The sequence below is a fragment of the Poromitra crassiceps genome (assembly GCF_964638095.1).
Source record: "Poromitra crassiceps genome assembly, chromosome: 20".
NCBI classification, from domain to species: domain Eukaryota; kingdom Metazoa; phylum Chordata; class Actinopteri; order Beryciformes; family Melamphaidae; genus Poromitra; species Poromitra crassiceps.
In genome coordinates this window covers 8,503,189-8,574,048 of record NC_139637.1, presented here as the reverse complement: position 1 = coordinate 8,574,048, position 70,860 = coordinate 8,503,189, and the positions used below count along the sequence as shown (strand labels likewise).

General features: G+C 46.2%; 3 protein-coding genes across 3 annotated transcripts; all 3 read left to right on the top strand.

Moving 5' to 3' along the window:
* Nucleotides 1–15,053: 15,053 nt before the first annotated feature.
* On the top strand, nucleotides 15,054–36,428 carry LOC310794830 (NLR family CARD domain-containing protein 3-like; the record flags this gene model as incomplete). The annotated part of the gene is made up of 4 exons (XM_083656883.1): nucleotides 15,054–15,078; nucleotides 31,429–33,226; nucleotides 33,322–33,413; nucleotides 36,361–36,428. The coding sequence occupies 4 exons, from the start codon at nucleotides 15,054–15,056 to the stop codon at nucleotides 36,426–36,428; spliced, it is 1,983 nt and encodes a 660-aa protein (XP_083513009.1).
* A 3,177-nt stretch (nucleotides 36,429–39,605) lies between these two features.
* Nucleotides 39,606–51,681, top strand: LOC310794829 (stonustoxin subunit beta-like; the record flags this gene model as incomplete). The annotated part of the gene is made up of 4 exons (XM_083656882.1): nucleotides 39,606–39,726; nucleotides 42,460–42,583; nucleotides 42,739–42,785; nucleotides 51,037–51,681. 4 exons carry the CDS (start codon nucleotides 39,606–39,608, stop codon nucleotides 51,561–51,563), a joined length of 819 nt encoding a protein of 272 aa, XP_083513008.1. The 3' UTR covers nucleotides 51,564–51,681.
* Nucleotides 51,682–56,759: 5,078 nt separating this feature from the next.
* LOC310795168 (28S rRNA (cytosine-C(5))-methyltransferase-like) lies at nucleotides 56,760–61,784 on the top strand (the record flags this gene model as incomplete). Its single annotated transcript, XM_083657218.1, has 5 exons — nucleotides 56,760–57,163; nucleotides 58,599–59,122; nucleotides 59,706–59,916; nucleotides 60,850–61,002; nucleotides 61,444–61,784. The coding sequence occupies 5 exons, from the start codon at nucleotides 56,760–56,762 to the stop codon at nucleotides 61,637–61,639; spliced, it is 1,488 nt and encodes a 495-aa protein (XP_083513344.1). The 3' UTR covers nucleotides 61,640–61,784.
* Nucleotides 61,785–70,860: the final 9,076 nt, after the last annotated feature.

The following is a 70,860-nucleotide window of genomic DNA, read 5'->3' as shown; positions in this document are numbered from 1 at the left end:
AATGTCTTTGAGACACGCGGCTAGGCGTGCCTCAATTTGGGTATCGTCAGGGGGAAAAGAAAGAAAGAGTTGAGTGTCGTCGGCATAGCTGTGATAGGAAAACCCGTGAGAGGAGATTATGTGACCAAGGGACCTAACATACAGAAGAAATAGGAAGGGGCCGAGGACAGATCCCTGGGGGACACCCGTGTTCAGAGTGCATGATTTAGAGAGGGACCCACACCAGAGAACCTGAAGGGAGCGGTTGGAAAGGTAAGAGGTGAACCATGAGAGTGCAGTGCCAGAAATACCAAGATCAGTGAGAGTGGAGAGGAGGATGTGATGATTCACCGTGTCAAATGCAGCTGATAGATCCAGGAGTACTAAAACAGAGGAGAGGGAGGAGGCTTTGGCTGTGTGAAGGGCATGAGTGACAGAGAGGAGAGCTGTTTCAGTGGAGTGAGCGGGTTTAAAACCAGATTGTAGGGGGTCCAGAAGGTTATTGCGAGAGAGATGGAGAGAAAGCTGTTCCGATACTGCGCGTTCAAGGGTTTTTGAAATTAATGGAAGGAGAGAAACTGGGCGGTAATTTTGTATAACAGTATGGTCCAGTGAGGGTTTTTTGAGGAGTGGCTTGATTCTAGCTGTTTTAAGGGGAGCCGGGACTATACCAGAGGACAGGGAGGAGTTGATGAGGGAAGTGAGGAAAGGAGATAGATCGGAGGATATGGTTTGGAGAAGAGGGGAGGGGATAGGATCCAGGGGGCAGGTGGTGGCAGGATGGGACAAGAGGAGTTTCAGGACGGCATCGGGAGAGAGGGGAGAAAAGGAAGACAGACTAGTGACAGGGGCCGAAGAGTCAGGTTTGATGTCAGAGCTGTTTTTAGTGGCTGGAGGGGGGAAGGAAGAGGTGATGTCATAAATTTTTTGGGAAAAGAAGGTCAAGAAGTCATCAGCAGATAGGGAAGAGGGGGGGGAGGGTTGAGGAGAGAGGAGAAGGTGGAGAACAATTTTCTAGGATTGGAGGCAGAGGAATGAATTTGGGAAATGAAAAAGGAGGATTTAGCAGTGGTGACGGCAGTGGTGAAGTTTGTTAAGATGAGGTGGTAAGTTGAGAGATCAGATGGGTCGTGGGATTTTTGCCATTTTCTTTCGGCTGCCCGAAGCTCCGTTCGATGAGTCCGCAGAGCCTCGGACAGCCATGGTGCAGGGGGACAGGATCTAGCTGGTTTGGAGATGAGGGGACAGAGTGAGTCAAGGGCTGAGGTGAGAGAGGAAAGGAGACTAGTGGCAGCATCGTCAGTGGATAGGAGAGAGAAGTTATCGACTGGGGGGAGGAGAGAGAGGACAGCAGAGGAGAGGGCCGAGGGTGTGAGGGTTTTTATGTTGCGACGGGTGGTAGTTATATGAGTGGGGGGTGGGGAGGGTTTGGGGAGGGAGATGGGAAGGGAGAAGGTTATGAAGTGATGGTCGGAGACAGGGAGAGGAGTAACCGTGAGATTGGAGGTGGTGCAGGAGCGGGTAAACACAAGGTCGAGGAGGTTCCCGGCCTTATGTGTGGGCGGAGAAGAAGAGAGAGAGAGGTCAAAAGAAGAGAAAAAGTTGAGAAAGGGGAGAAAGAAGTGATGTTGCCGGGATATTGAAGTCCCCGAGGAGGACTAGAGGAGTGCCATCCTCAGGGAAGAGAGAGAGGAGAGCATCCAGCTCGTCTAGGAATGATCCAAGGGGAGTAGGTGGGCGGTAGATGACTATAATACTAAGCTTAATGGGGAGAGATACAGAAACAGCGTGAAATTCAAAGGAGGAAATAGAGAGGTGAGAAAAAGAAGAGACAGAGAATATCCATTTAGGAGAAATTAGAAGCCCAGTGCCTCCCCCACGACCAGAGGCTCTGGGAGTGTGGGAGAAGGTGAAGGCGTCTGAGAGGGCCGCTGGAGTTGCCGTATTCTCTGGAATTATCCAGGTCTCTGTTAGGGCGAGGAACAGTAGGGATTGTGAGATGGCATGGGCTGAAATGATGTCGGTTTTCTTGACGGCAGATTGACAGTTCCAGAGTCCGGCATTGATAGTGAAGGGTGAGTTGGAAGGTTGTGGGAGTGAAAAATTGTCAGGGTTGCTACTGGTCAGGTTTATTTTTCTATTTTTAGGAATGCTTTTTGCTGAAGAGGGGTGAAGATTTCTATTGTTTATACATACAGGGATATTGGAAATGGAAGTATCTGATTTGATTAAAACTGTTTTGGTAACAACTGAGGGAGTGTGTGTTTTAACAACTGCTGGTGGTGTAAAAGGGATTTGCCCTCCCGGTCGGTAGGGGGCGCTAACGGAGTGGGGAGATGCCACTGGAGGTGTTTCAATAGTGGAGATGTGTTTTAACTGTATAGGGCGGAGTTGTCCTCCCGGTTGGTAGAGGATCACACACACACACACACACACACACACACACAGGGATAGCGGAACGCATCTGAACTTGGGGGGGCCGGGGGGCGTGTCGGGGGGGCGTGTCCTCGGCAGCGCCGAAGAAAATTTTATGTTTTTTGGACTTTTATCCATATTTAGAAGAATATTTAATTTTAAATTAACATTAGGATTATACTGTTGTGATGTCATTATTCAGTATCTTCTCCTTTTCTATTATTAGTATTAGTATTAATATTAAATACTGAGTATCTCATGAAAAACTATTAATATTGCATCTTTTGTGTTTAGCTCCGTCTCACAGCAGGCCCGGCTCCAGAACCAAATTACAGAGGGGGCCTGCCCCTAGCTTGGGGGGGCCAAGGGGGGTCCGGGGGGATTCTCCCCCGGAAGAAGATTTTGTACATTTTAAAGTAAAATTCGTCAAACTGGTGCATTTGAGAGCAAAAGGAAGAGGCTAAATCTATGAGGAACTACACACATCTCTAATGTGTTGTGACTTTACAAATAGGCCTAAACAATTAATATTAAATGTATTTACACATTGTGCACAAATTGCATTCATTGTGACAAATTTACAATAGTTAATTAATATCCAGCCAGAATCATTGCAAATGGAGGTTCAAAGTAACAGTTAGCAATAGCATTCAGTTAATCAATGCCTAATGACAGCCAGATTCCGTTTTAAACTTTAAAACAGAAAAACGGAAAAACGTTTTTAGCACACACAAAAAAAAAAAAAAAAATTGAATGGGGGGGCCAGTTTAGGGAATGGGGGGGCCCGGCCCGGTCAGGCCCCCCTCCAACGCCGGGCCTGTCTCACAGCATTGTAACATTGTAGTGCAGCAAGAAAGGAAAACTACTGTAAACATTTGAACCACATTTCTTGTTTAGAACCTATAGCTAGCAACATCGCCATCTCCTGAAAAACATTAATATTGCACCTTTCTTGTGGCTACATCACAGCATCTACTGAAAAACATTTATAGTGGATCTGACTTGTTTAGTTCACTTTAGATTCACATCACATCTGAAAAACAACCAGTCGAGTGTAATAAGTAAATGAGGTTTAATTGTAAAAAAAAAAAAAAAAAAAATTGGGGGGGGGGGAACTGAAAAGTACCCGGGCCGCGGCCCGGGTGGCCCGGGCGGTTCCGCGATCCCTGCACACACACACACACACACACACACACAGTCTGTTGTTGATGATTGACAGGTTAAAATCTCTTTCTTTTGGACCTTTGTTATGTTTGTATTTTATTCATGTCACCAAACTAAACATCTCTCATGTTTCCAACAATGTAAGGTTAAATTCACATTGTTTGATCGTGTTGGTTTCAAACATTTGACTCTATACTTTTTATATAACTTTGACTTAACATGTGATTACAATGTTCCTCAAATCAAATCATATCTTGTTGATATGAGGTCATGAAGAGATGAGTGTGTAGTGTGCATATAAGTATCAACATCTGCTATTAAACAAATCTGACCCATTCTGGTTATTTCACTATTATTTAATACAAAACGTGTGTGTGTGTGTGTGTGTGTGTGTGTGTATGTGTGTGTGTGCGCGTGCGTGCGTGCGTGTGTGTGTCTGCGTGTGTCTGCGCGCGCTCGTCTGTGTGTGTGTGTGTGTGCAGCTGTGGCTGAAATCATCCTGATTCATTTGCTGATTGTTGTGGTAAAAACTGAGTTTGATGATTTGAGGAGTCAAATGATTTCAGTTAACTTCCAACATGTTGCCACAGCACAGCAGAGCCTCTACACCTCATCTCTAACTGTTTCATATCAAGATTAGAGACACATTTACAACGTTTTGCAATGCGTCCATTCTTCTGTCTAGCGCTTGATATTCACGTGTGTGGTTGTTGATTGGTCAGATTTACAAGTGACCCACGTGGCCACCACACAACCCGCATTCTGATAGGCTGTTGACACCCCCCACCCCCGCAATGTGCGCCAAAGTGGTTTGGTCCATCCACTCTGTTTTTTTCCCACACTCGGCAGTTTAAACGCGACTGTGTGTGTGTGTGTGTGTGTGTGTGTGTGTGTGTGTGTGTGTGTGTGTGTGTGTGTGTGTGTGTGTGTGTGTGTGTGTGTGTGTGTGTGTGTGTGTGTGTGTGTGTGTGTGTGTGTGTGTGTGTGTGTGTGTGTGTGTGTGTGTGTGAGAGAGAGAGAGAGAGCTCTCTGGGGAGGGAGAAGTGAAGCTGTGGGGTCATGTGACAATAACAATGGGCGTGGTTAACTATACACAGTTGGAAAGTTTCCTGCATGTTGGTTTTGTATAATGATCTAGTCAGTTGTTTCTCTGGACACATTGATGTACGTGTGTCTGTATTGTAGAGATAACAGAGAAACTGTCATCAAAACAGTCATTCTTCTACATCTATTTGTTTTCACTTCTTGGAAATTTAATTTATCAGTTTGCTTGGGACCACCTGGAACCTCCTCAAAGACCCCTGGTGGTCCCCCGGACCTCACATTGAGAACCACTGATCTGGATTAAATTAAATTAAAAGACAAACCTTAATTAGGGAAACTAAAATAACAACACATGACTACACAGTAAATGAGTAAATGTGTAGTTATGTGATGTCTGTCTGTCAGCATCACAGTCTCTCATCTTCTTCAACAGCTCTCTGGCTCCCTCTGCTGCTGACAACTGAGGACACTTTATTTTTATTTCATATTTGATGTGTTCAAAGGTGCAAAGGTCTAATTTTAACCAATAAATCTATAATTGATTTAGTTTGAAGACTTCACACTCAACCCAAAGCAAGTCAGCAGACGGGGAATATTAAGAGTGTTGCTGTTAAAGAGCCACGATCAGCAAAACTTCCCTGCATGATTCAAAGTGATCAAAACAATACAAAGTGCTGAGTGTTCAGTTGATAAGTTAGTGCAAAAAGGCTGCACAGTAGCAATGAAGTGCTATGACTGCATCAACTAATCAAGCTGCTTTCTGCCTTCCCTCAGTCATATCATGTCATGTCAAATATCATCTGAAGAAGTAACACATGGGCGTACACCGCATGCTTAGTGAGAAAGACAGTGGTGTTTGGCAATAATATAAATACATTAATAATTATGTTTTATTTCTTTAGCACTTTTGCAGGTAGAGTTATGAAGTGTTTGACAGGGAATAAAACAAGTAAAAGCTAACAGGAATGAATTGAAAACAGATTAAAGAAGGATCAAATTGCAAAATGCAAGAGAGCAACAGGTAGAAACAAATTGTTTATCAAATATCAAATGAGTTGTGTGCATGGTTTGGCTCAAATTGATTTCAACCAGTGAAGTCAAGCTTCTGTCCATTGGTCAGTCATAGAGTCTTGATTCTCATTGATTTCTTTCAACACAGCATGTATGAACCTTTTTCAAGATTTTGTTCTCAGTTTGTGGATTGAATCCAGCAGCTTAACTGGCTGAATAGAAAGTGAATTGACCCTTGACCCTGTGCCATGCTTCCAGGTTCAGCTCACCCTGACATCACTGTCTCCTGATTTCTCTCTAGATTAAGATGAAGCTCTGCCTCTTTTTTTAAACCAGGAGCTTTAGTGACTCAATAATAAGAGCTCTGTTTACACTCCTATGTTACAATGTTACAATTTACAGTGTTACAATGTTACAATGTACAGTGTTACAATTTACAGTGTTCCGAGGTTAAAAATTCACTTAGCAGACACTTTTATCCAAAGAGACGTACATCTGAGCTTTATACAACACAAGCAATGATCTAGTCAGAAGACAACAACATGAGGAAGTGCCATGAGGCCAAGCTTGAGTCTGAATGGACCCAGGTGTCACCAGGCAGCACAGAGTGCAGATGATTTATTCATCATTCATGTCCCTCATTCATCACCATTCATGCTATTAACATTCATGTATCTATCATCCCTTTTTCATCCTTTCATCCTTCATGCTCATCAAGTGTGAAGGTGTTGGTTAAAGAGCTGCAGGGTCTGGAGTCTCTTCTTAAAGATAGAGAGCTAGGCCATGTTCAGACTAGGAGGCCACATCTGATTTGTGAACTTTAGTGACCTATTAATGACTTTATCCAGATTGGATTTATGAGTCTGGACGCTCCAAGTCTGATTTGTGTCACTTGTCCCAAATCACATATGGAGGTAGTTTCCAATCTGCTGTGTCTTCAGTGCGGACGCGCAGATCCACCAAATCTGATTTGAACATCACTCGCAGTCTAGACCTGAATGAGGGAGTTCAGGTAGGCAAGAGGGTGTGTAGATCCGAATGAGGGAGTTCATGTAGGCAGGAGGGGGTGTAGATCTGAATGAGGGAGTTCAGGTAGGCAGGAGGGGGTGTAGACCTGAATGAGGGAGTTCAGGTAGGCAGGAGGGGGTGTAGACCTGAATGAGGGAGTTCAGGTAGGCAGGAGGGGGTGTAGACCTGAATGAGAGAGTTCAGGTAGGCAGGAGGGGGTGCAGACCTGAATGAGGGAGTTCAGGTAGGCAGGAGGGGGTGCAGACCTGAATGAGGGAGTTCAGGTAGGCAGGAGGGGGTGTAGATCTGAATGAGGGAGTTCAGGTAGGCAGGAGGGGGTGTAGACCTGAATGAGAGAGTTCAGGTAGGCAGGAGGGGGTGCAGACCTGAATGAGGGAGTTCAGGTAGGCAGGAGGGGGTGTAGACCTGAATGAGGGAGTTCAGGTAGGCAGGAGGGTGTGCAGACCTGAATGAGGGAGTTCAGGTAGGCAGGAGGGGGTGTAGACATGAATGAGGGAGTTCAGGTAGGCAGGAGGGGGTGTAGACCTGAATGAGGTAGTTCAGGTAGGCAGGAGGGGGTGTAGACCTGAATGAGGGAGTTCAGGTAGGCAGGAGGGGGTGTAGACCTGAATGAGGGAGTTCAGGTAGGCAGGAGGGGGTGTAGACCTGAATGAGGGAGTTCAGGTAGGCAGGAGGGGGTGTAGACCTGAATGAGGGAGTTCAGGTAGGCAGGAGGGGGTGTAGACCTGAATGAGGGAGTTCAGGTAGGCAGGAGGGGGTGTAGACCTGAATGAGGGACTTCAGGTAGGCAGGAGGGGGTGTTGACCTGAATGAAGGACTTCAGGTAGGCAGGCGCTGTTTTTCTTGCAGTTTTATAAGCGAGTGTCAAGTCTTTGAATTTGATGCGGGCAGCAGCCACAAGGAGGCAGTGGAGGGACATGAGCAGTGGTGTGACATGTGTTCTTTTGGGCTGGTTGAAGATCGTTCTGGATCATCTGCAGAGGTTTGAGGGTTCATGCAGAGGCAGGCCTGTCAGTATTGCAGTATAGTCAATGTGTGAGAACACAAGAGCCTGAATCAGGAGTTGTGCTGCGTGCTCAGACAGGTACTGTTACTATAATAGTAACAATAATAACAATAATATAAACTATAATGTTAGCCTGTTATAATACAGAGATATGTAAACATTTCGGTCTTGCAAACAAATATGTAGCCTACATAGGCTAGGTGACAAAAGTTTAAAAGTTTAAAAATAGGATAAAAGGAGTTGAAGATATCTGTACAGTAGGCTATGTGTCTATGTACAAGATGTGCAGAGGGCGGAGCCTAAGCGTTAGAGTGGTTGTGTCCCATTTATCCTTTTCCTGTCACAACCGCTCACAAACCTTGCTGCTGTGTTAGCGCACTCTCTCTGTGTCTCTCTCTCTCTTTCTCTCTCTCTCTCTCTCTGTGTCTCTCTCTCTCTCTCTCTCTCTCTCTCTCTCTCTCTCTCTCTCTCTCTCTCTCTCTCTCTCTCTCTCTCTCTCTCTCTCTCTCCGCCCTCCGAGTTCATCATTTCCTTGTTCGGTGTGGCGCAGATTATTTTCTCCAGCTGAAGGTAGGTAGGCTATTGTAACAGTACTTTACTGACACTTTTACTCTAACTTGACTCTTTAATGAGACTGTTAACACTGTTAAAACTGTTAGCCTATTTGCTTATTTAGACTAAAAAGAGGAACTATCAAAATTTTCTCCGTGTAAAAAAAACTCTGATTCAAAACTAGACTTTTACCCTGAAGTTATGAGGCCGCGCGCGCACCGTCATATCAAATGAACACACCTAGAACTGACAGAGGAGAATAAGCCGTCTGTCTTCTCACTCTCTCTCTCTCTCTCTCTCTCTCTCTCTCTCTCTAAAAGATAGACAACAAATGTTGGTTTTAGAATAAATCCTACTCTTGAGGAAAAAAGTGTGGATGTATAAGAAACTCACATCTGATCATAGCATTACAGTGAACACATAGAACAATGCGCGCGCGCGCGCTCACACTAAATTTTCAGCCAAATTCCCCCAAAATATAGGTATACAGAATTTCCAAAGGAAACTAGTTGATTGTGGTTCAAGTGGCTGTTGATGGACTGTGAGTTTGCTGTCAGTTAGCCTCAATGCGTTGAGGCTATATATATCATCTCTTGCTATTGTAAAATGGAGGAACTTCTTGTCACATGTCGCTCTTCAGTCAGAAACCATTTTGATATTGCTGACTGTGACGTCAGACAGATTTTAGATGCACTCTCATAGAGTGCGTTTACATGCACACAATAAACTGATAACTGTGAATAATCAGTTTATGGCAATAATCTGATTTCTGCGTTTACATGCACTTTAATAATCCGACAATAGGAGAAACCCGGGTTTACATGATTCAGTCAATTAGTCGGATTTCTCTCCAGAAAGGCACCATTAATTCCGGAATAAAACAACAGAATATAGCTGCAAAATGCAAAATCACATTTTCCTAATTTATTTGTCCAGCGCAGAGGATGGTTTAGGTGAAAATTAGGTTGTGTATCTCGTCTACTTTACTAAAATTGGAATAGGCGTCGCTTTGGAAGTGCATCTGTCAATAATGTAGCGTGGGGAAAGGTGGAGTAGTATGGGATAGCTAAGTAGGGTGTATGTCTAACTGTATCTGTCTGTTATGTTGTTCTGTGCATGTGGGGTTTGGGGTTTTGGAGTGGCAAGTGAAGGGAGCATAGGGCCAGTGGGTGGAGACTAGGGGAGGAAGTGGGAATGGTCGGGAGAGCTGTGTGAAGCTGGAAGAGAGCAGACGTGCTGGGGAGAGCTAGGCTAAGAGAAGCTAGCGAGGTGTTGGCGTGCCTGCCTTCATGTGTGTCTGTCCGTTCGCTAAATAAAGAGTTTGATAAGCCAAGGATCTGCCTCGGTGTGCGCCTCATTCCGCCACAATAATATTTCCAACTTTACCGAGCACACAGCACAGAGGCAGGCAGGTGAGGTGACTTAAGCACGTCAAATGTTCATGACCCACAACGTGTGTTGAATTGTAGCCTACCTGTCAGAAAACGGACAGAATTTGTCACGGATTTTAACGTTATGTGTGTGTTGTGTTTTGAACGACTCTGTTGTCTGTAGGCTACGTCATTCTATTTGCAATCCGAGACAAATATTCGTCCCCTCCTGTAGAATACCCACATTTCAACATAGTGCAGTGCAGCAGCGGTGCCGTTACAGGGACACCGGCTCTGTGCGGGAAGAGAGAGCAGAGCTCCCCGCTCCGCTCAGCCAGGGGCTCCGTGCTCACCGTCATCTCGCCAAGCCGGCTGTGGTGCGCTGTGGCCGGGAGAGAGACCGGGCATGCCGGTGAGAGAACCGGGAGGAGAGCCGAGGGGCCAGTGAGTGCAGCGCGTCTCTCCCTCAGTGCCTCTCTCTCCTGCAAGTCGTACATGCGCAGATATATAAACCCGAAAGAAACCCGGTTATGCTGGATACATGTAGAGAGAAAACCGATTATTGCCCAGAAACCTAGGTGTGTTTATCGGTTTATTCATAACCCGATAATGGCCATAAACGGATAAAGATAATCGGTTTATGCTGTTTACATGACCATTTGAATAATCAGGTAACTCAGAAATCCGCTAATAAACAGTTTATTGGTGTGCATGTAAACGCACTCATTGACCCTTCTCACGGGGCCCATTTTGTGTCGAAAAGGCAGGGTAAACACAGGTGCAAGCAAAACTTCCATTGGAATTTGGAAACCCTCATTAGTGTTTTGCTTGCACCTGTGTTTATTCTGCCTTTTTCACACAAAATGGCCAACGTGAAAAGGGTCTATTCTCACTCGTCATTTAATTATATAGTATATAATATAATGACCCCACGGTCTAAAAATTGGGGGCTGTAACAACATTTTGGGGGCACTTTAAAAATAGTAATTAATGCATAAAGTTGCTAAAGTGTAGTGTGAACAACAGCGCTGTTTGTGTGTGTTCTTCATCGTTGTCTTCTGGCATCCAGCTTGCAGGTGCTGAGTGTCTGATACAGATGGGATTTAAATCTATTGAATGAAAATACAATTATCAAAATATTGGGGGCAATTTTTGCCATTTCCACCTGTGAACTTATAGCCCCTGGATTGCCTCACCTTAAAGGAGAGGAGGAACCTTGTGAGGGCCGATGCAGCTTAGAGGCCAAACATAGAGCCCAACTGGGGACCCTCCTCCAGGACAGGCTGAGATGCAATCGATGCTCGGCTAAACATTTGACTGTTGCAAATATGGAGATGAAATTGCCACAAAAAAGAGTTGGTTGGTAGTTGAAGGTAAATAAAAATAGTACAGTGGATAACCACAATAATTTTGCACTGTTTTCTTTTTAGAGAAGCATGACATTTCTCACATAGTTATTGAATACCATAATGCTTATTTTCAGATGTGGAGGGAAGGGAAGTCAGATTTGACCTCAAATCCAAGATGGCCGCTGATCCCATGGGTCTAATGTTCAAATGTGCTCATAACAGTTGTGCACTTTTTGAGAAAAGCATGACATTTCTCACATAGTGAGTGAATATCCTACCATAAGGTTTATTTTCAGATGTGGAGGGAAGTCAGATTTGACCTCAAATCCAAGATGGCTGCCAATCCCCCGAGTCTAATACCGCATTCAAGACAACTTGGAACACTGGAAAAATTAGCTCTGACCTGTAAAAAATGATTTGAACGCTTGTCGAGGTCGGAAATTACATGTCAGAAATTCGGGTATCATTTCAGATCTCCAGTTTGTCTGAGTTGACATCATCAAAGTGTTTGTTGACCTAATTTGAGGTGCAATTATGCAATATGTGTTTATATTGTTTATATTTCGCTCTGATTATAGCAATATGTTGAATTCAACAGCTATTTTACCAATGAAATTAGCTAGTTGAAGTTAGCTGTGTATGTTTTTGTAAATGTATCCTGTAATAATGACTGAGTGCAGCTAACAGCATGTTGGTGTGTTTGTGTGAAGGTGTTGTTGGCTCCACTATGAGTCAGTGTGAGGAGAGAGAGGAGGGGCTCTCTCTGTCTGAGGAACATGACAGCCGGACCAAAGCTAAGAGGTAAGATGAGATAACTGTTCTCTATCTCACAGCTCAGCAGTGACATCATTACAGCTCAGCAGTGACATCATTACAGCTCAGCACTGACATCATTACAGCTTAGCAGTGACATCATTACAGCTTAGCAGTGACATCATTACAGCTCAGCCCTGACATCATTACAGCTTAGCAGTGACATCATTACAACTCAGCAGTGACATCATTACAGCTCAGCAGTGACATCATTACAGCTCAGCACTGACATCATTACAGCTTAGCAGTGACATCATTACAGCTCAGCAGTGACATCATTACAGCTCAGCAGTGACATCATTACAGCTCAGCAGTGACATCATTACAGCTCAGCAGTGACACCATTACAGCTCAGCAGTGACATCATTACATCTCAGCAGTGACATTACAGCTCAGCAGTGACATCATTACAGCTCAGCAGTGACATCATTCCAGCTCAGCAGTGACATCATTACAGCTCAGCAGTGACATCATTACATCTCAGTATTGACATTACATCTCAACAGTGACATCATTACAGCTCAGCAGTGACATCATTACAGCTCAGCAGTGACATCATTACATCTCAGCAGTGACATCATTACAGCTCAGCAGTGACATCAACAGCTTTGTCTTTATACTGTAGTTTCTGTGTGCTTTATACTTGTGCAGAATTGTTTTATTTTGAAAATATCCGACTGGACGTCGTATTGTTATTATCGCTAACTAACACAGGAGTGCAGCCGGTCAGTGCGGTCTGCGTCTCTGCTTCGTGAGCTGGATTAGCTCGCTGGCATAACCAGACGGACCAGACTCCAAAACAGATGGAATTAAAATGTGTCAGACACTGGTTTTGTATGCAGGAGACAAGGCTACAGCTGCAGGATCAAATGGACAAAAAGACTGCAACACCACAAACACGACCACAGCTCAGACAACAACTAACCATAAAGCACTATCCAGTGGCAGTATGGCCGCCTGTCACTCAACCGGGCCACTCCCTTAATTATGCATAAGTTTAAACCTTTATTAAATGTAAACGGCTGAGTTATGCAAAAATGGACCCCCCTACAGTTGTTATGAAAAGGTGAAATTAGCTATATAGACCAAAACCATGTTTCGGTCCAGGCTGTAAAGATGTTTAATTACTGTTGGGGCATTTTAACAGGAACGACGGGACTTCTGAGTCCTGCCTCAAGTGGCCATTCGAGGAATTACAGCTTAAACAAAGACTTCCGCATCTTCAGGGGAAAGGTGGTGGGCTTGCCCCTTGGTCAAACTCTGAGCTAGCCCCCTGGTGGTCACTGAGCAGCTACCAGATCCGTCTGGGGGTTTGAGATCTTTGCTCAAGGTCGAGTGGTGGTAGTAGCACAGGGTGGAGAAAGAATCATTCACTCTGACTTTGAAAGTTGGTACTGGGATTCAAACTGGCAACCTACTGGTCAAAACCCTGCTTCTCTAACATGTTTACTGCCACCACCCTGTTTGATCAATCCTTAGCAGGATCCAGCAGAAGAGAGCAGCCTCCCCTGTACCCAGCTGTGTGTCCATGAAGAGTGACTGGTCTATGGATCATCCTCGTCACTTCAAACATGGACAGCAGTCTACTGAGCAAAGGTAAGAACTGAAAACAGATGAGTTTATTTGATTCTACTGAACAGAAGAAAGAAGTCATGATACTCTGTTGATTTAGTTTCTTCTCTCAAAACATCACATCCAATAATCATAGCAGCATTTACAGTAGGAATGCACCATATTTAACGGACCGATACATTATCATCCAATATGGCCATTTTGCATGAGCTCGTGACGTCACAGCTGCACCTGGTGCCAGGCGCACTAGAGCCAAACATGGCTGCCGGCAGTGTGGCTGTTCCACAGTTTCAGATGATAACAACTAGGGGAAATAGCAAAAGAAAACGTTTTCAATGGCTTCTGTGTGCTTTATACTTGTGCAGAATCGTTTTATTTTGAAAATATCCGACTGGACGTCGTATTGTTATTATCGCTAACTAACACAGGAGTGCAGCCGGTCAGTGCGGTCTGCGTCTCTGCTTCGTGAGCTGGATTAGCTCGCTGGCATAACCAGACGGACCAGACTCCAAAACAGCTCAGCAGTGACATCATTACAGCTTAGCAGTGACATCATTACAGCGAGCTCAGCAGTGACATCATTACAGCTCAGCAGTGACATCATTACAGCTCAGCAGTGACATCATTACAGCTCAGCAGTGACATCATTACAGCTCAACAGTGACATCATTACAGCTCAGCAGTGACATCATTACAGCTCAGCAGTGACAGCTCAGCAGTGACATCATTACAGCTCAGCAGTGACATCATTACAGCTTAGCAGTGACATCATTACAGCTCAGCAGTGACATCATTACAGCTCAGCAGTGACATTACATCTCAACAATGACATCATTACAGCTCAGCAGTGACATCATTACATCTCAACAGTGACATCATTACAGCTCAGCAGTGACATCATTACAGCTCAGCAGTGACATCATTACAGCTCAGCAGTGACATCATTACAGCTCAGCAGTGACATCATTACAACTCAGCAGTGACATCATTACAGCTCAGCAGTGACATCATTACAGCTCAGCACTGACATCATTACAGCTCAGCAGTGACATCATTACAGCTCAGCATTGACATCATTACAGCTTAGCAGTGACATCATTACAGCTCAGCAGTGACATCATTACAGCTCAGCAGTGACATCATTACAGCTCAGCAGTGACATCATTACAGCTCAGCACTGACATCATTACAGCTTAGCAGTGACATCATTACAGCTCAGCAGTGACATCATTACAGCTTAGCAGTGACATCATTACAGCTCAGCACTGACATCATTACAGTTTAGCAGTGACATCATTACAGCTCAGCACTGACATCATTACAGCTTAGCAGTGACATCATTACAGCTCAGCAGTGACATCATTACAGCTCAGCACTGACATCATTACAGCTTAGCAGTGACATCATTACAGCTTAGCAGTGACATCATTACAGCTTAGCAGTGACATCATTACAGCTTAGCAGTGACATCATTACAGCTCAGCAGTGAGATCATTACAGCTTAGCAGTGACATCATTACAGCTTAGCAGTGACATCATTACAGCTTAGCAGTGACATCATTACATCTCAGCAGTGACATCATTACAACTCAGCAGTGACATCATTAACCCTTCATTATCCTGAGTCAAAGCTCTGTCTGTCTCTGTTGTGTTGAAGGCCAGTCCAGCAGGAGAGAGCAGACTCCCCTGTACCCAGCTGTGTGTCCATGAAGAGACACTGGTCTATGAGTCATCCTAGGAATTTCAAAGATGGACAGCAGTCTACTGAGCAATGGTAAGCAGGGGTGCAAACTTGTCACCTTTCGGCGAAATTCGCAGTTTTTAATCCAAAATAGATCATTTGTGTGATTCGTGTAGATCTGTTGAGTGTTTGAAATTGGGGTGGGGGTGGGGGGGGGATGTGCCGGGCGCTGTCTGGCGCTGACTTCCGAGTTGTCAAAAACAGATTCACACTGATCACGCTATGACTGAGTGTGTGTGCCACAGCGTGCTGTCAATCTCTCCCCCCACATCATGCACACACAGAAAGGGAGGGAAATGGCAAAATAAAATGTTTTCAATGGCTTCTGTGTGCTTTATACTTGTGCAGAATCGTTTTATTTTGAAAATATCCGACTGGACGTCGTATTGTTATTATCGCTAACTAACACAGGAGTGCAGCCGGTCAGTGCGGTCTGCGTCTCTGCTTCGTGAGCTGGATTAGCTCGCTGGCATAACCAGACGGACCAGACTCCAAAACAGATGGAATTAAAATGTGTCAGACAATCGTTTTGTATGCAGGAGACAAGGCTACAGCTGCAGGATCAAATGGACAAAAAGACTGCAACACCACAAACACGACCAGAGCTCAGACAACAACTAACCATAAAGCACTATCCAGTGGCAGTATGGCCGCCTGTCACTCAACCGGGCCACACCCTTAATTATGCATAACTTTAAACCTTTATTAAATGTAAACGGCTGAGTTATGCGAAAATTGACCCCCCTACAGTTGTTATGAAAAGGTGAAATTAGCTATATACACCAAAACCGTGTTTCAGTCCAGGCTGTAAAGATGTTTAATTACTGTTGGGGCATTTTAACAGGAACGACGGGACTTCTGAGTCCCGCCTCAAGTGGCCATTCGAGGAATTACAGCTTAAACAAAGACTTCCGCATCTTCAGGGGAAAGGTGGTTGGCTTGCCCCTTGGTCAAACCCTCAGCTACCAGATCCGTCTGGGGGTTTGAGATCTTTGCTCAAGGTCGAGTGGTGGTAGTTGCACAGGGTGGAGAAAGAATCATTCACTCTGACTTTGAAAGTTGGTACTGGGATTCAAACCGGCAACCTACTGGTCAAAACCCTGCTTCTCTAACATGTTCACTGCCACCACCCTGTTTGATCAATCCTTAGCAGGATCCAGCAGAAGAGAGCAGACTCCCCTGTACCCAGCTGTGTGTCCATGAAGAGTGACTTTTCTATGCATCATCCTAGGAATTTCAAAGATGGACAGCAGTCTACTGAGCAAAGGTAAGAACTGAAAACAGATGAGTTTATTTGATTCTACTGAACAGAAGAAAGAAGTCATGATACTCTGTTGATTTAGTTTCTTCTCTCAAAACATCACATCCAATAATCATAGCAGCATTTACAGTAGGAATGCACCATATTTAACGGACCGATACATTATCATCCAATATGGCCATTTTGCATGAGCTCGTGACGTCACAGCTGTACCTGGTGCCAGGCGCACTAGAGCCAAACATGGCTGCCGGCAGTGTGGCTGTTCCACAGTTTCAGATGATAACAACTAGGGCTGTCAAACGATAAATTTTCTTAATCGCGATTAATCACCCGAAGAAGGCTGTGTCTGAGCTAAAAACTTTGGCACTTCTATGTGAATAATGGCTCGGTATTGGAAACTGTGTATTGATAACGTGTATATCGCGTGAAGCCATTGGAGCCGACCTCCCAGTGGTTAGAGGACCCGCGCATCCGAGACTCTGAAGAAGGAATGAGTGATGAGTCTCGCGCTAGCTAGCTGGCTGCTAGCTGGCCGCTAGCTGCTCCAGTATGCTTAGCTTTTAGGTGATAGCTCAAACTCGATGTACTTCGGTGATATTTTAATTCCGTTTTACACAAGGTGCAAACTACTGTTGACTTGTCCAATGTGCCATTTGGGAGTTTTTTTTAAGTAAAACGAGCCATTTAGAAGCATATTGCTGTCTTTATCCTCCATGCCTGCACAGGCAGGAGACAGGAAACGGCTGCGACCAGCTTGATTACAAGTACGGGTGCGACGAAGGGACAAAATAGCGGCAGGCGATTAACACGATTAAAAATAAATAACGCGTTACGTCGGCCCTTAATCCCATCGCGATTAACACGTTAACGCTGATGGGGTCCTCTCGCCATTCCGAAGTGTCGGCATTCCGAATGCTTTCGGAGAGGCGGCCCTTTTTATCTCCAAAAAAGGTTTTGCCATTGCGAAAGATATTAGGTCCGCCATTCCGACATAGCATCTTGAGTTATTTAGCCTACAGGGGTGGGAGAGGTTAGGTTTAGGGTTAGGTTCTGGGGGAGGTTAGGTTTAGGCATGGGGGGTGGGAGAGGTTAGGTTTAGGGTTAGGGTCTGCAGGAGGTTAGGTTTAGGCATGGGGGGTGGGAGAGGTTAGGTTTAGACGTGGGGGCTGGGAGAGGTTAGCTCCAGCCAGTCCCCCGGGTTAGGGTTAGGGTTATTTCGCAATGGCGAGACAGATCTCCATTCCGACAATTTTGTCGGAATGCCGGTATTTCGGAGTGCCGACATTTCGGAATGCCGGGTTGTCCCCAACGCTGACAGCCCTAATAACAAGCGTATTGCTGTCTTTATCCTCCATGCCTGCACAGGCAGGAGACAGGAAACGGCTGCGACCAGCTTGATTACAAGTACGGGTGCGACGAAGGGACAAAATAGCGGCAGGCGATTAACGCGATTAAAAAAAATAACGCGTTATGGTCGGCCCTTAATCGCATCGCGATTAACACGTTAACGCTGATGGGGTCCTCTCGCCATTCCGAAGTGTCGGCATTCCGAATGCTTTCGGAGAGGCGGCCCTTTTTATCTCCAAAAAAGGTTTTGCCATTGCGAAAGATATTAGGTCCGCCATTCCGACATAGCATCTTGAGTTATTTAGCCTACAGGGGTGGGAGAGGTTAGGTTTAGGGTTAGGTTCTGGGGGAGGTTAGGTTTAGGCATGGGGGGTGGGAGAGGTTAGGTTTAGGGTTAGGGTCTGCAGGAGGTTAGGTTTAGGCATGGGGGGTGGGAGAGGTTAGGTTTAGACGTGGGGGCTGGGAGAGGTTAGCTCCAGCCAGTCCCCCGGGTTAGGGTTAGGGTTATTTCGCAATGGCGAGACAGATCTCCATTCCGACAATTTTGTCGGAATGCCGGTATTTCGGAGTGCCGACATTTCGGAATGCCGGGTTGTCCCCAACGCTGACAGCCCTAATAACAAGCGTATTGCTGTCTTTATCCTCCATGCCTGCACAGGCAGGAGACAGGAAACGGCTGCGACCAGCTTGACTACAAGTACGGGTGCGACGAAGGGACAAAATAGCGGCAGGCGATTTACGCGACAGCCCTAATAACAACACTATTGCACTATTGAGGGGAAGCATCTGAGCTGGCATTACGTTAAACCAAAAAGTATTGGAGGCAGTCGCGCACATCCAAAAAACGTAAAGCAGGTGCAGGAACCAAAAAACAGTACAAAGTGAATCACTGGAGCTCCAATTACCTTTTTATTTAGCCATCCAACATTGACGTTTCGAGCTACTGCTCTTCCTCAGACATAAAAATTGTTACAAAGACGCCATGTTTAAATACACCCGTGACATGTGATAGTCACATGACTCCAGAAAAGATACATAAAAGTTACATAAAAGCCACAGATGCACAACAACAGACACACAGTAGACAAATATGTTTACATAACCATCAAGTCTATATACAGGGTAAAAATACATATAGATCAGACCCTTAGGGCCCTATCGTTGTACGGCGCTATCGTTTGCGCTGCCTTTACGCTGCGTTTGCGCGCCTCTTATTGCTATCTTCCCAGCGTCTGAAGCTATCGTCTGCCTCCACCGTCCAGTTTTGCGCTGTGATGACACAGGTGTAGGCGTGGCCCAGGCGTGTCGGTGGGCCTCTAGCCTATCATGTGTCTCGCGCAAGTGTCATTTAGCGCTGTGGGGAAGATACCGTCGGTATGTGCCGAGCACAAAGAGAGGTTTGGGAGTTGCCCGTTCCAAAATAGGCGTTACAGCGCAATGTGTTAGAAAAAAATCGCATTACATTACATTACGTCATTTGGCAGACGCTTTTATCCAAAGCGACTTACAATAACACCTATAAGAAATAAGAAATCGCCTTGGGTGCTCTCAAGTTTAACGCCAGGAAATAGCTGGTCTTAGCGCAAACGCAGACGTACGCCTGAGCGCAGACAGTCTCTACATCTCCGTGCAGTGCAGGAAGTCCTTGCTTGGATACATTTACTCACGGCCTGGATGTCACTCTCCTCGCGCCTGCACACACTCTTCTCTCCTCGGAATGCCACGTTGAGTTTCAACTGTAGCCTGCATTCCAGAAAAAACACACCTTGATTTAAAAATGAGAATTCGTTTGTCATGGTTTTATTAGGCTACATAATTCCCGACCATACAGGTCTGTGGTGTAACATTAGATTACTTTAGGTAGGAGACCACATGCCACAGGCATTACCACACCTCCACAATACTTTTGGGCATAAACCCGCCTATACGGAGATGTGCGCGGAGATGACGTGAAGCGCAGCGGGCCGACACGCCCACAATTTGGGCTTTGCGCGGCGCTATTCCAGCGCAAAACGGGCGCTAACGCAAAATTACCGCCGTCGGGAAGATGGAGCCCTTAAAGTACATAAGGAAAACAAGATCAGGCCAAAAGGCCATCATACCTTGGAAATGGTATGGTCTAGAGTGGCGCTTCTCAGGGGCGGAGCGACCCTATCAGCCCAGAGGGGGCGAAGCTTTTAGGGGGGCCCACGCCACCGGCCGCGAAGAAAAATTTGCCTTTTTTGCATGTTTGAATCTGTTTTAGCCATATTTAGTGGAATATCTCATTTTAAACACACCAATGTTATTGTCTATTGATTGAATTCCTCTCACACTCACACAAATTACTTTATTAAATAAAGTCATTTTAAGTCCGTGAATATGTATTTCTCCACTCTTCTTCTGGGGGCGTGCCCGCCTTTCAACTGCACAGCAGCGCCACGCCCCCAGAAGAAGAGTCTCTGAAAAGGGAAAGATACCGTTTCCGGCTACACAAATAAGCATCGTACTCGTAAACTGAAAGGTAACAAACATCGTTGCCAGACCGGAGTGAGGGAAGACACCCGTGGCTACGTGTGAGTACTTTTGTCTTTGTGATTCGCGCATGTTTGAAGCCAGCCGAGCTTGCTTTGGGTCTGACTTCCACGGAGAAGGGCAAGCCGTGCGCAACTCTAAAGGAGAATCCATTTAGAGTTGCGTGTCGTGGCTACTTGGACCCCATGGCCACTCCTGACACCTGAAGAAAGAAATCAGCACCATATAAACAATAATTAGATGTGAGCACACTGTACACACTCAATGAGATCCAAGATGCACTGGGTGCTACGGGTGTCCTTCTCCCTTGTGTATGAGGGGAGTGCTGTCACTAAGGGCTGAAGAGAATGATCTACAAAGGCCGAGATTCTTTCAGTGACAGAACCCATAGCAGCAATTATGGGGCGTCCAGGGGGTGTGTCCACAAATGATTTATGAATTTTAGGAAGGGTGTAAAATACAGGTGTGATTGGATACTCAACTTTCATAAATGCGTGTTCAGGTTTCGTGATAAGTTTATTTTCAAGGAGCTGGTTGAGTAGACTGTGAACCTGTGTATTAAAGACAGAAAAGGGGTTGGGATCCAACTTTCTGTAAAACTTAGAGTTGTTGAGTTGCTTTTGGATTTCCCTGTCATATGAGTCGTGGTTGAGGACCACGATAGCACCCCCCTTATCTGCACTCTGAACCACCAATGTTTTATCATCCCTTATATAGCCTTAAGTTCATCCAGTTGTTCCTTAGATTATTCCTCACTTTGCACTCCTTTCTTTTACTAAAGATAGTAGACGCATCCCTCTCAACCAGTCTACAATAAATGTCCAGAGATGGGTTTCTGTACTTGGGAGGTATAAAGTAGGATTTACCTCTAAACTTGCTAGAGGGTTTCAAAGGAGTGGGACTGCTGTTAGGATCATGTGGCTCTGTGTTCGTGGTGGGTTGAAGGGGGACATCCTGAGTACTGCTGCTGCTGCTGCTGCTGCTGAGGACAGAGTTAGTAACCTCATGTGTATGAGCAGTCTCAGAGTGGCCATTACGTTACGTTAAACCAAACCTGACGAGGATGCATTTTCCACTAACATTATTAAGCTAACCAGGAGTCCCACTATAAACCAGAATAGGAGGAGTCCCACTATAAAGTAGAATATGTAATGGTACAATGCGTGCCGTTCTGGAGTCCGAGGGAATTCACGACAGTCACCATCATGGGTGTATACGTTCCTCCACAAGCGAACGTGACTGTCGCACTGAAAGAGCTGCAACGCGCCATCAGCGCACAGGAGACAAAACAACCCGAAATGGCCCTGGTGGTGACTGGGGATTTTAACAGGGCAAACCTGAGAGGCAGAATGCACACATTGTACCAGCACATTCACTTCCCCACGCGAGGCAGTAACACACTGGACAAATGTTACTCAAACATCCGACATGGCTACAAAGCCGTCCCTCGCCCCCCTTTCGGCAAATCGGACCACGCCTCCATTCTACTTGTACCCAGGTACCAACAAAAACTAAAAAGACAACCCCCAGCATTCCGAACCGGCCACTGCTGGTCAGACCAATCAGACGACATCCTGAGGGACTGCTTTGACCAAGTGGTGTGGGAGGAGTTCAAAGCTGCAGGAGACCTGGGCGAGTATGCAGATACGGTGTCATGCTTCATAAAGAAGTGTACCGACGACATAGTCCCCACAAAAAGAGTCAAAATAATGCCGAACCAAAAGCCTTGGGTCAACAGCGACGTCAGGGCTGCCCTTCACGCCAGGACCACCGCCTTCAGCTCTGGCACAACTGACCAATACAAGCAGGCACAATATGCCCTCCGGACCGCTATAAAAATAGCACGGAGAGATTATGGAAGGCAGCTGGAGTCAAAACTGGACACTAACAACCCCAGACACCTGTGGAGAGGGCTCCATGCTGCCACAGACTTCAAAGAGGTGAAACGACAGAACCCCAGCACGTCACCCACCCTACCGGACGAACTCAACGCGTTCTACGCTAGGTTCGACCCCTCTGCCAGAGCGCCTCCCCTCCTCCCCCCCCCCCTCTCCCACCCCTCTCCCCCTCTCCTCCCCCCCATCCCTCCTCCCCCCCACCACCCCTCCTCCTCCCCTCCCCCCCCCCCCCTCCCCTCCCCCCCCCACCTCTCCCCCCCCATCACCCCTCTCCTCCTCTCCTCCCCCCCCTGCCACCTCTCCCCCCCATCACCCCTCCCCCTCTCCGCCCCCCACCACCCCTCCTCCTCCCCCCCCCCGATCACCTCCCCTCCCCCCTTCCTCCCCCCCACCCCTCAGCACCCCCACCCCCCCCCATTCCCACCTAACCACCAACCCCCCCCACCCCCCACAGACCGCCCCCTCACCATCACTGAGGATGAAGTGTGCCGGTCGTTCCTGCGTATCAACCCACGCAAGGCGGCCGGCCCGGACGGCATCCCCGGGCGGGTCCTCAAGGCCTGCGCCCACCAGCTGGCAGCCGTGTACACAGACATCTTCAACCAGTCCCTCTCCCTCCGACGAGTTCCCTCCTGCTTCAAGGCAGCAACAATCATCCCCATTCCCAAACAGCAAAAAGTGACCAGCCTCAATGACTGGCGCCCTATAGCCCTCACGCCAATAGCCAGCAAGTGCCTTGAAAAGCTGGTCATATCAAAGATCCGTCCCACACTCCCCCCGGACCACGACCCGCTACAGTTTGCATACCGCCCCAACAGGAGCACAGCGGATGCAGTGGCACACGTGCTCCACACCGCCCTGTCCCACCTGGAGGGGAAGGACACCTATGTGAGAATGCTGTTCGTGGACTACAGCTCAGCATTCAACACCATAGTACCCTCCAGGCTGGTAAGCAAACTCAGGGACCTGGGACTAAACACAGCGATGTGCGACTGGATCCTGGACTTCCTGACAGACCGCCGCCAGGTGGTGAGGGTGGGCAACCTCACCTCCTCCCCGCTGGCCATCAGCATAGGAGCGCCCCAGGGGTGCGTCTCCAGCCCCTTCTGGTACGACCTCTACACCCACGACTGCGTGGCGACTCAAACTTCAAACACCATCGTGAAGTTTGCAGACGACACAGCAGTCGTGGGGCTGATCTCGGGGGGCGACGAGACGGCCTACAGAGAGGAGGTGAGGGTCCTGGAACAATGGTGCCAGGACAACCACCTCTCTCTGAACGTCTCCAAGACCAAGGAGATCATTGTGGACTACAGGAGAGGGGGGGGCACACACCCCCCAATCACCATCAACGGCACAGTGGTGGAAAGGGTGGACAGCTTCAAGTACCTGGGAGTCAACATCCACCAGGACCTGACCTGGGCCGGCCACACCGCCACTGTTGTCAAAAAGGCCCAACAGCGAATACACGGACTCAGGCGCCTGAAGAAGTTTGGGCTAAGGAAAGAAATCCTCAGGGACTTCTACAGAGGCAACGTTGAAAGCCTGCTGACTGGCTGCTTTACGGGAACTGTACAGTACCACCATGGACCGCAGGGCGCTACGGAGGGTGAGGCGCGCGGCCCAGCACGTAACAGGAGACGAGTTGCCAGAACTGCACGAACTGTATAACCAGCGGTGCCTCAGGAGGTCCCTGAAGATCATCAAAGACACAAACCATCCCCACAACAGCCTGTTCTCCCTGCTACCCTCAGGGAGGAGATACAGGGTTCCAAAAGCACGCACAAATCGCTTGAGGAACAGTTTCTTCCCGCAGGCCACGAGACTCCTTAACATACACAAATAGTGTAGTAGTCGTACCGTACCGTACTGCAGCTGCTACCATTATGTATGCCTAATGTTTAATTGTATGTCTAACAAGGTACATGCTATTTGCACCTGTATGTCAATTACGTCGAATTTAAAATGTCTGAACACGTCTAACGTATGCACAATGCCTAATGTTTAATGTTTAATTGTATTTAATTGTTTAATTGTATGTTTAATAAGGTACATGCTATTTGCACTGTATGTCAAATACGTCAAATTAAAATGTCCGAACACGTCTAACGTATGCACATGACATGTGCACCTATGTGCAATGAATATGCCACTGACTTGTCTTATCGCTATTCTGCCTCATTGCCTATTGCTGCTTAGTGTTGCTTATTGATGCCTATTTCTTATTGCCTATTGCTCATTGCTTGTTGCCTATTTGTACTATGTCGTAAACGGAGTCCACAGCACAAGAATTTCACACGTGATACTTGTACCATGGAGTGACAATAAAAATCTTGAATCTTGAATCTTGAATCTTGAATCTTGAATCTTGAATCTTGAACCAAATAGGGACTTTTGTTTCAAGATTCAAGATTTTTATTGTCACTCCGTAGTACAAGTATCACGTGTGAAATTCTTGTGCTGTGAACTCCGTTTACAACATAGTACAAATATAACAGGGCATATGAGTGCAAAAACAACAAAGACACAACAAGCAATAAGGCAGTAGAGTGATAAGACAAGTCAGAGACAGTGGCATATTCACTGCACATAGGTGCACATGTCATGTGCATACTTGGACGTACTTAAACATTTTGAATTCGACGTATTTGACGTACAGGTGCAAATAGCATATTCCTTATTAAACATACAATTAAACATTAGACATACATAATGGTAGCATCTACAGTGCGGTACAGTACGGCTACTACACTATTTGTGTATGTTAAGGAGTCTCGTGGCCTGCGGGAAGAAACTGTTCCTCAAGCGATTTGTGCGTGCTTTTGGGACCCTGTATCTCCTCCCTGAGGGTAACAGGGAGAACAGGCTGTTGTGGGGGTGGTTTGTGTCTTTGATGATCTTCAGGGACCTCCTGAGGCACCGCTGTTTATACAGTTCCTGCAGTTCTGGCAGCTCACATCCTGTTACGTGCTGGGCCGCGCGTCTCACTCTCCGTAGCGCCGTGCGGTCCATGGTGGTACAGTACAGTTCCCGTACCAGGTGGTGAAGCAGCCAGTCAGCAGGCTTTCAATGGTGCCTCTGTAGAAGTCCCTAAGGATTTCTGGCCTTAGCCCAAATTTCTTCAGGCGCCTGAGTCCGTGTAGTCGCTGTTGGGCCTTTTTGACAACAGTGGCGGTGTGACCGGCCCATGTCAGGTCCTGGTGGATGTTGACTCCCAGGTACTTGAAGCTGTCCACCCTTTCCACCACTGTGCCGTTGATGGTGATTGGGGGGTGTGTGCCCCCCCCCCCTCCTGTAGTCCACAATGATCTCCTTGGTCTTGGAGACGTTCAGAGAGAGGTGGTTGTCCTGGCACCACTGTTCTAGGGCCTTCACCTCCTCTCTGTATGCTGTCTCGTCGCCCCTGGAGATCAGCCCCACGACTGCTGTGTCGTCTGCAAACTTCACGATGGTGTTGAGCTATGCAGAACTGGACAGAGCCATCATCTGTTTGGAGACCAATAATAAGGAAAACAAACACACACATTACATAAAAAAATCTGTCAACATCACATAGTGTCTTTTCTTTCATCTTTAATCTTTCCATGTCTTCCCCATTCACTTCAATAGAACTGGCCCCAATGCAAAATTCAAACAGATCAGTAACATGACAATAAAAGCCTTTTGTCATTGTGTTTTATCTGCAGACTAAGCGGTTCAGTTCAATAAAAGCCTTTATTTTTTGTATTGTTTAATTGAGTGATTCTTTACTAAAACAATCATATATATTATATCAGAAGTGTTCTTTGTTTTGTGTTCACAGTAGTGATGTCAGTTAGATTTGGTTAGGTCAGAGCTATAGTCTTTTAAATCATCCATCTTTGCTCAACACATCTGTCTTTTGTCACCCCAGGTGTGCATAAAATACAGGTTAAGAACTTATTTCTTTAAATACAAAGATGTGAAATAATTATCGGTTATTGTATCCGTTATCGGCCAGGAGAAGCAGATATTTATCGGTTATCGTATCGGCTGAAAAAAATCCATATCGTGCATCCCATATCTGTGTGTGTGTGTTTGTGTGTGTGTGTGTGTGTGTGTGTGTGTGTGTGTGTGTGTGTGTGTGTGTGTGTGTGTGTGTGTGTGTGTGTGTGTGCGCGCGCGTGTGTGTGTGCGTGCGTGTGTGACATTATATGACCTAATACTTCATGTGTTCTCCAGAGTCCACCCGGAGAGGTCAGAGGTTCCCAGTGGTCAGTCTGTCCAGGAGCTTCAAACAGACCTAGACTCCATATTTATGGTGTGTAAATGTACAACACATTTTACTGCAGCTACTGAATTACAAAACAACTACTCTGGTCTGTTGTTGTTGTTGTTGTTGTTTCTCCTCTAGTCTCTCCCAAGACTCAAATATTACGTTGAATCGCTGCGCTCCGCATACTACACAAATGAGTCTGTGCCACTTCACAGCCACTGCTGGGGTTTGAGGGCGGGTCTAGGCGGGTTGAAATTGAATGAGTGACAGGTCATAGGACCAATGAGAGAGCGGGTCGAAAAATGGGCTGCGCCTCCCGTGCAGAGCCATGTAGATAGAAGAGTCCCCGTTTTTTACTCTCAAGAGTTCCAGGAATTAAGGTCCTGGATTAAGCAGCACTGCCGAGTTGCAGCAAAATAGACAGTTTGTGTTGTACTCTGAAAGGGTTTTTCCCCCCTTGAATCAAATTGTACATTATCAGCTTTATTTTAACATGCAAAAGTAGCGCGAGACCCATTCCTGGCTGTTCATCGGCTAATGAGTCTCACATTTTGGTCCTCCACTGACGCCACTCTACTCCCGTGTCGTCTGATCGCAGATTGCAAAGTCGTTACTGAGTGGTAGGGACTGAATCCACCACTGGCCAATCACTGGCCAAGTGAACGGTTCACTTCTGTCCCCTGCTGGCTGAGGGGAGTGTCCCAGACCCAGAGAGAGATCTGCAGCATGCAGTAACATAGTGTATCAGCGTAACAACTCTCATGGGTCTGGCGTTGAGACTATTTCTCCCCAAACCCTGTTCCATCAGGAGGTCTTTTGCCTGCTTCCTGGTCATTATTGTAGATAAGAATTTGTTCTTAACTAACTTCTTGCCTGCTAAAATAAAGATTGTTGGTTGATGAGGTCTTCAAGCTGCACTCTTTAGACCCGTGGATCTGATGTTATTACAGTATTATTATTTTTCAGAATGTTTAATTCAAATGTTATTCTGTTGCAGCTGCTTGAGCAGAACATTGTCACTTTTGTGAAGAAAGAGCTGAAGAGAGTCCAGCTGGTTCTCAGTCCAGATTACCCAGAATGCTTACAGAGTCCAAGGGAGGAGGAGGAGGAGGCTTTTCTAAACATCACACTGCTCTTCCTGAGGAGAATGAAGCAGGAGGAGCTGGCTGACTCTCTGCAGAGCAGTAAGAGGCTTTAACAGCTTTAACAGGATGGAGGGAGGATGTGGTGGGAAAATGGGAGATATATGATTAGTTAAATATAGACATTACATTACATTACATTACGTAATTTGGCAGACGCTTTTATCCAAAGCGACTTACAATAACACATTTTTTGTCAGCAATAGAGCAATCAACTATGGAGCACAGTCTATGACAACTACAACTTCTGAAGGAACAGTGGTACAAGTTTAGGTTAGTGGTACAAGTTTAGTTTTAGTTTTTTAGTTTTTTTTTTCAATAAAGAAAGAGAGAGAACGAAGTTAGATCAAGAAGAGCCCAGATGGAGCCTGAAAAGGTGAGTCTTTAGTCTTTTCCGAAAGATCGGCAGTGATTCAGCCGTCCTGACTGAAGGTGGAAGCTCGTTCCACCATTGAGGTGCCAGGGACGAGAAGAGTCGAGATCGGGATGAGCGACTTTTGAGCCCCCGTAGCGAAGGAGGGGCGAGGCGACCTGCACTGGTGGAGGAGCGAAGGGAGCGCTGAGAGGTTTGGAACCTGACCATAGATTGCAGGTACAGGGGAGCTGACTGGTGTACTGCCCTGTAGGCCAGTACCAGTGTCTTGAATTTGATGCGGGCCGAGATGGGAAGCCAGTGGAGCTCCTGGAAGAGGGGAGTGACGTGAGAGAATTTGGGTTGGTTGAATACCAGACGGGCTGCAGCGTTCTGAATGAGCTGAAGCGGTCGGATGTCGGTGGCAGGTAGGCCGGCCAGGAGCACGTTGTAGTAGTCCAGGCGGGAGGAGACAAGAGACTGGACCAGGAGTTGAGTCGCTTCTCTTGTGAGAAAGGGACGGATTTTGCGGATGTTGTAGAGAGAGAACCTACAGGAGCGTGCTGTAGCAGCTATGTTGTCAAGGAGCACCCCAAGGTTCTTAGCTGTTTGGGAGGGAAGTACAGTGGTGTTGTCAATGGAGATGGAGAGATCTGCGAGAGGGCAGTCTTTTCCTGGGAGGAAGAGTAGCTCTGTTTTACCAAGGTTGAGCTTGAGGTGGTGGGCAGACATCCAGTCGCCAATGTCTTTGAGGCATGCAGAGATGCGAGCCTCGATTTGAGTGTCGGAGGGGGGGAAGGAAAGGAAAAGCTGGGTGTCATCAGCATAGCAGTGATAAGAAAAGCCATGAGAAGAGATCACATAGGCAAGAGATCTGATATAGAGAAGGAAAAGTAAGGGGCCCAGGACTGAGCCCTGGGGGACACCGGTGGTAAGAGGACAGGATCTGGAGAGGGACCCTCTCTATGAGACCTGGTATGAGCGGTTCGAGAGGTAGGAAGCAAACCAGGAGAGTGCAGAACCTGAAATACCGAGGTCAGACAGAGTGGAAAGAAGGATTTGGTGGTTGACTGTATCGAAGGCAGCAGACAGGTCAAGGAGGACAAGAACAGAGGAGAGGGATGAGGCCTTAGCAGTGTGAAGGGCCTCTGTGACAGCAAGAAGAGCTGTCTCAGTGGAGTGAGAAGCCTTGAAACCGGACTGCAGAGGGTCCAGGAGGTCATTTTGGGAGAGATAGAGAGAAAGTTGTTCGGACGCTGCTCGTTCGAGGGTTTTGGAAAGGAATGAGAGAAGAGAGACAGGTCTGTAGTTGTGAATAGCAGTAGGGTCAAGGGAGGGTTTCTTAAGCAGAGGCTTGACTCTTGCAGTCTTTAGAGCAGGTGGAACAAGACCAGAGGACAGAGAGGAGTTAATGAAGGTAGTGAGGAAGGGAGATATGTTAGGTGAGATGGTTTGGAGGAGAGAGGAAGGGATAGGATCGAGGGGGCAGTAAGTGGCTCGGTTCGAGCTGATGAGTTTAAGCACTTCATCGGGAGAGAGGGGAGAGAAGGAAGGAAATCCAGCGACAGGGGGCCGAGGCGCAGGATTGGGAGTGTTAGTGAGGGTGCCTGGAGGATGGAAGGAGGAGCTGATGTCATCCACCTTTTTAGTAAAGAAGCTTACAAAATCATCAGCAGAGAGGGAGGAGGGGGGGGGGAGGGGAGGGAGGGTTGAGGAGCGTGGAGAAGGTGGAGAACAGTTTAATGGGGTTGGATGCAGAGGACTGGATTTCAGAGATGAAGAAGGAGGTTTTTGCTTTGGAGACAGCAGTTGGAGTGGATAAGGTGGTAGGAAGAGAGATCTTGAGATGTGATTTTCTCCATTTTCTCTCAGCTGCCCGAAGCTCAGTTCGATAAGTTCGCAGTGATTCAGTCAGCCAAGGAGAAGGGGGAGAAGATCGGGCAGGTTTAGTGGTGAGTGGGCAAAGAGAATCAAGAGCGGAGGAGAGAGAGGAGAGAAGAGTGGTGGAAGCCTCGTCAGTGGACAGGAGAGCAAATTGCTCGGCAGGGGGAAGCAGGGAGAGGACGGTAGAAGAGAGGGAGTCGGGTGAGAGAGTTTTTAGGTTGCGTCGGGTGGTGGTAGAGTGAGGGGGAGATGGGTGGGAGGAGGGGAGGGGGATGGGAAGGGAGAAGGTGATAAAGTGGTGGTCGGATAGAGGAAGAGGAGTCACAGTGAGATTAGAGGTGGAGCAGGATCTGGTGAAGACCAGGTCAAGCACATTCCCTGCTTTGTGAGTAGGAGGAGATTGAGAGAGGTAAAGGTCAAAGGATGAGAAGAAGTTAAGGAAAGGCAGAGATTGTAAGGTTACTGGCTGGATGTTGAAGTCTCCCAGAAGGATGAGTGGAGTACCATCCTCAGGAAAGACGGAGAGGAGGGTGTCCAGCTCGTCCAGAAAGTCACCAAGCGGACCAGGCGGGCGGTAGATTACCACAATGTTGAGCTTGATGGGTAGGGATACGGCAACTGCATGGGACTCAAAAGATGAGATAGACAGATGAGAGAGAGAGGTGACAGTGTAGGTCCATTTGGGAGAGATGAGGATACCAGTGCCTCCGCCACGGCCAGAGGCTCTGGGGGTGTGCGAGAGCAGCAGAGAGAGCTGCAGGAGTAGCAGTGTTTTCAGGAATGATCCAGGTCTCTGTGAGAGCTAGGAAGTGGAGGGTTTGAGATAGAGCATGAGCCGAGATGGTCTCAGTTTTCTTAACAGCCGACTGACAGTTCCAGAGACCTCCGGCAATAGTAAAAGGACTGTTTGCGCGCTTAGGGTAGGAGAGATTACCGGGGTTACTACACCTGAAGCTGCCGTGTCTACGGCGTCTGTGGGCTGAGGTTACAACAGGGATGGGGAGAAAACACATAGTTAGGTAGATGAGTAGATAGAATAAGAGAGGTAGCAAAAAACCCTATTCTCTGGCCTCCCCTCGATGGACTCGGGCACAAAGACCCGAGTCTTCGTGCCGCGAGGGTACGTTCCGCTTACCGCTGCCGCTGTAGACTGACAGTGTTCAGAAATACTGCTTCAACAGGGCTACAAGCCACGCCTATCCAATCAGCCCCCGTCGTTCACAGGGGGGTGATTGGGCTTGATGTCACCTGAGAGCAATCCACCAGCTGCCCAGAGTTTCACTCAGAGACAAAAACTAGCCTAAAAGCAACTACTTTTAGAATACAAAGATAGCAGACAGAAGTAACACAGCCTAAAACACTTACCCACTGAAGCCAAAGTTAAAATCACAGACAGGTATCCAGAGAAGATCAGCTCTTATGTCAGACAACTAAAAAGTGTAGACATTTCTCAAGAAAGATTGATTCAATTCCAGATTGCAAAATAATATTCACAATCCTCATGAATCATCAGCTAAAATCATTGATTTATTCATGTGGGTGTATAATGCTGAACACAGTATTATTTAAGAACAAATGCCACCACAGATGCATTTCACATTGGGTAGCACACACAGTCAGGACCTGTTTGTCCACCAGTGATGAGCAGAATAGATGCCATGTGGTTAGGAAAAGTATGCATTCACAGATTAATATTTACACTTCTCATATTTACAGCAACATCCACTGATTGATGTAATTTGTACTTTCAGAAACTCTTGCTGGAGTGTGCCAACGTAATCACAAATCCAGTCTGAAGGAGAAGTTCCAGTGTCTGTTTGAGGGGATTGCTAAAGCAGGAAACCCAACACTTCTGAATCAGACCTACACAGAGCATTACCTCACAGAGCGAGGGAGTGGAGATGTCAATGATGAACATGAGGTGAGACAGATTGAAGCAGCATCCAGGAAACCAGTGAGACCGGAAACAATAATCAAAAGTGAAGACATCTTTAAACCCTTACCTGGAAGAAATGAACCAACCAGAACATTGATGACAAAGGGAGTGGCTGGCATTGGGAAAACAGTCTTAACACAGAAGTTCACTCTGGACTGGGCTGAAGACAAAGCCAACCAGGATATACAGTTCACATTTCCATTCACTTTCCGAGAGCTGAATCTGCTGAAAGGGAAAAAATACAGTTTGGTGGAACTTCTTCATCACTTCTTTCCTGAGACCAAAGGAATCTTCAGATTTGACAAGTTCCAAGTTGTGTTCATCTTTGATGGTGTGGATGAGTGTCGACTTCCTCTGGACTTCCAGAACAACAGGATTGTGACTGATGTTACAGAGTCAACCTCGGTTGACGTGCTGCTGACAAACCTTATCAAGGGGAAACTGCTTCCCGCTGCTCGCCTCTGGATGACCACACGACCGGCAGCAGCCAAGCAGATCCCTCCTGAGTGCATTGACATGGTGACAGAGGTGAGAGGCTTCACTGACTCACAGAAGGATGAGTACTTCAGGAAGAGATTCATAGATAAGAAGCAGGCCAGCAGAATCATCTCCCACATCAAGACTTCACGAACCCTCCACATCATGTGCCACATACCAGTGTTTTGTTGGATCACTGCTACAGTTCTGGAGCTTGTGTTGAAAACCAGAGAGGGAAGAGACATGCCCAAGACCCTGACTGAGATGTACATCCACTTCCTGCTGGTTCAGTCCAAACAGGCGGATGTCAAGTATCATGGGAGTGCTGAAACAGATCCAATCTGGAATAAAGAGAGCAGGAAGAGGATTCTCTCTCTGGGAAAACTGGCTTTTGAGGAGCTAGAGAGAGGCAACCTAATCTTCTATGAAGCCGACCTGAGAAAGTGTGACATTGATATCAGAGCAGCCTCAGTGTACTCAGGAGTGTTCACACAGATCTTTAAAGAGGAGCGTGGGCTGAACGAGGACACTGTGTTCTGCTTTGTCCATCTGAGCATTCAGGAGTTTCTGGCTGCCATTTATGTCTTTCTGTCCTTCATCAACACTGGTGTCAATCTACTGTCAGAAAGTCAATCAACATCCTTGTGGTCAACACTATCAAGAGACAAAGCTAAACTAACACGCCTCTACCAGAGTGCTGTGGACAAGGCCTTACAGAGTCCAAATGGACACCTGGACTTGTTCCTCCGCTTCCTCCTGGGTCTTTCACTAGAGACCAATCAGACTCTCCTAAGAGGCCTGCTGACACAGACAGGAAGTAGTTTGAAGACCAATCAGAAAACGGTCCAGTACATCCAGGAGAAGATCAAGGTGAATCCCTCTTCAGAGAAAAGCATCAATCTGTTCCACTGTCTGAATGAGCTGAATGACCATTCTCTAGTGGAGGAGATCCAACAGCACCTGAGTTCAGGAAGTCTCTCCAAAGCCGGACTCTCCCCTGCTCAGTGGTCAGCTCTGGTCTTCATCATACTGTCATCAGAAAAAGAGCTTGATGTGTTTTACCTGAAGAAATACTCTGCTTCAGAGGAGGCTCTCCTGAGGCTGCTGCCGCTGGTCAAAGCCTCCAATAAATCTCTGTAGGTGTACGCATAACTTGATGTCTTCAATATGAAATGCAATATACAGAAAAAACTATTTTCAAAGTTCTTGTTCATGGCTAATTCTTCCCCAGGTTGAGTGGCTGTGAGCTGTCAAAGAGAAGCTGTGAAGCTCTGGCCTCAGTTCTCAGCTCCCAGTCCTCTAGTCTGCGAGAGCTGGACCTGAGTAACAACGACTTGGAAGATCCAGGTGTGAAGCTGCTCTCTGCTGGACTGGAGAGTCCACACTGTAGACTGGAGAGTCTCAGGTCAGTATCCCTTAAGCCCATGGTACACCAATCAAACCTTCTCCAACAAACACAGACAAACACAGATGTTTGTTTGGTGCCCCGTTGCTGGCTGTCGTTGTTTGGAATTGTTTGGAGATGTTTGGTCAGATTCAACATGTTCAATCCTTTATAGAGGTCTTCACAGGTCTACTCGGGTATTACACATAATGATAGAATAGATAGTGATAGAATCGGACCCGACCCGGACCCCAATTGATCATAATAAATATGGACCCGGACCCGTACGGGTCTCGCGTCGGGTCCCAGGTCCTAGGATCCGAGTAGCCCCGTGAAGACCTCTATAAAGGATTGAACATGTTGATCAGCGCTGATCACGAGAGAAATGTATGAAAACACAGCGCGCGCAGAGGAGGCTCTCCTGGGGCTGCTGCCGCTGGTCAAAGCCTCCAATAAATCTCTGTAGGTGCATGCATAACTTGATGTCTTCAATATGAAATGCAATATACAGAAAAAACTATTTTCAAATTTCTTGTTCATGGCTAATTCTTCCCCAGGTTGAGTGGCTGTAAGCTGTCAAAGAGAAGCTGTGAAGCTCTGGCCTTAGTTCTCAGCTCCCAGTCTTCTAGTCTGCGAGAGCTGGACCTGAGTAACAATGACTTGGAAGATCCAGGTGTGAAGCTGCTCTCTGCTGGACTGGAGAGTCCACACTGTAGACTGGAGAGTCTCAGGTCAGTATCCCTTAAGCCCATTGTACACCAATCAAACCTTCTCCGACAAACACAGATGTTTGTTTGGTGCCCCGTTGCTGGCTGTCGTTGTTTGGAATTGTTTGGAGATGTTTGGTCAGATTCAACATGTTCAATCCTTTATAGAGGTCTTCACAGGTCTACTCGGGTATTACACATAATGATAGAATAGATAGTGATAGAATCGGACCCGACCCGGACCCTAATTGATCATAACACCGGCACCGGTGACCCCTGTTTCAATCCACGGAGTATACATTGACAATAAACTGGACTGGGCTAAGAACACTGAAGCACTCTACAAGAAGGGGCAAAGCCGTCTCTATTTCCTGAGACAGCTGAGGTCCTTCAACGTCTGCCGGACCATGCTGAGGATGTTCTATGAGTCGGTGGTGGCCAGTGCCTTCCTGTATGCTATCATGTGCTGGGGCAGCAGGCTGAAGGCAGAGGACGCCAACAGACTCAACAAACTGAACCAACAAACTGGCCAGGGACATTGTGGGGCTGGAGCCGAGCTCTCTGACAGCGGTGTCAGAGAAGAGAACGCTGACCAGGCTACGCTCCATCATGAACAATGACTCTCACCCACTCCAGGGAGTGCTGGTTAAACACAGGAGCACGTTCAGTGAGAGGCTGATCCCACTCAGATGCACCACAGAGAGGCACAGGAAATAATTCCTGCCTGTGAAGTAGCCGGCGTCCCATGTTGTGCACAACCATGCTCTGACGTGTGTGTGCGTGTTTGCGTGACAGGTCTACCTGAGATCGTGTGGATTACTTTTTCTTTTCTTCTCTTTTTAACACGTTCAGTGCCAGCGACGCCATATGGCGTCATTAGAAATTTACCGTACAGTGCCAGCGACGCCAAATGGCGTCATAACTCCAAATTGTTTTTTTGACGGGGGGGGTGTCGATCTAAGCTTCTTACGTCGCCTCTAACAATATTGTAGCTATTGGAGGTCGATAACCTATTTTACAAACCCATTAGGTGGCGACAGCACTCTCCTGATCAGAGAAAAAGGAGCCAAACACACAGAAATAGTCACTGGGGAAAATGAGGAAATCGCATCTCATCCGTCCGTATGCATCGACGTGCCTCCATAAACGAGCACAACGCCAGCTGTGCCCCCAGCAGCAGCATCCGCTGTCACAACTGAGCACCTCCATGTACGCTGCAACAGCACATTCACATAATCAGCCTTATTATTCCGAACTGGAAGCATGCCAGCCCGTGACAAACACACGCGGAACCAAAAAGCTGAATGTCGCGCACCATTCACTGTGTGTGCGCAGCAAACTCAGCAGAGACTGAGAGCCACCAGACACATAAGACACACCCAGGAGGCGTGTGCAGTTGAGGGGGGGGGGGGGGGAGCACGCAGAGCAGCAGAGCAGCATACACTTCACCCAGACAGACCCAGACATCAGAAAATTAGCTTCAGAGTCAGTGATGTGCTTGAAATGTTTAATTTCACAAAAGGCTCATTATCTCAGCTCGTAGAAAAAAAGGGATGTTTTTGCTTCAATCAAGCTATCTTCTCCGGCTCATAACTAAAGAACGGAAAATGGGATCAATAAACTTTTTTTTGCAGGTGATAGAAGAGAGTCTCATCGTTATTTGTGCGTGTTCAGTGTTTACATAGTAATTATTAAAAAAATTATATGACTGTTTTAAAATGCATTGCGGCCTATGTGGCACAGCAAGCAACCTTTTGCCCAAGGGCCGTGGCACTCAAAGTGTTAAATAGAAAACACTGCATTCTGGCGGGCAATGATCTAACGCAGTAACGCAGCCTTTCTTGGATTAGTAACTGTAATATAATTACTGTTTTGGAAATTGTAACGCCTTATATTACTTTGTTACTGAAAAAGTAAGTAATTACAGTAACACGCCCAACACTGTTTATATTTCATCGCGTGGTGAGTACACAAGTCACAACATGTACATGTGAGTGTTTCTGGCGCTGTTAGAATTTGTATTTTGGGTGACTGAACAGTGATACCATAAGCCGCTTTCAGACATGCCTTGGAATTCGGGAGTTACAGTATCTAGAGGGCATCCGGATGGCGGTGTATGTATGTATGAACACATTTTGGTGAGCTATGCGAACTCCCGCGACCCTCCTACTATCTGGAGGTAAGACAACCTCGAGCCCTTGTATCAGGGACGGATTGTCTGGGGGAGACAAGAGCTCCGTGAAGTAGCCAGCTCAGTGAGTGCATGAGGAGAGGGAGGGAGACAGAAAGCCAGCGTGGCAGATTATTATGTGAATGAGCGAGCAAAAAAAACATCATGCCGTTTCAGTTTTTCCAAATGATGCTCAAACCTGCTCTGTGTGTGTCAGCCAACATGTTGCTGGATTGAAATGCTCATGGCTTTGATCTTATTTAATTTCTGCATAGCTTCGCACATCATACACATTTAATGAGCATTTTTGGACGCGAGGGTCGTCCTGCTTCCCAGTATTGGACATCACTAGGTAGGGTATCTGGATCTGGTTGCGTTCATGCCTTTGATTTTACACAGCGTTTGTAAAGATTCACGTGCAGAACCGCAAATTCCAAGTAGCGTCAAGTTAGGCAGTATAAACGGAAACTTCAGGGTATAACCTTCGCAATAATGGCAATTAAATGAAGTAAATGCACATGTAATGTTTTTTTGTGTGTGTTATCCGAAAGATACAGAACAGAGATAAACTGGAAGAATATCTGCTCCCTTCGAAAAGTCAATTTTAACCCGTAGTGAGTCGACCGTTCTGATTTCTTGTTACTAAGCAATACAACATAGATTTTATTTTGAAGGTAAAAACGTCTAGCTTCCTGTATTCTGTATAATTCTAGTGGGATTGACGCATTTTAGGACTGAACATAGCAAAGACCTGTTTTATTTTTAGCGCTTGAGACTCGAGGAAATCGATGCATCTGGGCGTGAGTTGTAGGGTTGTTTAATTAATTACTAACGTTATGCGCAAACGATTATATGCCGTGAACGTTAGCAGTTATCGCCCATTATCTATTTTTGGCAACTTGTTTTCAGACTCTGCATGTCATGATAGTTTGTTGAATGTCAATGCGATTCACTTAAAGCAGCTACGAGCAAGATTTTCAATTGTTATTAAACAGTCTGAATGTAATATTGATGCATCACATCTTACCCTAGAATAGTAGCTGAGACCAAAGCCTTGTGAATCGGAGATTGCTCTCTTGATGATTATAGAGTCTGTGTCTGTCTTCCGGCGGGCCGGATAGACCAGGAAGTGAAATGAAACGTTTTACGGCAGCTGCCTGCCTTCAACCGTTTCGCTCTTCCTAGCAACATACCATAAACAAGGAGAACGCCATACTCGCTACATCCAGGGGCTTGCTACTCTCGCGAACATCTCTCGTTATATTCTAACAGTTTGTTTGGAAGTAATTTTGTTATTTTGTGGTTATGGCCGAAGTGGCTGCCGCAAACCATTTCATTTCACTTCCTGATCTGCCCCGGCCGCAGACAGACTAATCATCAAGACAACATTGGCCGATTCACTCGGTGTTCAAGCGAGACTACTCTGCGTTGGTCTCGTCTACTATTAGAGGTAAAATGTGAGGCATCGATATTAAAATTAGACTGTTTAATAACAATCGAAAACCTTGCTCGTAGCTGCTTTAAGGCTATGCTCAGACAGTGAAGTACAGCTGTGTGGTCAGTTTTCACAACTCCCCATTGTGTGGTCATGTCCAAATTCCCCCCACCCCCGCCCCCTCTCTACTTTACACCCTACTTTACATGCTCCACATGTATGAAAGCAACATGCCTCATGTCTGAAAGGGTACACTTCACATATCCCCCGGGTCAGGCTCAGGGCAAGGGAATTGGAGGAATAACACTCCAACCTGACAGGAGGAACTAAATACAGTACCAGCAACAATTGTGCAGCCTATACACATTTGAGGCCATAGAGACCTCCCAGGAAGCTACAGGATGAGGAACCAAATAAATTTAACTGAGCAAAATATCTCAATAACAAAAAAAATGTCTGACTCGAGAGAAATGGAGAGAAATCAATATCATCATTCAAACCAGGGAAGGTGGTTGCTTTTAGGGTTACAATCCAAAAAGTTTCTCTTTGGAGGAGATGTTTGAGTCTATCCCCTCCTCTGGCAGATTTGGGGATGACTTCTATTGCCATGAAATGCCATGCATTTCTGTGTTGGGCCTCTACGGGGGCACGGTGGCTCAGTGGTAGAGCTGTCGCCTCGCAGTCAGAAGGTCCTGAGTTCGATTCTCGCCTGGGACACTGCGGGCGCTGTGGTTGTGTTCCCCCATATCTTCAGTGCCTACTGCCCAGGTGAGGTATCTCGTCGTAAGGGCCTGTCTGTGTGGAGTTTGCATGTTCTCCCTGTGCTCCCCCAGGGGGGTTCCTCCGTATATAACCCCCCCCCCCCCCCATTAAAAACATGCAGAAGATCAGATCGTCATCGTCATCCGACCAGTGACGACAACATCCGAAGTCGGTCCCCGGGCGCTGTACGAGAAAGCGACCACTGCTCCTGGCCTGCCCCCCGGAGGAAAGGACAAAGCCAGGATGGGTTAAATGCAGAGGACAAATTTCACCGGCCACCGTCAGCATGTGTGTGTTTGTGGCCCTCCGTGCATGTGTTGATGTGTAACCGTGTGACAATAAAAGACGGGCTTGTCCGTCTGAAATCGTTTTTTAAATCGTTTTTTTTTAATCGTTTTTTTACCCTGATGAAGGCTCTCTGTAGCTGAAACGCGTTGGTCTTTTTAATTGTGTAAGATTTAGCCATGCCACAATAAAGGCTTTTTAACTTTAAGTTTTTCCTGTACTCTACTCCATTTTTTGTCTTTTACAAGGATCCAACTTGAACTTTTTCTCATGCTTCTCTCCACCCTCACCAAAGAGCACCTGTTTCAGTGATTTTACTAAGGACCCACGCAGCGCTTCCTCATCCCTTCTGTTAACACTGCAGAAGTGTTGTGAACAGTTAAGCCCTGTATTCACCAGACTCTTTCAGGCTTCACTGGACTCCCAAGTCATTCCAAGGTCATGGAAAACATCAAAAATAATCCCACTGCCTAAAAAATCAAAGCCCACTGAATTAAATGATTTTAGACCGATAGCTCTGACCCCAGTAGTAATGAAATGCTTCGAGCGAATCGTTTTATCTCACTTAAAAGCTGAAACTAGTGTTCACATGGACGCTCTACAATTCGCATACAGAGCAAAGAGGGGCGTGGAGGACGCTACAGTAACACTTCTGAACCAAGTCTATAAACATCTGGAAACCCCGTCGTCGTATGTGCGCGTACTGTTTGCCGATTTCTCATCTGCCTTCAACACTGTCCAGGTAGACAGACTGGCAGAGAAGCTGGGCAGCATGGGTGTGAATCACATCCTCATAAGGTGGATATACAACTTCCTTACTGAGAGGCAACAGTATGTCCACGTCCATGGAGGACAATCATCTGTCATCCGCACTTACACCGGGGTGCCACAAGGTTGCGTCCTTGCGCCTCTATTGTTCATACTGTACATTAACGACTTAATTAGTCATCTGGGGCCGGTTGCACCAACTGGTCTTACACTGGTCTTAAGCTAAGTTGGTCGTAACTTTACGACCTAACAGCTACGCCGGTTGCACCAAGACGGCTTAAGCCTTATTTTCACTACGCCCAGGCGTAACTCCTACGCCTGGTCAGGAGGAGGCGTAGAGCCTGCCTGTAACAGAGATCTCTGCGGAGACCTTTTTGACCGTCATCGTCGTAACACCGCCAGTTCGCCGTTAGATTATAACTAACTAGTTGTGTGGCTTAGCCTTCCAAAATGTTGCCGTTAGTTTTTTAGAAGTTAATACATAGAATTGGGAACGTTACATTCAATTTCATTCAGACTGTCTTTCTGGCTCAATCGCCGCCATTTTTCCCCCGGAGCGAGGGAGGGTGGGAGGAGGGAGGGTGTTTTACAGTAGTGGCTGAGAGAGCGTAGTGGCTCAGTGCTCCAAGCAGGTCGCGAGGCACATTTTTTGCAACATCATCCAATCAGGGTGCATTCCCTGGCAATTCACATGGACGCGCATTGCTACGACCAGCATAGTTAAGACCAGACATAAGCCGTGTTGGTGCAACAGGCGTAAGTCCATGGTCTTAACTAAGGCCGGCCCCTGGACTATTGTACAATGATTAAATTTGCAGATGATGTAGCCCTGATCGGCCTTTTGAACGACGACGAGACCAGTTATAGAGCTGTGATTGACCACTTCTATAACTGGTGCTCAGATAACTCACTGATTTTAAACACAAAAAAGACCAAAGAAATGGTCTTTGATTTTAGACGAAACCCGGTTTCTCTGTCCCCCGTGTCTATAAATAATTTACCAATTGAAATAGTACAGGAGTACAAATACCTGGGCACCTGCCAACACCAATGCCAGGTCTGCAAAGGCCCAACAACGTCTCTACTTCCTAAGGAAACTTAGAAGTTTTAAAGTGGACAGAACCTTGCAGATACTGTTATATAAGACCTGCATCCAGAGTGTTCTGACTTTCTGTATTCAGTGTTGGGGAGGAGCACTAAGTGTGCAGAACAAGAGTAAATTAGACAGGGTCGCTAAACTAGGAGGTAAGATAACTGGTGAACCAATGTGCAATATTACCATCATGTCAGATCAGAACACCAGGAAATTGGCGGAAAATATCATAGGTGATCCACTGCACCCCCTATGGTCTGAGTATGCACTCTTGCCTTCAGGGCAAAGGTACTGTATGCCCAGGATGAAAACTAAACGAGGCATTACATCCTTCGTCCCACGCAGCATTCAGCTGCTTAACAAGCTTTAGCTCATAGCTTGATTTCTTAGCACTTTGAATTTGCACCTTGCACCTTGTGCCTTATTGATCATGCAATTTTATGCTTTTTTATGATGTATGTATTTTATGCTTATATATTTTTATTTTTATATGTTGTGCTTTATGTGTGCCTGTGTTCTTTTTGGGCTCTCCCTGTGCATAACAAATTCCCTGAGGGGCAATAAAGGTTTCATTCATTCATTAAATAAAGTTTGACTGAGCTCCAGCTAAATTGTCAAGTATTGCAGTCTGCTTGCCACCCAGGCACTTACTATATGTAGCCTACTTAATTTATATTGATATAAATGTAACCAAACATGTCGGCTTTGTGCACACAGGATAAGTAGGTTAATTTTCTTTTGGAGAGAGATCCTTTATTGATTTGTTTGGGAAGAGGGTTTACTCTGACCAGATTTGAGAACTGAACTGAATTGAAGAAACTGAATTTCTACCTTTTGCTGTACAGTACCTCCAATACACTGGATATTGGGTTTGCATTCTCATTCTGATTATGTAAGGGTTAATGCACAACGAGGTGTCCATTATCAGAAATTATTGGACGACGTGGAGGCGTAAACCGTCCGAAGCGAAGCGAAGCTGCTTGGGATGGAAGTACAGTGGTATTGTCAATGGAGATGGAGAGATCTGCTAGAGGGCAGTCTTTCCCTGGGAGGAAGAGTAACTCAGTCTTACCTATCAGTCTTAGTATCCCTGCTTTATCCCATAGCACACCAATCAAACATTCCCCAACAACTGCCAGCATTGTTGTTGTTCTTTAACCTGATCAACAGATGGCCATTTACATCCTGCTTTACATACAGATTACTATAATTTACATCCTGCTTTACATACAGATTACTATCATTTACATCCTGCTTTACATACAGATTACTATCAGCAGACAAACACCTGTGGGTGATTTTCTCTGTCCATGTATTTTTTAAACCAGGTGTGATACCAACATTTTGCCCTTAATAGCCCCTCTGAATGACTTTCCATGAGGGCATTTCATTCTTTCCTCTCTGTGCTGTCTCAGTTGTTGAAACCTGAAAAAGTAGAAAGGACTTCTAATATTCTGTCAGACAGTGAGTAGAGAACTCTCAAACTGCAGCACATAACCACAGAGCTGACCAGCCAACTGTATGAGGCAGTAACCGTTTTGCTAGAATTTGACTGCATTATCACAACTAATTTCACAGTAGGCTACTAATCAAGTCTGACATGGATTAATTGTGTGTGTGTGTGTGTGTGTGTGTGTGTGTGTGTGTGTGTGTGTGTGTGTGTGTGTGTGTGTGTGTGTGTGTGTGTGTGTGTGCGCGCGCGCGCGCGCGCGCAGTTTGTCAGGCTGTCTGCTTACAGAGGAAGGCTGTGCTTCTCTGGCCTCAGCTCTGAGCTCCAACCCCTCCCACCTGAGAGAGCTGGACCTGAGCTACAATCATCCAGGAGGCCCAGGAGTGGAGCTGCTCTCTGCTGGACTGGAGGATCCACACTGGAGACTGGACTCTCTCAGGTATATATTTAAAAAGCATCACCCTCCCCTATTTCCTCCAGTGACCCCTTCCATAAACAACAAACGGTCCCTATTATATGGAAAACCCTTCATAGGGAAGGTTTTGTTTCTGTCCTCAAATAGAATACTCTGGTCTGACTTTGTTTGCCCCACAGTGTGGAGCATGCTGGAGTCCAGAGGTTGAAACCAGGAGTGAGGAAGTGTAAGTGTGTATCTCCCTAATAAATGCATGACTGTCTGTCTGTATGTTCTGAGCGCCACCACACGCTGAATCCCACTCGATTTGGGGGTGGAACACACCAGGATTGGCCAAAGCCCAATCCAGTCCCCAGAATTGTCAAATAAAATCATTGACATGCTACTAGGACCCGCCTCTCAACCTGTCATCTCAGACAAGTTATGTTTTCAGTCTGAAACGGACTCCGACCCACGCGCCACTTGGGCTCCGAACGGGTTTGGGTTTAAGCACCACAGACACACTGTCAACCCCTATAGGAATATTATAGATATTAACACCCTCAGGTCACAGACACACTGTCAACCCCTATAGGAATAGTATAGGGATATTAACTCATTCATGGCCAGTTTAGGACTGCCAATATTTAGCACAGGCCAAAGATTTTCATAATTGTTGGTCATCTTTCAAGACCCACAGTAAATTATCTATTAGCACCAGAGTGATTTGCAATACCTCAAAATGAAGATGTACGTCTCTGGGTTCACCAGGAAAAAAAAAGTAAGCTTTTAGCATGTTCTGTACTCTACTTATATCCATTTATATACACCCTGTTTTCACCCAAAAGGTCTCTCTGAGATGACAAACAGGAGAAAATGCAATTTCTGTAAAATACACATTCTCAAGCAGAACTCGCTCTCAATTCTTTTATTTTGAACTGTATTGACATCAGACATGTAAATACTATTCGTTATGACACAAATGAAAAAAAAAAAAAAAAAAAAATATATATATATATATATATATATACACATGAAGTGCTTTTTTTTACATTCAACAATACAGCAGTGTGAGTGAGTGTGCAGACAGACAGACAGACAGACAGACAGACAGACAGACAGACAGACACACCGACAGACAGACACACACACACACACACACACACACACACACACACACACACACACACGATCCCCCTTCGTTGCGTGATTTCTAACCCCACATAGGATAAGCAATAACCACGCCCTGTGGCGCCGGGATTGGCCAGGAGCAACACTGGAGGGCACGCAGCCCAGCGATTTCATGAACCAACTGAATAGCTCTTGAGAACAGACAGCGGGCTGCTGTGACTGCCGCTTCTGCCTCCGTCCTCGTCCATGTCTCCCTGTCCTAGTATCCTCCCTGCTATGTGATCGTTCCCGTTTTCCCCTCGGCTATTCAACACGTCCTCACCGCCCCTCTGATCGATCATTTCCTCATTCCTCCGATGATCAAACGCATCTCTGGATTACAGTACTTTCTCCCGTTTTCTCCGGCTGGCACACAGGAAAGCGACCAGCTCCTGCAGCGCGCGAGGGGCGTTTCAATGGCGTTTCTCCTGTCTGCACATAGTGCACAAGGAAGCGTTTATCCGTTTTCTGCTTTTCCTCTTGCTCAATTTCAAAACAACAGCTGTGGTATGTGTTTGTTCACGTGTTGTCTTAGATGCTAGGGACCTGATACTATGTCACAGGCTGAGGAAGTGTTTGAACTACGCCCTGCAGTAATAAAAACAAAAACACGTCAAACACGTCTTTGGCGTGGATGGCTATTTCTGATAAGACGTCAAAGACGTCTTTGGCGGTGAATGAGTTAACACCCTGAGGTCTAAGGGTATTTTTTTGGAACTGAACGTCACCAAAGTTTGGTGACACAAAACTAAATCAAATCGTGACTGACAGACACCACACGCCCGCCCATCCATCCAGGCAATTTTATTATAGGATATATAACATACTTGATTATCAGGCTGCTATGCGGCCTTCAAATCTAGTTTGCTGGTATTATGCTGTGTGTGTGTGTGTGTGTGTGTGTGTGTGTGTGTGTGTGTGTGTGTGTGTGTGTGTGTGTGTGTGTGTGTGCGTGCGTGCGTGCGTGCGTGCGTGTGTGTGTGTGTGTGTGTTTTTGTGTGTGTGTGTGTGTGTGTGTATGTGTGTGTGTGTGTGTGTGTAAGGTATCGGTAGGTGGCATTATGCTGAATTGCATGAAATCCGGCACTGAAATCCATGAGGTCCCCCTCAGCGCATTCCCCGAGTGTGAAGTCGATCCGCCGAATGGTTCTCGAGATAAACAAAATTTGTGTTGCCAGTGGGTGGCGCTATGCCAATTGCACGAAATTCAGCACTGCACTCTATCAGGTCCCCCTAAGCCACACATGGGCAAAATACGGCCCACGCATGCGGTGTGGCCCACGATGGAATTGCATTTTTCTTTTTTTCTTTTTTTCTTTTTTTTTTTTTTTCAGTGCACCTGAACGCAACATGTAGGATACCCGCTGAATAAGTGTCCAAATGTTCATGTCATTCTGGCCAATACTCCACTTCTGTTATAACATTTCATTTCTAGCGGGCCTGGGGCCCCAGGGCCGGACTCAAGGAAAAACAAAACGACCCCCAAAAACTCAATAAAAGGCAGAATGATGTTAATAATTCCTCTCGACCCTCTCGAAAACGAGATGATACATCTCAAGGGGTTAATCCTAATAAAAATTTGAAATGAAATAAATCTCATCTGCTACAGCCATTGGATTTGTATCACTATTATATCAGGAGATTAACAAGAAATTACCAATCACAACAGGAGAGAGGGTTAAAAATAGGGAGACTGCTGTGAAAATCAGGAGTGTTGGCAGGTATGATCTCCAATGTGTGGCCCTTCACTTACTTGATGTAAGCCAGTATGGCCCTCAGGAAAAACATGTTGCCCACCCCTGGTCTAAGCGCTTTCCCCAAGTTTGAAGTTGATCGGGCTAACGGTTATCGAGATAAAGCGCTTTCTGTGTTTGCCAGTAGGTGGTGCTATGCCGAATAGCATGAAACTTGACGTAAGGTGTGTGTGTAGGGGGGTGAGGTGTGTGTGGGGGGGTGAGGTGTGTGTGGGGGGGTGAGGTGTCTGTGCGTGTGTGGGGGGGGGTGAGCTGTCTGTGTGTGGGGGGTGATGTGTGTGTGTGTGGGGGGGTGAGCTGTCTGTGTGTGTGTGTGGGGGGGGGGGGGGGTGAGGTGTCTGTGTGTGGGGGGGTGAGCTGTCTGTGTGTGTGTGGGGGGTGAGCTGTCTGTGTGTGGGGGGGGGATGAGGTGTGTGGGGGGGGTGAGCTGTGTGTGTGGGGGGGGGGTGAGGTGAGGTGTCTGTGTGTGTGGGGGGGGGGGTGAGCTGTCTGTGTGTGTGTGTGTGTGTGTGGGGGGGGGGGGTGATGTGAGTGTGTGGGGTGAGGTGTCTGTGTATGTGTGTGGGGGGGGGGGGGTGAGGTGTCTGTAGGCTCTTTCATACACAGATCGCGGAAAAATAGCCGTTTAGGAGTCCCGTAAAGCCAGCCGCCTCGCCACAGAAATTGCTTTCACACGAGCCAAGCAGCACGGCCACATTACCGTGCTGCTCTGTACTTTCAGGTGAAATCCCCCGCTCCCGCATTGAAAGGCGAGCAGAGGGATTTCCAGCTCCTCCTAGCCCAAATTAATATTTTCATAGGTTAGTGTAGCCTAGGCTACTGTATGATGAACGAATTCAATTCAACAACAGACTTTCCTCCTCCGATCTGTATCGGCATTTTCATTGGCTGTTTGCCGATATCATAACTTAATAAAAAAATGCGCTAATTTGCGGCTGCTGCACCTGGAAGAATCCCCTCCTACTGTAGTTCTGTGTCTGGAGCAATGTCCCGCCCACAGCGCTATCTGATTGGTTACACATCAAGCAATAGCCTATCAGAGAGCTCAGAGATGAAATCTTGACACCTCACCTCAGTGCTTTCTGTTCAGCCGCAGCCTGCACTAGACAGGGGGACAGTGCGAGGCTGCCTGAAGCGAGAGCAGCGGACTAGTTGGCTGTTGTAACTGTAACACTCACACTGTGTTAAGGTAAAGCAGCAGATATTGTCATGCCAAAGTTGTAATAAAGTTAATATACATAATAATTACCTACGCTGACATTGCAAAAACACCACGATCTTATGAGCGATTCGTATGAAGCGCTGCCTCGCACAGTGTGGTGTGTGGAGATAGGTCTGTCTATCAGTCTACTTTTTTTACTTTCGCTCGTCACTTTCTTGATACATGAGGTGATTTCCCCTGTAATTTTTTTATGAATGAGCTGACCATTCGCACCTTTTCCGGCTCGCTGCAACGACCTTTCAAGTGGAGGCGGGTTGTCCGCCAATACGGCGATGTGACAACCTTTGGTGCCGGGACAAAAGGCGTACAAGAATTACCCACCAACGCGCGTTCGTGCCTTTCACATCGGAGCCGCGAATACTAATTTCCGCGCATTTTTCGGCTTTCATGGCCGGTGTGAAAGACCCTTGTGTGTGTGGGGGGGTGAGGTGTCTGTGTATGTGGGGGGGGGGGGTGAGGTGTCTGTGTGTGTGTGTGTGCGGGGGGGTGAGGTGAGGTGTATGTGGGGGGGGGGGTGAGGCATGTGTGTGTGTGTGTGGGGGGGGGGGGGGTGAGGTGAGGTGTCTGTGTATGTGGGGGGGGGGTGAGGTGTCTGTGTGTGTGTGGGGGAGGGGGTGAGGTGTCTGTGTGTGTGTGTGTGGGGGGGGGTGAGGTCAAGTCAAGTCAAATTTTATTTATATAGCACCTTTCATACACAAAGGCAATTCAAGGTGCTTTACAAAAAAAAAAAAAAAAAACGAAAAAACAAGCAGCAAAGCAATGCACATATAAAAAACACATAAAAAACACAGCCGACAGTTTTAGTTCAAATATGTACTCAAATTAACAAACATGAAACATTATTTCTGTTTTAAATAAGTTACAAGGCATTCTTCAGTATTATTATTACATGTACAGTCCATTTGTTGGAAATGTACAGGATTTTTTTTTTTTTTTATTACAGGCCGAGAGAGGCAGTAGTTTAGTAGCAGTTAAAAGCAAGAGTAAACATAAAGGTCTTTAGCTTGGATTTAAAAATAGGCAGAGTAGGGGCAGATCTAATGTGTTCAGGGAGTTTGTTCCAGTTATGAGAGGCATAGTGGGAGAACGCGGCTTCACCATGTTTTGATTTGGTCCTCGGGACAATTAGTAGACCAGTGCCTGAAGATCTCAGGGATCTGGATGGTTCATAGTGTAGAAGCATTTCAGAGATGTAGTGTGGGCCTGACCCGTTGAGAGATTTGTAAACTATTAGCAGAATTTTAAAGTCTATTCTAAGATGTACTGGCAGCCAATGCAGGGATTTGAGAACTGGTGTAATGTGTTCAGCTTTCTTGGTTCTTGTTAGAACTCTAGCAGCCGCATTCTGAATGAGCTGTAGTTGTTTAATAGCTTTTTTGGGGAGACCATTGAAAAAGACTGTTGCAGTAGTCTAGCCTGCTAGAAATGAAAGCATGAATTAGTTTTTCAAGATCTTGTTTGGACATATAGCCTCTAATCCTTGCTATATTTTTTAGATGATAGAAGGCAGATTTTCTTATAAGCTTGATGTGGGAGTTGAAATTTAGATCAGAGGCAATAATAATGCCAAGATTTTTTACCTGGTCCTTTGGCTTCAAAGATAGGGATTCGAGGTGAGCAGTAACTTTGAGCCTATCTTCTTTTTTGCCGAAGACAATTATCTCTGTTTTGTCTTTATTAAGTTGGAGAAAATTCTGGCACATCCAATCATTAATTTGCGCAAGGCACTGACACAGTGTCTCTATGGGGGCATAGTCATCCGATGAGAGGGCTATGTAGAGTTGGGTGTCATCTGCATAGCTATGATAAGCTATTTTGTTTTTTTGCATAATTAGGTCCAGAGAGAGCATATAAAGGTTAAACAGGACAGGACCTAAAATTGATCCTTGGGGTACCCCACATGTCATTTTGGTTTGGTCAGATGTGTAGTTGCCAATGGAGACAAAGTAGTTCCTGTCTTGCAGATAAGATCTGAACCACTCTAGGACCGTGCCGGAAAGCCCGACCCAGTTTTCCAGTCTGTCCAATAGAATTTCGTGGTCAACCGTATCAAAGGCAGCGCTGAGGTCTAGTAACACTAAGATTGAGATTTTACCTGAATCAGTGTTCATTCGGATGTCATTTATAACTCTGATAAGGTGTCTGTGTATGTGGGGGGGGTGAGGTGTCTGTGTGTGTGGGGGGTGAGGTGTGTGTGGGGGGGGGGGGTGAGGTGAGGTGTGTGTGTATGTGGGGGGGGGTGAGGTGTGTGTGTGTGTGTGGGGGGGGGGATGAGGTGAGGTGTATGTGTGTGTGGGGGGGGGGAGGTGACGTGTATGTGGGGGGGTGAGGTGTGTGGGGGGGGGGGGGGGTGAGGTGTCTGTGTGTGTGTATGTGGGGGGGGTGAGGTGAGGTGTGTGTGTATGTGGGGGGGGTGAGGTGTCTGTGTGTGTGTGGGGGGGCGTGAGGTGTCTGTGTGTGTGTGGGGGGGTGAGGTGTCTGTGTATGTGTGTGGGGGGTGAGGTGTCTGTGTGTGTGTGGGGAGGTGAGGTGTCTGTGTATGTGTGTGGGGGGTGAGGTGTGTGTGTATGTGTGTGGGGGGTGAGGTGTCTGTGTGTGTGTGGGGAGGTGAGGTGTCTGTGTATGTGTGTGGGGGGTGAGGTGTGTGTGTATGTGTGTGGGGGGTGAGGTGTCTGTGTATGTGTGGGGAGGTGAGGTGTCTGTATATGTGTGTGGGGGGGTGAGGTGTCTGTGTATGTGTGTGGGGGGTGAGGTGTCTGTGTGTGTGTGGGGAGGTGAGGTGTCTGTGTATGTGTGTGGGGGGTGAGGTGTGTGTGTATGTGTGTGGGGGGTGAGGTGTCTGTGTATGTGTGGGGAGGTGAGGTGTCTGTGTATGTGGGGAGGTGAGGTGTGTGTGTATGTGGGGGGGGCTGAGGTGTGTGTGTATGTGGGGGGGGCTGAGGTGTGTGTGTATGTGGGGGGGGTGAGGTGTGTGTGTGGGGGGGGGGGTGAGGTGTCTGTGTATGTGGGGGGGGGCTGAGGTGTGTGTGTGGGGGTGAGGTGAGGTGTCTGTGTATGTGGGGGGTGAGGTGAGGTGTGTGTGTGTGTGTGTATGTGGGGGGGGGGGGTGAGGTGTCTGTGTGTGTGGGGGGTGAGGTGAGGTGTGTGTGTGTGTGTGTGTGTGTGTGTGTGTGTGTGTGTGTGTGTGTGTGTGTGTGTGTGTGTGTGTGTGTGTGTCATATTTGGTAGCCTGGGTCATGTCCATAAGCTGGTTGTGAGAGGCCTTCAGATGGCTGGTCTACCTAAGAGAAGGGCCAAACAGTTAGCAAGGTATTGTTCAGTATCTGCTATTATTGGCAGTCGCTCAATATGGAGAAGGCGCTGCTTTTTGTACCCATGAAATTGGATGCTGTCCCTTATCTTGTATTACAGTATAACTGTATGTCAATCTGCCTTTGTCATCACCCTGTGCGGTATTATCTCTTCTTTGTATGCATTATTGTGGTCGCCAATTAGGCACTCTTGTATCTGACCAACTCCCAACATCTGATTGCATTACTAGTGTTTATGTCCTTTGTACTCTGTATCTATGTGGACATAAATAAATCATTTAAATGTGAGTGTGTGTGTGTGTGTGTGTGTGTGTGTGTGTGTGTGTATATGTGGGGGGGGGGGGGTGAGGTGTCTGTGTGTGGGGGGGGTGAGGTGAGGTGTCTGTGTATGTGGGGGGGTGAGGTGTGTGTGTGTATGTGGGGGGGGGTGTGTGGGGTGAGGTGAGGTGTCTGTGTATGTGGGGGGTGAGGTGAGGTGTGTGTGGGGGGGGTGAGGTGTGTGTGTGTGTGTGTGTGTCTGTGTGTGTGGGGTGTGTGTGTGTGGTGTGGTGTGTGTGTGTGCGTGTGGTGTGTGTGTGTGTGTGTGTGTGTGTGTGTGTGTGGTGTGTGTGTGTGGGGGGGGGTGTGTGTGTGGTGTGTGTGTGTGTGTGTGTGTGTGTGGTGTGTGTGTGTGTCCTACTCTGGTATCAACATGAGAAAAGGCAGATTGAAGTAGAGTTTGGACTTGAACATGTTTGACTATATAAATGATATCAATGGTGTTAAAAGCAGTGTTATGCTTTGACAGAGACATCAGAATAGCCTCCTTTGTTTCAGCTAAATAAAGTATTAAACAGTCAACTGCTGACATGGAAAGTCCCTCACAGCAGCTTGTGACATCTCTTCATTCAGTCCTGCTGTGAATGAAGATGATGGCTGATAGAATGTGTCACCATGAAAGTGTGAAGAAATTAAAGGTCAAAGTGTTCATAAATCAACAGATAATAAACAGCTCTATTAGAATCAAAAGAGTTTCTGTATTGAGTCTTGTTCTCTCATCAGATGCCTGTGAACTCACACTGGACCCAAACACAGCATACAGATTCCTCCTCCTGTCTGAAGACAACAGAGAGGTGACGAGGGTGGAAGAGAAGCAGCCATATCCTGATCACCCAGAGAGATTTGGCAGCTGGGCTCAGCTGCTGTGTAGAGATGGTTTGACTAGTCGCTGTTACTGGGAGGTGAAGAGGAAAGGAAGGGTTCTTATAGGAGTGACTTACAGAGGAATCAGCAGGAGAGGAGAGGGTGCTGACAGCAGGCTTGGAATGAATGAAAAGTCCTGGAGTCTGAGCTGCTCTGATGCTGGTTACACTGCCTGGCACAATAACAGAGACACAGTCATACCTCTCCCCTCCTCTCGCTCTAACAGAGTCGCAGTGTATCTTGACTGTCCTGCTGGCTCTCTGTCCTTCTACAACGTTTCCTCTGACAAACTGATTCATCTCCACACGTTCAACTGCACCTTCACTGAACCTCTGTACCCTGGGTTTAGTGTCTGGTCTTATCGTGACTCAGTGTCTCTGTGTTAGTTAGAGGAGTGAGAGAGAAACACACTGTTACCAAACACAGCTGACATGATGCTTCACTCTGTACAGGATCTCTCACACACACACACACACACACACACACACAGTCTGTTGTTGATGATTGACAGGTTAAAATCTCTTTCTTTTGGACCTTTGTTATGTTTGTATTTTATTCATGTCACCAAACTAAACATCTCTCATGTTTCCAACAATTTAAGGTTAAATTCACATTGTTTGATCGTGTTGGTTTCAAACATTTGATTCTATACTTTTTATATAACTTTGACTTAACATGTGATTACAATGTTCCTCAAATCAAATCATATCTTGTTGATATGAGGTCATGAAGAGATGAGTGTGTAGTGTGCATATAAGTATCAACATCTGCTATTAAACAAATCTGACCCATTCTGCTTTATTTCACTATTATTTAATACAAAACGTGTGTGTGTGTGTGTGTGTGTGTGTGCGCGCGTGCGTGTGTGTGTCTACGCGCGCTCGTTTGTGTGTGTGTGTGTGTGTGTGTGCAGCTGTGGCTGAAATCATCCTGATTCATTTGCTGATTGTTGTGGTAAAAACTGTGAGTTTGATGATTTGAGGAGTCAAATGATTTCAGTTAACTTCCAACATGTTGCCACAGCACAGCAGAGCCTCTACACCTCATCTCAAACTGTTTCATATCAAGATTAGAGACACATTTTACAACGTTTTGCAATGCGTCCATTCTTCTGTCTAGCGCTTGATATTCACGTGTGTGGTTGTTGATTGGTCAGATTTACAAGTGACCCACGTGGCCACCACACAAACCGCATTCTGATAGGCTGTTGACACCCCCCACCCCCGCAATGTGCGCCAAAGTGGTTTGGTCCATCCACTCTGTTTTTTTCCCACACTCGGCAGTTTAAACTGTGTGTGTGTGTGTGTGTGTGTGTGTGTGTGTGTGTGTGTGTGTGTGTGTGTGTGTGTGTGTGTGTGTGTGTGTGTGTGTGTGTGTGTGTGTGTGTGTGTGTGTGTGTGTGTGTGTGTGTGTGTGTGCGTGCGTGCGTGCGTGCGTGCGTGCGTGCGTGCGTGCGTGCGTGCGTGCGTGCGTGCGTGCGTGCGTGCGTGCGTGCGTGCGTGCGTGCGTGTGTGAGAGCTCTCTAGGGAGGGAGAAGTGAAGCTGTGGGGTCATGTGACAATAACAATGGGCGTGGTAAACTAAACCTAGTTGTAATCTAGTTTCCTGCATCTTGGTTTTGTATAATTATCTAGTCAGTTGTTTCTCTGGACACATTGATGTACGTGTGTCTGTATTGTAGAGATAACAGATAAACTCATTCTTTCTACATCTATTTGTGTTCACTTCTTGGATATTTAATTTATTTAACAATTCATCAGTTTGCTTGGGACCACCTTGAACCTCCTCAAAGACCCCTGGTGGTCCCCCCGGACCTCACATTGAGAACCACTGCTCTGGATTAAATTAAATTAAAAGAGAAACCTTAATTAGGGAAACTAAAATAACAAAACATGACTACACAGTAAATGAGTAAATGTGTAGTTATGTGATGTCTGTCTGTCAGCATCACAGTCTCTCATCTTCTTCAACAGCTCTCTGGCTCCCTCTGCTGCTGACAACTGAGGACACTTTATTTTTATTTCATATTTGATGTGCTCATATTCTGTTTTATTTCCCTGCTGAGTCCGAGCTGCAAAGGTCTAATTTGAACCAATAAATCTATAATTGATTATTTAGTTTGAAGACTTCACACTCAACACAAAGCAAGTCAGCAGACGAGGAATATGAAGAGTGTTGCTGTTAAAGAGCCACGATCAGCAAAACTTCCCTGCATGATTCAAAGTTATCAAAACAATACAAAGTGCTGAGTGTTCAGTTGATAAGTTAGTGCAAAAAGGCTGCACAGTAGCAATGAAGTGCTACGACTGCATCAACTAATCAAGCTGCTTTCTGCCTTCCCTCAGTCATATCATGTCATGTCAAATATATCATCTGAAGAAGTAACACATGGGCGTACACCGCATGCTTAGTGAGAAAGACAGTGGTGTTTGGCAATAATATAAATACATTAATAATTATGTTTTATTTCTTTAGCACTTTTGCAGGTAGAGTTATTAAGTGTTTGACAGGGAATAAAACAAGTAAGCTAACAGGAATGAATTGAAAACAGATTAAAGAAGGATCAAATTGCAAAATGCAAGAGAGCAACAGGTAGAAACAAATTGTTTATCAAATATCAAATGAGTTGTGTGCATGGTTTGGCTCAAATTCATTTCAACCAGTGAAGTCAAGCTTCTGTCCATTGGTCAGTCATAGAGTCTTGATTCTCATTGATTTCTTTCAACACAGCATGTATGAACCTTTTTCAAGATTTTGTTCTCAGTTTGTTGATTGAATCCAGCAGCTTAACTGGCTGAATAGAAAGTGAATTGACCCTTGACCCTGTGCCATGCTTCCAGGTTCAGCTCACCCTGACATCACTGTCTCCTGATTTCCCCCTAGATTAAGATTAAGCTCTGCCTCTTTTTTTAAACCAGGAGCTTTAGTGACTCAATAATAAGAGCTCTGTTTACACTCCTATGTTACAATGTGTGGGGGGGGGGGGGGTGTAGACCTGAATGAGGGAGTTCAGGTAGGCAGGAGGGGGTGTAGACCTGAATGAGGGAGTTCAGGTAGGCAGGAGGGGGTGTAGACCTGAATGAGGGAGTTCAGGTAGGCAGGAGTGCGTGTAGACCTGAATGAGGGTGCAAAGCACACTGGATTAGCAGCACATGCATGTGATGTTCTCATGTTGTTCCACCAGACGGCGCTCTCGGTTTGTTGTTGGGATATTAGTGGCCTGTCTTCTTCGTGGGTAGAAGGAGACCGGAAGAATCAGAGAGCCGGTGGCGATAGAATAAGTGACATGTGCCTCTAGCAAACTACAAGTTAACTAAAAGATTTATAACGCTACTCCCTTTGTGCTGTGGTCTCATTTTGAAACTTTACAGAGTGTAGTCATCAATGGTCAAACGTCGCCAAGTCGCAGATGATCACCAGTGTGATGTAATGGGCTTTTGTACCTCATGAGTATCCGTAGTTGATGACACTGTACGTAACACGGAAGCAAACAGAACGTGATACTGAGCTGAACCAAAGAGCATGGAAGGAAAGAGAGGAAACTCCGGCCATTTTTGGAAACAGAATGCGCCTCGCAGTGGTCAGCTGCGGTAGCGCGGGCCCCTATAATCAGCCTCTCTAAACAGTAACTCAACGGGAGAACACTCTAAATTTCGTGGATTCACATCTTTTCTGGGCGTACTGTAAATCTTGATTGAAGTGGTGTAGTGCAGGGATGTAAAACAACAACCATATTGTGGAAACTAAGCAAAATTTTTCGTTTTTTTCTTTTAGTTTTTTCAAGATAAATAGTAAATGCAAAGGACCCGAGGTTAAAACCACGGCAACACACTTCTGACGGAGTGGACGACAGCCGCATTAGCTATTTATCTTGAAAAAACTAAACAAAGAAAACGAAACATTTTGCTTAGTTTCCACAATATGGTTGTTGTTTTACATCCCTGCACTACACCACTTCAGTCAAGATTTGCAGTACGCCCAGAAAAGATGTGAATCCACGAAATTTAGAGTGTTCTCCCGTTGAGTTACTGTTTAGAGAGGCTGATTATAGGGGCCCGCGCTACCGCAGCTGACCACTGCGAGCCTGTGCGAGGTTCTTTTGGCGCTGTCACGCTTCCAAAAATAAAAAATGGCGGAGGCTGCTGGGCGCTGATGTTGCAATGGGGCAATATGGAGCTTTCAGTTCTTTCCATAAAAGTTCTTTGGCTGAACTGCATGAGCTGCGTGATTTCTAACCCCACATAGGATAAGCAATAACCACGCCCTGTGGCGCCGGGATTGGCCAGGAGCATTGAAGCTTGGGACTAAAGCACCTGGGGTTTTTCATCTTTTAAAATAAAGATGTTTAAAAAACTATTGCTTGTTACATTTTCAGTGCTGTACCTTTTCTCTGGGTAAGAATTGAGCTTGAAATTAACGATACATTATATTATATGAGCTATGAACGTGAACACAACACCGTTTATATTATTGCATGTTTTTGTAGATTGTGTACATTGTGTAGATTACAATTATTATGCTTATTATTATTATTATTACTATGCTAAGGAAGGTAGGTGACCATAATTCATTTCAATGTCCGCTCTCAATATCGCTGTCTTCTCAAGAGCTATTCAGTTGGTTCATGAAATCGCTGGGCTGCGTGCCCTCCAGTGTTGCTCCTGGCCAATCCCGGCGCCACAGGGCGTGGTTATTGCTTATCCTATGTGGGGTTAGAAATCACGCGCATGAGCTGTATACTGAACTGCACGAGTAGCTACTAAATTTATGCTGATATAAAGTCGTTGTCAAGCCTCATTAATATTACAACCAGTGTCTTTTGCTAACAGCGACCAGAACAGAGGTATGTTTACTATTTGTTTTACATTCAAATTATCAAACAGAGGATTTCATACCTGGAAAAGATTATTACATATTGAAAGCCTTTTGTCTACGACGTATAACAACACCATGCTCTATTTTTGGAGCATTTCATGTTGTCTCACACAAAAACATATGGTTTAGAGATCATTGACAGTATATTTTATTGTACTTACAAATGCTCTAACCTAGGTCAGGGGTTTTCAAAGTCTGAGACTGTGGGCCGCCCCCCAGACAAGGGTTGGGAAAAGGACCCCCCCCCCCCCCTCGCTCAATTGCCTATGCCTATGGGATCATGATTATTTGAGTCCAGACACTCAACATTTGTGACAAGATAGCTTGATATTACTGTTTAACATACATCAGACGACACCAAATACATAGAAAGGCCTGTCTGATGGTATTTATTTGATCTGACTCTGGGAAAAACTCTCAAATTCCCCAAAACTACTGTATATCTGAACTACGGTATCTCTTTAACCAAATCACACTCATTCAGTCTATTCTATGTGACAACCTTTTAAAAACTAATGTACTATTTTTTCACTTCCATTCACAGAGTCTCGCCTGAAACTGCTTGGAGCCCTCCTGGGGAGGCCTGCCTCCCACTCACTTTAAAAACCTCTGATCTAGATCAAAAGCTACTGGGTTTAGACTGGTCCAACCTGGGCTGGAATTGTCAGTGATTGTTTTACTCTTTTCCAGAGGAGTTGTTTTCAGCCATGGCGCTGTACACGAGAGCTGCCGAGATCCTGGAGAAAGCTGAGCAGAAGCAGGGCGCTCTGAAGACTCTGGTGTACGACAGCGGCTTTGAGAACATCAAGCAGCTGTTCGCCCTGGTGTGCGAGACCCAGAAGTACTCGTCCATCCTGCAGGAGATCATCAAGTCCACCAAGCTGCTCAAACTGAGCCGGCTGAAGATGAGCCTGGCCAAAGTGCTGGTGTACGACCTGCTGCTGGGCCGGGGGCTGAAGTGCGGCGGCGCCTGGAAGGCCGTGATGATGAAGCACCGGTCCAGACTGCAGGCGGAGCTGGCCCGCATCAAGATCAAACACAAGGTCAGCAGGAACCAGGACCTGCTCCCTGCCACCGGCGTCCAGCCACCCGAGGCCGAGCAGCTGCCCAGGTATCAAGGGTATTAGAGTTAAAGGGATAGTTCGGTTTGTTTGAAGTGGGGTCCTATCAGCTAGTTCGATACACTAACTTAATTAGGTACAGTGTTCTGGAGGCTGGGCACATTGTGGAACGAGACTGCGCACTCAGCGCAGCAGCCAAACCAGCCTTTTCTCTGTAAGTACGGGGGGTCAACAACTAAAACGTAATTTAGCCACCTAGAACAACGCCCACCTAAACAAATCGATATCCGTGTACATGCACGCTCTATTTTGACAATTTTCAGCGCTTTACTTTTCCGCCAAACAGCAGTTTCATTCGGCACTGCTTTTTCTCCCAACCGTACAACTACCGTATTCCTCCGCTAAAAGCCTGGATTACTCCGCAGTTATTTGGGGGTATTTTATTTCTCCCGGTTTGTTAGTGAAGACACAACAAATAGAATACACAAACGAAAATATTAGTGATTTTGATAGCGAGGATGATATGCCATTCACCTTGGTGACAAGAGGATACAATTATGAACCAGAGAGAATACAGAAGAGGAACTTTTGCAGAGAGTGAACAGGCAGAAAGAGAGATGCGCCTCCTGCCTAAATGCCGGGGTGCCCTGCAGACCTTTTTCACCATTCCCAGGATAAATTGTGGAAAACGACCCAGACCAGAGAGGCCAGGTGACTTGTTGTCTCTAAAGTAAGTCAGTGTTTTGTCTCTCTTCTAAGCCTTCCTGTTTTGTAAACCGCGGCTCTGTGCTCTGTGCTGACTTTTAGCGGAGGAATACGGTGGTTGTACGGTTGGGAGAAAAAGCAGTGCCGAATGAAACTGCTGTTTTGCGGAAAAGTAAAGCGCTGAAAATTGTCAAAATAGAGCGTGCATGTACACGGATATCGATTTGTTTAGGTGGGCGTTGTTTTAGGTGGCTAAATTACGTTTTAGTTGTTGACCCCCCGTACTTACAGAGAAAAAGCTGGTTTGGGTGCTGCGCTGAGGGCGCGGTCTCGTTCCACAATGCGCCCAGCCTCCAGAACACTGTACCTAATTAAGTTAGTGTATCGAACTAGCTGATAGGACCCCACTTCAAACAAACCGAACTATCCCTTTAACTGAAGCTAAACAAACTGAAAATATATTGTGTTCTTAAGAAACTAACTAAAATAAAAAATATACAGAACATTTCTTTAGTTTTAGTCTTTGACCAATTTGTCAACAGAAGCATGAGGAGGCATTGCTGCATAATGTTTATTGAGACTGGGATGTCTACATAACTCTGAGTGAATTTCACAGTGTTGTTGCCCTTGGCAAATAGCCCCACCACCCCATTATAAAAAAGAAAAGAAAAAAGCAAACCCACTCTGGAAACTAACTGTAACTAAACTGAATTGAAAACAAAAATAAAAAACAAAATAAAAACTTGATGACGAATACTAAACTCTAAATATCTCTGCCAGGTATGTGCGCGTGAACACCCTGAAGACCACGGTGGACGATGCCGTCGACTACCTGAAGAGGGACGGGTTCTCCTACCTGGGACAGGCCTGGAGGCTGGAGGACCTGAGCCTGAAGAAGAAATCCTTTGTGAGGGATCTGCACCTCTCGGACCTGCTGGTCTTTGCTCCTAAGACGGACTTCCATGACCACTTCTTGTACAAGGCGGGTCACATCATCCTGCAGGACAAAGCCAGCTGCCTCCCTGCCCACCTCCTCGACCCGCCGCCCGGCAGCCACGTCATCGACGCCTGCGCCGCCCCGGGCAACAAGACCAGCCACCTGGCGGCCATCTTGAAGAACAAGGGGAAGCTGTTTGCCTTTGATTTGGACACCAAGCGTCTGTCCACCATGTCCACCCTCCTGCTGCGGGCGGGGGTCACGTGTCAGCAGCTGGCCAACCAGGACTTCCTGAAGGTGGACCCTGACAGCCCGCAGTATAAAGACGTGGAGTTTGTCCTGCTGGATCCCTCCTGCAGTGGATCAGGTAGGATTCAGTGTTTGATCTCATAGTTGGTGGTGGTGCTGCTGCAGCGATGAAGCGCGAAGCAGGCGAGACCTCGAGCACGAAGCAAAGTACGAGGTACAGTAGAAATGAGCACTGTCAGCTGAGTGGGCGAGCGTGTGCATGTGAGCTTCGTGCGCTGGAAATACTGGAAGCGTGCTCTATTTCTAGTATGCTATAACACACTAATAATAATAATAATAATAACTAATAATCTAGTATGCTATAACACACGATCAGTAATACACACGATCAGTAACACACACGATCAGTAACACATGATCAGTAACACACACGATCAGTAACGCCATGTTTCGTTTACAACAGTCCTGGATCAGATTTGTATTGCTTTCGGTCAGCCTGCACCTCATCAGTAACCTGACGCTGCCAGATGGTTTGTGTGTCATGTGATCGTGTGATCATGATCTCGCGTGAATCCAGCTGCCTCGCAAGGTTTCCTCATCAGTGATTGTGTGCATTTTCCCTTATGATGTGTGTGTGTGTGCGTGTGTGTGTGTGTGTGTGTGTGTGTGTGTGTGTGTGTGTGTGTGTGTGTATTTTGCAGGTATGGTGTGTCTGCGTGACGACGCCTCCTCCACTGACGGGGAGAAGCAGCAAGCTCGTCTGGCCTCCCTGGCCTCCTTCCAGCTGCGCTGCCTGAACCACGGCCTGCGCTTCCCCCACCTGCAGCGCCTGGTCTACTCCACCTGCTCCATCCACAGCCAGGAGAATGAGGAGGTCGTCACCGCCTGTCTGCAGCAAAACCCCGGCTTCAGGTAGGTCTACTCCACCTGCTGCGGGCTAAGGCTTCGTTCACACCGACGACCCAAACCTTGCCTACGCCTTGCCTTTACCCACGCTTTTAAATAGGCGTCCGTTTTAGTCAACGAGGCTGTGTACACCGGCCGCCTGAGCGTGAACCCTGCGTGTACCCACGCCTTGCCTGTGCCTTGCCGATTTTATCGAATAGGCGAGAGTTCTATTTTCACGCCGACAAGGCGCGTGCAGGCAGGCTTTTCTGTCAAGCCATGAAAGAAAAACGCGACAATATCCGTGGGAACTGGCAAAGTCAACTGAATTTCAAAATAAAATGGAGTTTCTACAACAGTATTGAGCAGAGAGAGAGAGCGAGAGAGAGATTGACGGGTGGCTATCACGTGGGGCTTTCTCCCTGTCGGCAAACAAATCTTCATGAGAGAGAATAGCGACCGAAGAAGCAAGATGGACAATGTTGTTGTGCCAGCACATATTCTTGCAAGATCACCTCTCTAAAATGTCCGACTATAGTCAGACCTGGTTATACATATCCAGCATCAATAGAACATTAAATATATCAGATTTATTTTACCTAGAGGCTACCCATGCAACACGTGAAAAAATACAGTCGGGAGAGAGGAGAGGCGCTTGTGACTCGGCTCCAGGTTCGGCGTGCAAAAGGCGTGCGGTGTGATCGCAAAAGCGTGTAACAGGTTCACGCCCAGCTCGGCGTAGGCGTGGGTTGAGGCAAGGCAAGGCGTAGCTTGTCTGTGTGAACTAAGCGTAAAGAGGTGTCCTGCTGCAGCTGTCTATACTTTAAATTTAAACCATTTTATATTGCAATTACAGCGTTTCCGTTTTTGCAAGTGGACAGTGTTTGGGACCGCACTAACGTGCAGTTTGAAGATCTGGATTATGAACAGTAAATATTGGACGTCTATGTCTCCCCTCAGGCTGGTTCCTCTGCTGGCCCAGTGGCCGGAGCGTGGCCTGCAGCCGCTCAGCCAGTGCCTGCGTGCCAGCACCAGCACCACCCTCACACACGGCTTCTTTGTGGCTCTGCTGGAGAAACACTGTGAAGACCAGGAGCAAGCGCTGCACATCATGTAAATATTGTCCAGTGATTTAAAATTTAAATTATTGTGGAAATCATGATTTTTTTTATCCTGTGCAATTTGTACAGTAAAACCTTTAGGGGAAACTGTCTATTCTATTCGAGCCAATTCCACCTAAAAGTCTTACTTTACAAATGCAATAGACTTTTGCATTTTGGACACTTCCGCTGATAATGCAAATTAATTAGAAGTAGTCATTTGTTTTGGATGTGTGATTTCTTCTTCCAGACACCTTTCTGTCATCAAAGAAATCTAGGCAGGAGTGTAATCTATAAAGGAATGTTTTGAATGTATTTTCGCTGAGACTCCCAGGTTGAGGACCACAAGAACAGTCAAGTTAGTCCGAACCATCTAAAACACCTGAACTGAATTCACAAGGTTTCCACACAACAGCATCAACATGTTTGCTTCCCTCCCTCTGCTCTCTAACAGTGAACCCGGTCCAGAGGAGACACCCTGCCGCCCGTCTGTCTGTGAGGAGAAGCCTGCTGCCTCTCCAGGAGAGCCAGCAGCCAGCGAGGAGGAAATGGAGGCGACGGAGGACAAACCTGAAGTGCACGCCGTCGGTATGCCAGCCAAGAAGAAGAGGAAGAGGAAGAAGAAAAAGAAGGCAGCCAAAGCAGAGTGAAACTGGACATTTAAAATGGAGAGACTGCCACCGTGTTGTCTGGAGGGGAATGTCATGCACAGGGCCTATACCTTTCCAATGAAACATCTGGGGAATGGAACTGAAAATAAAGATTTTTTTTTACTCTATAACATTGCCTCTGTCTGTGCCCAGGGTTCCTACGAAAGTATGGAATTTGATTTGACTATTTTCCAGATCTGGAAAAGTATGGAAAAAGGAAGAGTATGGGAAAATATTTGTTTCCAGACTATTGTCTTTGACTATCTGACTATTCATTTTCTAAATATTCTTCTATATAAATTCTGAATTTATTCAAATATTGTTATAGATTTTTTCAAACAGACAAAAAACTCACAAAACGTAAACCCCCCTTTCCCACATTGAGACACAAAAATAAAATAAAAGACAAAACAAAACAGCAACATACGTATAACTGATGACCACTACCTCACACAGTTCCCATCACCACCTTATTATAGAAACATAAAAAAGTAGACAGAATATCATTTTACTCTATTGTAGCATATTGAGACTCAAAATAATTTAAAAATGGTTGCCAGACTTTAAAAAACTTTTGCACAGACCCTCGAATTGAGTATTTCAACTTTTCAAGTTTTAGATGAGCCATCACTTCTCCAACCCATTGTTTATGTCAGGGGTGGGCAACTATTTTTCATGGGGGGCCACATGAGAAATCCAGATTGTTGCCGGGGGCCGAACAAATATTGTCATGCCGTAATGGATGGGCAACTTTGATGATAGAGAGGGCCACAAAAAAAGTCCTCGCTACCAGATTTTGCTGAGGGCTGAACGGCGCCAGCGCGAAAAAATTGGGGCATTTGAAGCCAGGTTTAGAGGAATAACTCATTTTAAATTAACAGTTGTGATGTCATTATTCAGTCTTAACCACCAATATTTGATCCTTTTCTCACTCACTCCTATGTCACCACACTCTCCCTGCAGGGCTTGAAATTAACTTTTTTCACCACCTGCCAATATGGCTGCTAGATTTTAAAGTTACCAGGCAATTAGAATTTCCACTATCCGAAATGTTTTTCTTGAAATAAACCAGAATATGAGTGGGTTAATTTAAGCATAAGTATCAGTAAGTGGCCCGGGATTCTCAAAGCCTGTGTTGAGGGTCACACGAACATGCACTCTTGAAGCTAAATAAATCCAAAACCAACAAGTTAATTATTTAAATTTCTACCTCAATGTAGAACAGCCATTTCTTACACATGAGATTACTTTTGGCCTTTTAGTCATAAAGATTATTGAAAGATATTCCATATTCCAGACTGAAATGCTATAACAGAAGAATATTGGCCAGAATGACATGAACATTTGGACACTTATTCAGCGGGTATCTTGCATGTTGCGTTCAGGTGCACTGTAAAAAAAAAAAAAAAAAAAATTGCAATTCCATCGCGGGCCACACAGGGGGCCGTATGTTGCCCATGTGTGCTTTATAGTAACGTTCAGTCATAACTCATTTATAATTAAGCCCATAGTTAATGAACTAATCATGTACAAAACACACACACAGTCACATATTTTATATACTGTATATGTTGTAAGCCTAATTTTTGCCATCACAGCTGCTTTTTACATGTATGGGATAATACAGGCTAATATACAAGGTGTCCCAAGCTCTGAGTCATTATAAACTCAATTAGCTACAGAAGCTAATGTTCACATTCAGTCCTTGTATATTTCTCTCATGTGTTCATCATTCCTTTCCTCCTCTGCGTGTGTGTGATTGAGAAATGAGATGCAGGTGGTGTTCATCCTAATTGGCCTGGTCAGGTGTCAGATTGCTGCTGGCTGATTGGCTGGTGGAGAGCATTTAAGCCAGCTGATGCCATCCTGTCGCCCCTTGCTCTCCTCATTCGTAACGATGATGGCTGCTGTGCTGACTGCTGTGTTCTGTCAGGTAGGAACTGTGTGTAGACCTACTTTAGTAGTTCTGCAGAACTTTATTAAGATGTGTCTTTATCTTGGTAGACCTGTGCAGTCTAAACTGTAAATAGTTACCTTCCAGATCTACACTTTTGTACACTGTAAATAACACTTACCCAAGTAGCAGAAAGTAGGGGGAGAAGCCCTTTAGTTTTTTTTTAAACATTTTCTCATGTTTATTTTGTAGGAGCTTATAGGTAAGAGCTGTGTCTCTTATTTAATCCATCATTTTCTTTTCGTAGGTAAATTTAAGGTTGGGGATTAGTTTGATTGGTTAATTGTGTTGGGGCCATGCTGTGCTCTGAAACTAAACCTGCTACTTGTGAACTTGTGATGGTGGTTTGGCTGATCATCCTTGGGAGTGGGAAGAGTGGGGGCACTTTTGTGTTGTGGTCCGGTTCCCCGAGGCCGGTTCCTAACATAACTGGGTACTCGTCTGCTTTTCTCATTCGTCAGCACGTCGTCTGTGAGTGTGTGTATATATATATTTTATGTTTGTCTGGTGGGCAGTCTTTGTGCAGGTGGTAAATGGTGTTAGTCAAGGTGGCTTTGCATGGAGCTGAGGAAGCTCATGGTGGTAAAGCTGGTGGAGATGTTTGTTGGAGGAGGAGCCGGTCAGAGGGGACCAGTAAGACTGAGGAGGGGCGTGACAAGGCAGGGCCGTCGGTAGCACCGTTTCTCCTCTTTCTGTGTAGACTGCTACCCTACAAGAGTCTCCGTACATAGACTTGCCTGTCACTCTGACTCCCAAGCCGTCTAAATCAGTGATACAGATGTATTTACAAGTGTCACAGAAACATTTCAAAGCCACATATTGAGAAGAAGAGAAAGCTCGTCGCTGCTCATAAATGCCTCTTTTCATCTGAAGTCTGTGCTGGTGATATTTTTTACCGAGCGTTCGGCCAGAGTGGCGCTGTTGAGCGCTCTCACGGCTGGGAGCTCTAACCTGGAAAAAATATCACCAGCACAGACTTCAGATGAAAAGAGGCATTTATGAGCAGCGTCGAGCTTTCTAACCCCGACATCGAGAAGCTATGAACTCTTCTCAATATGTGGCTTTGAAATGTTTCTGTGACACTTGTAAATACGTCTGTATCACTGATTTAGACGGCTTGGGAGTCAGTCACAGGCAAGTCTATGTACGGAGATGGGACTCTGGTAGGGTAGCATAGTCTACACAGAAAGAGGCGAAACGGTGCTACTGACGGCCCTGCCTTGTCACGCCCCTCCTCAGTCTTACTGGTCCCCTCTGACCGGCTCCTCCTCCAACAAACATCTCCACCAGCTTTACCACGCTTCCTCAGCTCCATGCACACCATTTACCACCTGCACAGAGACTGCCCACCAGACAAACATATAAAATATATATATATATATATACACTTAGACGACGTGCTGACGAACGAGAAAAGCGGACGAGCACCCAATTATGTTAGGAACCGGCCTCAGAACGGGACCGCAACACAAAAGTGCCCCCACTCTTCCCACTCCCAAGGATGATCAGCCAAACCACCATCACAAGTTCACAAGTTGCAGGTTTAGTTTCAGAGCACAGCATGGCCCTAACAAACTAATCCCCAACCTTACACTTACCTAAGAAAAGGATGGATTAAATAAAAGACAGCTCTCACCTATAAGCTCCTACAAAATAAACATGAGAAAATGTTACAAAAAACAAAAGGGCTTCTCCCTCCTACTTTACTTGGGTAAGATGTTAGTGTACAAAAGTGTAGAGCTGTCAGTAGCTATTTACCGTTTAGACTGCACAGGTCCACCAAGATAACACATCTTAAAATTCTGAAGAACCAAGTAGGCCTACACAGTTCCTACCTGACAAAACACAGCCAACCTAGTTTGGAGTACAATGAGTGGACTCATAGTTCAATTACACACTAAGGAAAGGAATGATGTGAACACATGACACAGACTCATAAATGCTACAGGGAATAGCGTTTTGACTGATAGCCCAAACTTTTATTTCACCAACTTCCTGTGTCTGCACTGTTGGTTTGGGGATGCCATCCCTTGCAGTCATTGCCACCGATGATGGCTGCTCTGCTGACTCTTTGTTCTGTCAGGTAGGCACTGTGGTAGGCCTACTTTAGTAGTTCTTTAGAACTTGAAGATCTGTCCTTGTCTAGGTAGACTTGTGCAGTCCAAACTGTAAATAGCTACCTTCCAAATCTATACTTTTTTACACTAAATAACTCTTAACCAAGTAGTAGGAGGGAGAAGCCCTTTAGTTTTGTAACATTCTCATGTTTATTTTGTAGGATTATAGGTGAGAGCTGTGTCTATTTTTATTTTAAATCCATCCTTTTCTTAGGTAAGTTTAAGGTTGGCGATTAGTTTGATTTGTTGATGTTGGGGCCATGCTGTGCTCTGAAACTAAACCTGCTACTTGTGAACTTGTGATGGTGGTTTGGCTGATCATCTTTGGGAGTGGGAAGAGTGGGGGCACTTTTGTGTTGCCGTCCCCTTCCCCGAGGCCGGTTCCTAACACAATTAGGGGGTCGCCCGCTTTTCTCGTTCCTCAGCACGTCATCTGAGTATATATATATATTATATGTTTGTCTGGTGGGCAGTCTTTGTGCAGGTGGTAAATGGTGTGCATGGAGCTGAGGAAGCTCATGGTGGGAAAGCTGGTGGAGATGTTTGTTGGAGGAGGAGCCGGTCAGAGGGGACCAGTAAGACTGAGGAGGGGCGTGACAAGGCAGGGCCGTCGGTAGCACCGTTTCTCCTCTTTCTGTGTAGACTATGCTACCCTACAAGAGTCCCGTCTCCGTACATAGACTTGCCTGTGACTCTGACTCCCAAGCCGTCTAAATCAGTGATACAGACGTATTTACAAGTGTCACAGAAACATTTCAAAGCCACATATTGAGAAGAGTTCATAGCTTCTCGACATCGGGGTTAGAAAGCTCGACGCTGCTCATAAATGCCTCTTTTCATCTGAAGTCTGTGCTGGTGATATTTTTTCCAGGTTAGAGCTCCCAGCCGTCAGAGCGCTCAACAGCGCCACTCTGGCCAAAGGCTCGGTAAAAAATATCACCAGCACAGACTTCAGATGAAAAGAGGCATTTATGAGCAGCGTCGAGCTTTCTAACCCCGACGTCGAGAAGCTATGAACTCTTCTTCTCAATATGTGGCTTTGAAATGTTTCTGTGACACTTGTAAATACATCTGTATCGCTGATTTAGACGGCTTGGGAGTCAGAGTGACAGGCAAGTCTATGTACGGAGACTCTTGTAGGGTAGCAGTCTACACAGAAAGGAGAAACAGTGCTACTGACGGCCCTGCCTTGTCACGCCCCTCCTCAGTCTTACTGGTCCCCTCTGACCGGCTCCTCCTCCAACAAACATCTCCACCAGCTTTACCACCATGAGCTTCCTCAGCTCCATGCAAAGCCACCTTGACTAACACCATTTACCACCTGCACAAAGACTGCCCACCAGACAAACATATAAAATATATATATACACACACTCACAGACGACGTGCTGACGAATGAGAAAAGCAGACGAGCACCCAATTATGTTAGGAACCGGCCTCGGGGAACGGGACCGCAACACAAAAGTGCTCCCACTCTTCCCACTCCCAAGGATGATCAGCCAAACCACCATCACAAGTTCACAAGTAGCAAGTTTAGTTTCAGAGCACAGCATGGCCCCAACACAACTAACCAATCAAACTAATCCCCAACCTTAAATTTACCTAAGAAAATGATGGATTAAATAAGACACAGCTTTTACCTATAAGCTCCTACAAAATAAACATCAGAAAATGTTACAAAAAACTAAAGGGCTTCTCCCCCTACTTTCTGCTACTTGGGTAAGTGTTATTTACAGTGTACAAAAGTGTAGATCTGGAAGGTAACTATTTACAGTTCAGACTGCACAGGTCTACCAAGATAAAGACACATCTTAATAAAGTTCTGCAGAACTACTAAAGTAGGTCTACCCACAGTTCCTACCTGACAGAACACAGCAGTCAGCACAGCAGCCATCATCGTTGGGAATGAGGAGAGCAAAGGGCGACAGGATGGCATCAACTGGCTTAAATGCTCTCCACCAGCCAATCAGCCAGCAGCAATCTGACACCTGACCAGGCCAATTAGGATGAACACCACCTGCAATTCATTTCTCAATCACACACACACAGAGGAGGAAAGGAATGATGAACACATGAGAGAAATATACAAGGACTGAATGTGAACATTAGCTTCTGTAGCTAATTGAGTTTATAATGACTCAGAGCTTGGGACACCTTGTATATTAGCCTGTATTATCCTATACATGTAAAAAGCAGCTGTGATGGCAAAAATTAGGCTTACAACATATACAGTATATAAAATATGTGACTGTGTGTGTGTTTTGTACATGATTAGTTCATTAACTATGGGCTTAATTATAAATTAGTTCTGACTGAACGTTACTATAAAGCACACATGGGCAACATACGGCCCCCCTGTGTGGCGGGTATGTGTTAGAGGGTACACACAGGAAAATACTGTCACAGAGGACTAAGAGATGATTTACCATCTTTATGTGTAGGAGGTATAACCTAACCTGAATCTGCCAGATGGGGGCGGCATTGTTCAACAATTCACGATGTCAGGTTGTGAAACAAATGTGAACCAACCTACATCCATCTGGCAGCGTCAGGTTAGGTATAACCAACTTCCGCTTGAAAATTCTGAATTTAGACAAAATCAATTGTTAAGTAATCAATTGTTAATTAAGTTAATGGCCACACTGGGTTAACCCATTGATACCTGATGCAGCATTTGCGTGTATATCCCTCATTTGTGTGTGTATCCCTTTAAGACTGCGAACCACGGTCTTAAAGGGAATGCTGCATCAGGTATCAATGGGTTAATGCTGAACTTCAACACATGAAAACAACAAGGCACAGACAGAGTATTGTAGAGAAAAAAAGGCTTTATTCCATAACATTAACATAACATTTATTCTGTAACATTCTCTGGATATTTCCATCAGTTAAATAAACAATGCGAGAAAAGAGGTCCGTCCACCAGAAGCAGCTTGATCAAGATGTTGACCAATACTTGACCCAATCGATGATTACAAGGATGGCTTCTGATTGGACGAAGGTGTTTACATTCATTAATTACGTTCAATTGTTGCTGTAACCGTATGTTGAAAAAATCTGCCCAACGCCTGACTCCTGTGACATAACATCGTATCGTGACATAACATCGTATCGTGACATACGTGTACATTGAATGTAGGTCAGCTGCTTAACTCGTGTCAAATGAAGATGCAAAACGCGATCTGCCCACAGTGTGAAAACAATTCAACATCACAGTTCAGTCATTTGAAGCATCACTGACCTACAGAAAAGGAAACGCAAACAAAACAGTTTGCAGGCTGAAAAAAAAAACATTTTACTGCAAAGTGAACCAACAGTCTGTCTGCACTTGGTGTCTCACAAACGAAAACAAGTCAGCAGGAGAAATAAACTATTAATCAGAGGTATTATTTTGTATCGTTCAAGTCATTAGCGTTCATATAGCGTGTCCATAAAGGCCGACTGGTTACATCCTGGAGCACTATTGGGAATGTTTGTCAGGTGATCTCAGGTCTGACATACTAACCATGAAAAGGGGAACAAGGAACATCAAGAGGAACATTTCAGTTTGAACCAAACCAACTGATCATAATATGAAGAGTAGACATCAAATGACACCAACAAATCCTGCACCTGTTGCACTGATTTTGCTGTTGATGATATTCCCGGGCTGTGTCGATTCTAAATATCATTCTAAAGCTAAACAGACTATCCCCCCCTTCAGGAAGTGAAAAGTGAGTGGGATTGTGTCACGATTGGGAGAGCTCCGCCTACCAATCGTCTGGGCACTAATTGTCAAAAATAGTTGTTTGAACGGCGGCTAACAAACCAAACCAAACCGACGGCCCTCTGTCACGTGACCAGAAATGACGCTCCCCCCCCCCCCCCGCTATTCTCCGTAGTGAAACAAACTGGAGATCACTTGGTAACATGGAGAGAACTTTTTAAATGTTGAAAATAGATTTTCCCCCCGAGCAACGTTACTTTATATGACTCCATTTTATCTGTTTACAAGCACACGACTTCTGCCTACCACCGGCCTTTCTGCACGAAGGGACACTAACCTAACTAATCTAACTAACCTAACTAACACTAACCTAACCTAACCACTTTGGATTGTTGTTGTTTTACTCTCTCTAAATGAGTGGTGTGGATACAGACTGAGACCTGAGGCTGGTGTCAGTAACGTGTGCAAGCTGGACGTATTATTAGGTGAAGTATGCAGTTTGTGCTGAATGATGGAATGAGCTGGAGGCACTTCAGTGTTTGGCGACGCCGTTGGTCTTCTTTGCGTTCTTCCCTCTTAGGGAGTCTCTGTACAGAAGCAGCCTCTCTGTGGTGTGAGGGGGCAGACGGCTCCTCTTGGCCCGGACGATGCATGTGGCCATGGGACAGAGGCGGTCGAAGCCCCCCGAGGTGGCCGGTACGGCCAGCAGCTTCCTGACAATGTTCTGCAGCCGGGGGAAGCGGTTAGCACACCTCCAGAACGGCAAGCTGGAGTTAGCGCACAGCAGCGGCTCCGACAGGTACATGTCCAGCTCAGAGATCTTCTTCTTTTTGGCGGGTGGCTGGAGAAAGTTGAAGATGGAGTCGGACTTGCGCTTGACGTCGTTTTCGCCGTCTCCATCGCCGCCGTCGGTGTCGTCCAAGCCGGCGCCGGAAGCGTCCGCGATCGAGTTGGACTGGCCCTCCTCTTCGTGGTCCTGCTTGCTTTGCGTTCCCTCGCCTGTCGTCTGTTCAGCTGCCTCCACAGTGGGAGAGGCCACGGCGTCCATGTTTTCCACTGTCTCCTCCACCGTCTCCTCCACCATGGAGCGAGCCGGGGACTTTGACAGAGCCATTAGGAACATCTCTCCTTCCTGTTTGGCATCAGGGAATGGCTGGAAAAAGGCAGTCAGGGTTAGAGTTTTGCTTCCAAGGCCAGATACAAACTGTGATTTGTACTTTGACAGATTACATTTAAACTCAAAGAACCATTGTTGCAAAACGACAGAACAATTATTTGTGGATGACGTTCTCTCACTCATAGATCTACCACAGATTGGATGGGGCATTGCTGTTACACTGTGTAACAGAAGGCAGCCATCTTGCCTGGGTCACAGGTATGGACAGAAATGTAGCTTTCAACATCTGAAAATATGTTGAATGCTATTTTATTTTTTATCTTCACT